Consider the following 72,089-nt stretch of genomic DNA (forward strand, 5'->3'; position numbering starts at 1 on the left):
GGGCAAAAAAGGCAGCTGAGGCCAGGCAGTAGCAGGAGGACATGGCAGGAGCGGTAAGCTTTAAAAGCCACTCCTGCAGCCCTCAGGAAGACCAGCAGCCAAGCCTGAAGCAAGCCTTCCCTCTTCCCCCATCTCCACCAGGGGCAAACAAAGCAGCAGATGCCAGGGAAGAGCAGGAGGGCATGGCAGCAGTGGTAAGCTTTAAAAGCCACTCCTCCAGCCCTCGGGAAGACCAGCAGCCAAACTACAAACAAACCTTCCCACTTCCCCCAACTCCATCAGGGGCACAGAAGGCAGCAGAGGCCAGGCAGCAGCAGGAGGGCATGACAGGAGTGAGAAGCTTCAACAGCCACTCCTCTAGCCCTCAATAGGACCAGCAGCCAAGCCAGAAGCAATCCTTCCCTCTTCCCCCAATTCTACCAGGGTCACAGAAGGCAGCAGAGGCCAGGAAGCAGCAGGAGGGCATGGCAGAAGTGGTAACCTTTACAAGCCACTCCTCCAGCCCTTAGGAAATCCAGCAGCCAAGCCAGAAGCAAGCCTTCCCTCTTCCCCCAACTCCACCAGGGGCACAGAGGCAGCAGAGGCCAGGCAGCAGCAGGAGGGCGTTGCAGGAGTGGTAAGCTTCAAAAGCCACTTCTGCAGCCCTCAGGAAGAACAGCAGCCAAGCCAGAAGAAAGCCTTCCCTCTTCCCCCAACTCCACCAGGGGCACAGAAGGCAGCAGAGGCCAGGCAGAACCAGGAGGGCGTTGCAGGAGTGGTAAGCTTCAAAAGCCATTCCTCCAGCCCTCAGGAAGACCAGCAGCCAACCAGAAGCAAGCCTTCCCTCTTCCCCCAACTCCAACAGGGGCAAAGAAAGCAGCAGATGCCAGGCAGCAGCAGGAGGGCATGACAGGAGTGATAAGCTTCCAAAGCCATTCCTCCAGCCCTCAGGAAAACCAGCAGCCAAGCCAGAAGCAAGCCTTCCCTCAACTCCACCAGGGGCACAGAAGGCAGCAGAGGCCAGGCAGCAGCAGCAGGACGTGGCAGGAGAAGGATGCCATCATGCCTTTCCAAACTGTGCCACTCGGACGTTGGGTGTGGACATTTCCCCATTTGGGGCGGGACAATCCCACCGGTTCTACCCAGGCTTAAATTGTCCCATACAGGTCGAGCTGCATTTGGCGGGTTCAGGTCACTGGCCGCAGCTCTGCACCAATGGGGAAGATGAGGGGAGCACTAGCACCCAAACCCGGGTCTGGATTGAATTCTGGGGCTTCAACTCTCAGAGTCCAGCCAGGTGCTTTGAGCGCTGGCTGGATTCAAACCTTGGCCTAACCAAAGAAGGAAGTAACCAAGAGGAGGAAGGGGTGGAAGGAAGGAAGGAAGAGAGAACAATATCTCCCAGCAGCCCCTGCCCACTATGCCCTTCCATCCTGCCACTGCTGGTCAGTTGGTGCCCAGCCAACTGACCAGCAGTGGCAGGATGGACGGGCATGGTGGGCAGGGGCTGCTGGGAGATATAGTTCTCTCTTCTTTCCTTCCTTCCTTCCACCCCTTCCTCCTCTTTCCTTTCCCTCTTTCCTTTCCCTCTTTCCTCTCCCTCCTTCCTCTCCCTCTTCCCTTTCCCTCTTTCCTTTCCCTCTTTCCTCTTCCTCTTTCCTCTCCCTTCTTCCTTCCCTTCTTCTCCTTCCTCCTCTTTCCTTTTTTTTCTCCTCCTTCCTCTTCTTCTTCCTCTTGCTTTCCTTCCTCCTCTTTCCTCTTCTCCATCATCTTCTTCCTTTCTTTCTTTTTTAAAAATATATTTGTTATTAAATTTTTTAAAAGAAATAATATATAAAATTTAAACACGCACATACAATTCATTTTCTTTCATAACAAACCATAGAGAAATCTAATTATATGTCTAAACCATATCAACTCTTCCTTCTTTTTGCTTGAGATCTCCTGCCTTCTAGTATTAAATTAAGTCTCCAGACATTATTAACAGTGAAACATATTACTTACAATCTAAAAGTAAACATACTCCATTTTCAGGAAGTATCTACGATCGCATACATGATTGTAAAGTCCATCTATTTGTGGTTGCTTTAAAGTACAGTAACTATTTAACAAATATTTTTATCACTCCTTTCCAAAAGTAAAGTCTTTTCCTCATTCCGTTTTTTAAATTTTTATCAAAAGCTCCCATTGCTTTTCAGACGTATTCATTGAATTCTTCTTTAATAAATGTCTTAATTCATCCGTTTCTATAACATCATACAATTTTATCAACCAGTCCTTTACATTAGGTATTGTCTTCATTTTCCATTTCTGAGTGTAAACCATTCTGCCAGCTGAAATCATATAAAATAGTAGTTTCCCATATTTTTCTTCTAATTTATCATCAGAGATAATTTTAAGTAAATATATTTTGGGGTCTTTTTCTATCTTTTCTTCTAATATAATTTGTATTGACTTCTGTATTTCATCCCAGTATTTTTTAGTTTCAGCACATTCCCAGCACATATGAAATAGCGTACCGTGTTTTTTTCTTACATTTCCAACAAATTTTCTTTGTGTTTTTCAACATTTTTGCCTTTTTAAAGGGGCTATACCAACGTAAATATATCTTACAATAATTTTCTTTGTCATTAACACTTAAAGTATACTTTAATCTCTTCACTCTTGTTTTCTCCCACTTATCAAAATCTATATTTTGTCCCAAATTTTACACCCATTTCACCATCTGGGTTTTGACTTGTTCATTCTCTAATTCAATTTTAATAACATTTTATAAAAAATGTTGATTCTATGATTATCTTCTGATTGAACAATTTGTTTTCCTTTTCCATATCCGCTTCTCTAATCGCTAAAGTCTTAACATCCATTCTAAACCTTTCCCTAATCTGTCTATAAGTAAACCAGGTACAGCTAAGACCTTCTGATATCAATTGCTTTGTGACTTTATTTGTATGCCTTTTGCCTTTTTGATCAATCAGATCTTCATACCTTACCCATTTTTCCTGGCTTAGATGGACCTAGTTACAAAACGCTTCCTTTATGGATTCCCATTTCAGAAGGACTGGGCAACATTTAGGTTTAATATTCAACCAATACTCTTAATTGCTTCTTAGAATTTAATTTAGTATAAAATAGATATCCATACCATCCAAAAAGAAGTTCTACTTCCTTCCTTCCTTCTTTTCTACCTCTCTCCCTCCTTCCCTCCTTTTTACTCCTTCCCTCTCTCCTTCCTTTTCTCCTTCTTTACTCCCTTCCTTCCCCCTTTCCTTCCTCCCTCCCTCCCTCCCTCCCTCCCTCCCTCCCTCCCTCCCTCCCTCCCTCCCTTCTTTATGTCTTTCTTTGCTTCCTTCCTCCCGCCCTGTCCTCCTCTCTTCTTTCCTCCCTCCCTTCCTTTTCTTTCTACCTCCTTCCCTTTCCTTCTTTTCTTTTTTGTACTTCCTCCCTTTCTGCTCCCTCTCTCTTTCCCTCCCTCACTTCCTTTTGTCCTTCCTTCCTTGCTTCCCTCTGTCTTTATTTCCTCTTTCGTTTCTACCTCTTTTCTCCCTCCTCTCTCCCTCCCTCATTCCTTTCCCTTCTCTGCCTTCTTTGCTTCCTTTACTCCCTCTTTCCCTTATTCCTCCCTCCCTTCCCTCTTTCCTTTCTTTCTTTCTTTCTTTCCTTCCTTCCTTCTTTTTCCCTTCCTTCCTTCCTTCCTTCCTTCCTTCCTTCCTTCCTTCCTTCTTCCCTTCCTCCCTCCCTCCCTCCCCCTATCTTCCCTTTCCTTCTTCTTTACTTTCATCACGTCCTCCCTCCCTTCTCTGTTTCCTTTCTTTCTTTCATGCCTTCCTTCCTTCTTTCTTTATTTCCTTCTTCCTTCCTTTTCATTCCCTCCTTCCATTTTTCTTTCTTTCTTTCTTTCATTCCTTCTGTCCTTCCTTCCTTCTTTCTCTCTTTTTTCTTTCCTTCCTTTCCTACTTCCCTTTTCGTTCCTTCTGTCCTTCCTTCCTTCCCTCCTACCCACTTCCCCTCCTTCCTTCACTCCTTCCCCCTTCCCCTCTTTCCTTCCTTTCTTCCCCTTCCCCTCCTTCCTTCCTTTCTTCCCCTTCCCCTCCTTCCTTCCCTTCTTCCCTTTCCCCTTGCCCTCCTTCCCTTCCCATGAAAGGGGAGGGCTCCCAAAAATCCAGAAGGCAACTGAGGCCAGGCAGCAGCAGGAGGGCGTGGCAGGAGTGAGAAGCATCACAAGCCATTCTTCCAGCCCTCAGGAAGAGCAGCAGCCAAGCCAGAAGCAAGGCTTCCCTCTTACCCCAACTCCACCAAGGGCAAAGAAAGTAGCAGAGGCCAGGCAGCAGTAGGAGGGCGTGACAGGAGGGGGAAGCTTCAAAAGCCATTCCTCCAGCCCTCAGGAAGACCAGCAGCCAAGCCAGAAGCAAGCCTTCCCTCTTCCCCCAACTACACTAGGGGCACAGAAGGAAGCAGAGGCCAGGCAGCAGCAGGAGGGCGTTGCAGGAGTGGGAAGCTTTAAAAGCCACTCCTTCCTAAGCAACCAGTCAGCTGCCAAGAATTAAATGCTGAGATTTTACTATTGAAATCAAAGGGGTCTTCAGGTTTCTGAACTTTGACTGCCAGTAAGTCTTTGGGAGTGAGGGTTTGACTCAACCACACGATTGGACTTGAAGGATCGCCAACTACCTCTTGGCAATACTGCTTTGCAAAGATTATCACAAATGGTCAAGAATTCTGGAAGTCCAAACCATCTGTCCCAAGTGGGGAAATCTCTCCCAAAATAAAGGAGATATTTGTGCAAAGCAGAAGGAGAAAGAGGATTCAGGCTGCCAATGTGATGTTGGACTAGGAAGTTGGGAGGCAAGGGTTCAAATCTTGCCTCGGCCATGAAAACCCAGTGGGTGACCCTGGGTAAGGCACACTCTCTCAGTCTCAGAGAATAGCCATGGCAAAGAGCCCCCTCCCCGAAGAAAGATGCCAAGGAAGCCCCCTGATAAGTTGGAAACAACTTCAAAGCACTTGGTCTAAAATTGGATGGAACCACAATAGAGGCGCAAAGAGGCCCCTGGCCATGTGCCAAATGCGAGGGAGGGGTGAACAACCTCTACTTGACATCTGAAGTGCCTTCATCCATTTCAGCTTCCAGACCAGACCAGCCGTTTAAGAGCCCCAGCGGCTCTGGCCGGCCGGAATCCCTCTTTGGGAACTGAGCTGACAATGGGAAATGCCCTCACAGCAGCAATTCCATTTCAAGCCCAGGCTGCTGCCATACTGCAGAATCAATGCAGCCTGACACCGCTTTAACTGCTACGGCTCCATCCTATGGAAATCCTGGGATGCCCAGTTTGCTGTGGCACCAAAGCCATCTCACAAAAACTACACATCTCAGGCTTTCTGTAGCGCTGAGCCACCGTGCTTGAAGCAGTGTCAAACTGCATTCATTTCCAGTGTAGATACAGCCCACGTTTCCAGTGCAGGTTTAACTTTGGGTGTGTCTGCACTGTAGAAATAATGCCGCTTGACAGTGCTGCAGCTCCATCTGATAGAAATCCTGGGATGTGCAGTAGTTTGCTGTGGCACCAGACCTCTCTGAGAGAGAAGGCTAAAATATCATACAAAACTGCAAATCCCAGGATTCCATAGAATGGAGGCTCAGCTGGTATGAAACTGATCTAATAATGCGATGTCGTGCGATGTAGACACAAGCGTAAAGGAGTGCTCTGTTTTAAGTCTGGAGGAAGGATGCTTTTGCTAATTCCGCAAATCCCGATAAATGGCAAGAGGCTCCCATCTTGTGACCCTGATGGACACAGAGAAAGATAGTTTCCCATGTTCTCTGCCTCGGATCAGCCCCTCCTAACCAATAGCCTGACCCAGGAGAAAAGCAGGCTAGAAATACCGTAAACACATAAAAATAAAAATGTTGATTTGTTTTGGAGAATACATGGAGAAGGAGGGGGAACTGATTTTATCAATACAATAAAACAGATGTTACGGTCTTATACTATAAGATAAGATTTCCACAAAAGAAAGAACCTCCTGCCAAATTCTCTCTTTCAGTCTCAAAGGTGCTACGAGACACTGATCTTACAGAGTAACAAGGGCATATATCTTTGAGGCTACCATGACAGCTCAGCTGAACTCTGAGAACATATAACCTCACAATGGGAGGTCAGCTACATGGTTGAAAGGTTCGAGAATACATCGACTCCTCCATCCCTCAGTAAGACCAGCAGCCATGTCAGAAGCAAGCCTTCCCTCTTCCCCCAACTCCAACAGGGGCAAAGAAAGCAGCAGATGCCAGGCAGCAGCAGGAGGGCATGACAGGAGTGATAAGCTTCCAAAGCCACTCCTCCAGCCCTCAGGAAAACCAGCAGCCAAGCCAGAAGCAAGCCTTTCCTCTTCCCCCAACTCCACCAAGGGCAAAGAAGGCAGCAGGGGCCAGGCAGCAGCAGGAGGGCATGGCAGGAGTGATACAGTTCAAAAGCCACTCCTCCAGCCCTTAGGAAGACCAGCAGCCAAGCCAGAAGCAAGCCTTCCCTGTTCCCCCAACTCTAACAGGGGCAAAAAAGGCAGCTGAGGCCAGGCAGCAGCAGGAGGGCATGACAGGAGTGATAAGCTTCCAAAGCCATTCCTCCAGCCGTCAGGAAAACCAGCAGCCAAGCCAGAAGCAAGCCTTCCCTCTTCCCTCAACTCCACCAGGGGCACAGAAGGCAGCAGAGGCCAGGCAGCAGCAGCAGGACGTGGCAGGAGAAGGATGCCATCATGCCTTTCCAAGCTGTGCCACTCGGACGTTGGGTGTGGACATTTCCCCATTTGGGGCGGGACAATCCCACCGGTTCTACCCAGGCTTAAATTGTCCCATACAGGTCGAGCTGCGTTTGCCGGGTTCAAGTCACGGGCCGCAGCTCTGCACCAATGGGGAAGATGAGGGGAGCACTAGCACCCAAACCCGGGTCTGGATTGAATTCTGGGGCTTCAACTCTCAGAATCCAGCCAGGTGCTTTGAGCGCTGGCTGGATTCAAACCTTGGCTTAACCAAAGAAGGAAGTAACCAAGAGGAGGAAGGGGTGGAAGGAAGGAAGGAAGAGAGAACTATATCTCCCAACAGCCCCTGCCCACTATGCCCTTTTATCCTGCCACTGCTGGTCAGTTGGTGCCCAGCCAACTGACCAGCAGTGGCAGGATGGACGGGCATGGTGGGCAGGGGCTGCTGGGAGATATTGGTCTCTCTTCTGTCCTTCCTTCCTTCCACCCCTTCCTCCTCTTTCCTTTCCCTCTTTCCTTTCCCTCTTTCCTCTCCCTCCTTCCTCTCCCTCCTTCCTCTCCCTCTTCCCATTTCCTCCTTCCTCTCCCTCTTTCCTCTCCCTCTTCCCTTCCCTTCATCTCCTTCCTCCTTTCCTCTTTTTTCTCCTCTTTTCTCTCCTTCCTCCTCCTTCCTCTTCTTCCTCCTCTTGCTTTCCTTCCTCCTCTTTCCTCTTCTCCTTCATCATCATCTTCTTCCTTTCTTTCTTTTTTAAAAATATATTTGTTATTAAATTTTTAAAAAGAAATAATATATAATATTTAAACATGCACATACAATTCATTTTCTTTCATAACAAACCACAGAGAAATCTAATTATAAGTCTAAACCATATCAACTCTTCCTTCTTTTTGCTTTTTGCTTCCCACTCCTGCCATGCCCTCCTGCTGCTGCCTGGCCTCCCTCCCTCCCTCCCTCCCTCCCTCCCTCCCTTCGCTTCCTTCACTCCCTCTTTCCTTTCTTTCTTTTGTTCATTCCTTCCATTTTTTTCTTTCCTTCCATCGTCCCTCCCTCCCTCCATTCCCTTCCTTTCTTCTTTCCTTCCATCACTTCCTCCCTCCCTTCTCTGCTTCCTTTCTTTCTTTCATGCCTTCCTTCCTTTCTTTATTTCCTTCTTCCTTCCTTCCTTCTTTTCATTTCCTCCTTCCATTTTTCTTTCTTTCATTCATTCTCTCTGTCCTCTCTTCCTTCCCCTCCTTCCTTCCTTCCCTCCTTCCTTCCCTCCTTCCCCCATACCTCTTTCCTTCCCTCCTTCCCTTTCCTCTCCTCCATTCTCTTCTTCCCCTTTTCCTCTTCCCCTCTCCCTCCCTCTCTTCCCATGAAAGAGGAGGGCTCCCAATAATCCAGAACTAGACTCTGGGAACCAGAGGCAGAAGATTATGATGGGTCTCTGCTGGTGCATGAGACTGGCATGACCCTTCTGCTGCTGCCATCCTTCTCTTTGTCCAGGAGGCAGCTCCAGTCTCAGGGGAAAATCCTTTTTCGCTTCCTTCCTTCCTTCTGCCTGCCATCTGCAGCAGAGAATGGGAGGATGATGATGAACCAGCTCCCTGTTGATGAGCCCAGCCCAGGCCAAAGAGGCAAAACCAGCAGCAGAGAGTCCAAAAAGGCTGGCGAAAGACAGTTCTAGTATGGTTATTTTATAATAAAAAATGGTTATGTTAAATAGTAATTTGTGTGTTCATGCACTTTGCTGTGTTTTTTCTTCAGACCTTCTGACCTCCCAATTTCTCAGCTGCTTTTAATAATGTACCAGTTTCTCTTTCCCTTTTCCCCTTCATCCTCAGCTTCCTTCCACTGCAAACTCTCCAATTATTCCAGTTAATCCTTTCCCTTCCCACTATCTTGAATTATCTGATTCCTGCACGGCTGAAGAGGGTTGGCCTATATCACCCTTAGTACTAACTTTCAGCTCTAGGATCCTATGTATTTCTGCACGGCCAAAGAGGGTTGGCCTATATGGCCCTTAGTAGTAACTTCCAGCTCTTGGATCCTATGTATTCCTGCATGGCCGAAGAGGGTATCCTATGCAACCCTTAGTAGTAAATTCCAGCTCTCGGATCCTATGTATTCCTGCATGGCTGAAGAGGGTTGGCCTATAGGACCCTTAGTAGTAACTTCCAGTTCTCGGATCCTAGGTATTCCTGCACAGCCAAAGAGGCTAGACATATATGGCCCTTAGTAGTATCTTCCAGCTTTCGGATCCTATGTATTCCTGCACAGCCAAAGAGGCTAGGGCTATATAGCCCTTAGTAGTAACTTCCAGTTCTCGGACCCTATGTATTCCTACACAGCCAAAAAGGATGGCCAATAGGACCCTTAGGGGCCGTATGTTGTGCAGGCTTGATATAGACATCCGATTTGCCACAACTGCACTGATGGGTCTAATGAACTACTACTGCTGATGTACCAAATTTTTAATTTTTATAAGCACAGTCATTCATCGCTAAAAACACAAATGGATGGATATTAACATCAGTGAAGACTTTTAAAGAACATTTTTATTTACTAGTTTTCGTCATTGTTTACCACCCTTTCTGTTACAGAAACAGACTGGTCTGTTAAAATGGAGTTCCAGTTGTTGTTGTTGTTGTTGTTATTATTAGGGGGGGCCTTTCCTTACGTGGGGGATCTGTTCCGGACCCCTGAGTAAGAGAAAAATTGTGTGCGCTCATGCCCCATTGAAAATAATGGGGCATAAGCTCACAATGTGGTGCGGTGCACATGCCATGAGCACGCACGCCATCGCTTTCCCCCCCGCGGCGCTGTATAGGCCTATCCCTGCTTTTCCACTCCACCAAATACATCCAAAGGAAAGCCTGGGAAAGCTCATCCTGCCAATTGCTTTCTTTCAGTCTGTCTCAAACGGTGCCACAAGATCTCCATCCATATGACTCACAGGGGTAGTAAATTCAAACAAAAAATCCACTAAACAGTCAGGCAGAGTTTTATCCCAGGTCTGTTCAGGTCCGTTTGCACGAGTTATTCACGCTAATGATGATGTGGAGCTTTCAGGAAAAAAACCCAGAGGGAAACCCAATATTGATTATCTGGATAATAATAATAATAATAATAGGTTTTATTTATATACCGCCCAATCACTGGGAATCCGAGCGGTTTACAATAGAGGGGATAACAGACAGTTCCCTGCCCACAGGCTTACAATCTAAAAGACACGACACAAAAGGAGAAGGGAATGGTGAGGGAGGGAGGGAATTAGGTCCAGCATTCTTCTCTCCCTCTGAGGCCTGGACCAAGGCAGATGGACAGGAGGGAGGGCTCTTCTTCTTCAGGCTAGCCCCTGATGGTACTGGGCCAGCCTTCTCTCTCCCTCAGAGGCCGAAAGATGACAGTTAGGGAGGGAGGAGCCTCTTTCTTCAGGCTAGCCCCTGATGGTACTGGGCCAGCCTTCTCTCTCCCGCAGAGGCCGGACGATGACAGTTAGGGAGGGAGGAGCCTCTGTCTTCAGGCTAGCCCCTGATGGTACTGGGCCAGCCTTCTCTCTCCCTCAGAGGCCGAAAGATGACAGGGAGGGAGGAGCCTCTTTCTTCAGGCTAGCCCCTGATGGTACTGGGCCAGCCTTCTCTCTCCCTCAGAGGCCGAAAGATGACAGTTAGGGAGGGAGGAGCCTCTTTCTTCAGGCTAGCCCCTGATGGTACTGGGACAGCCTTCTCTCTCCCTCGGAGGCCGGACGATGACAGTTAGGGAGGGAGGAGCCTCTGTCTTCAGGCTAGCCCCTGATGGTACTGGGCCAGCCTTCTCTCTCCCTCAGAGGCTGAAAGATGACAGTTAGGGAGGGAGGAGCCTCTTTCTTCAGGCTAGCCCCTGATGGTACTGGGCCAGCCTTCTCTCTCCCTCAGAGGCCGAAAGATGACAGTTAGGGAGGGAGGAGCCTCTTCAGGCTAGCCCCTGATGGTACTGGGCCAGCCTTCTCTCTCCCTCAGAGGCCGAACGATGACAGTTAGGGAGGGAAGAGCCTCTTTCTTCAGGCTAGCCCCTGATGGTACTGGGCCAGCCTTCTCTCTCCCTCAGAGGCCGAAAGATGACAGTTAGGGAGGGAGGAGCCTCTTTCTTCAGGCTAGCCCCTGATGGTACTGGGCCAGCCTTCTCTCTCCCTCAGAGGCCAAAAGATGACAGTTAGGGAGGGAGGAGCCTCTTTCTTCAGGCTAGCCCCTGATGGAACTGGGCCATCCTTCTCTCTCCCTCAGAGGCCGAACGATGACAGTTTGGGAGGGAGGAGCCTCTTTCTTCAGGCTAGCCCCTGATGGTACTGGGCCAGCCTTCTCTCTCCCTCAGAGGCCGAAAGATGACAGGGAGGGAGGAGCCTGGGGTTTTTGGTAGCCCCAGCCCAACTTAATCTAGTGTGTTCAGGATGCGAGTGAACAATGGAGATTCAACTCAGATTCTTCCTGGATTATTTTCACCGTGTGAATAACCCCCGAGTTTTAAAAAAAGATCCACATCATCTTTAGTGTGAATAATCTTTTTTTCTAACAGCCTTGTTAACCAGACGTTGGATGGCCATCAGTCAGGAGTGCTTTGTTCATGTCTTCCTGCATGGCAGGGGGTTGGATTAGATGTAATAATGGCCCTTGAGGTCTCTTCCAGCTCTATGCTTCTATGAGATTTGTTCAGAATAGGTTTGCCATGGCCCTCCCCCGAGGCTGAGAGAGTGTGACTTGTCCAAGGTCACCCATTGAATCCAAGACCAAGGGGGGAACTGAACCCTGGTCTCCAGAGTCATAGGCCAACACTCAACCACTACGGCACTCAAAAAGCATGTAGAGAAAGCAGGGCTGACTTCCCACTCTGCAGGTGTGCTTGCCTTCAACTGGCTGGGACTGGCATCCAAGTATTAGGATGGTGCGGCTCAGCTGCAAGCTTAGGTTTACTTCTCCTGGGAACAGGCACCTGGAGAGTCCAGAAATAGTGGTTTCTACACACATGCCTACTGAAATAATTATTTTATTTATGTGTCACCTTGTTATTGGTGTTGTGTGCCTTCAAAGTGTTTCTGACTTATGGCAACCCTAAGGCAAAGGTATCATGGGGTTTTCGTGGCAAGATTTGTTCAGACTGGGTTTGGCACGGCCATCCTCTGAGGCTGAGAGGAACCCAGTGGGTTTCCATGGCCAAGCTGGATTTGAATTCTGGCCACCAGCATCCTAGTCCAACCCTGAAACCACCCACACCTTGAAATAATTATTTGATTTATGTGTCTCCAAGTAAGTAAGTAAATGTTTTATTGTGGTAATAGGCCAGTATATAATAGCTGATTCCAATACGATTACAAACATCTGAACATTTAAAAAACATAACAAAGTAAAACAAGGCAAAATTACCTGTTAAATCATAAAAAGAAGGCAATTCCAAATTAGTATTTAGCTGACAGAGGTGGGGCCTTACTAACCTAAAAGGGACCGGCACTTCATTATTATACGAACCCTTACTTAATAACTCCATGTCTCAATTCAGCGAAGGCATCCAAGGTGACTTACAAATGGTTCATGAAAAATATTCAGGTTGCCATGTAGGCCCTACACCAAAATACTGTGCTGAACTATGACTATAGTAAAGATTCTGTTCTAATACAATAACATTCAAAACAATGGTCCCATGCAAACAGGCCAAAAGAAAGCTGCTTCAGGTCACTTTGGAGGTATGATGTTTAAAGATGCATGCTTCCTAAGAGGCCAGAAGCCATGCCAGAGGCACGCTCCAGTCCTAAGGACTGGAGTGCAGCTTTGGTGCAGCTTCTGGACTCTTAGGACGCATGCATCATTTACTCCAAAGTGACTAGAAGCAGCTTTATTTTGGCCTGTCTGTATGGAGCAAATGATAACTTTATTTGGCCAACCCAAATGCACATTGTACATGTAGCTGACTTTCAAAGCTCCCCTGAATTCTTCATTAGACAAAGTTGTTGAAAATCATCCAGGAGAAAAATTGTTATAAAATGAAAATGTTAAGTCATAGAAGTTCTAAGTACCATTTTAAAAATGCCATTTTGGGAGTCTCTGCATGAAAGAAAGGAGAATGGAAAACTCTGTCCCTCAAAGTAGCTATCTATGTTGCAGAACTCTTTCCCCCAAATATAGAACAAGTCTATTTAATACATAGCATAGTGTGAACTACTACATGACCATTAATGAGCTGTTTAGCACAGTCATATTAAAACCAAAATACAAACAAACTCTACACAACAACAATTAAAAGCAAAGCTGTATTTATAAAACTCATAAAAAAGAGCTTCTGCATTATATACCTGACCAATGAACCAACCAATAACTATCAAAATTAGATGTGTATTCATCTACTTTCTTTTTCAAACCAGAAGAATTGAAATGTAATAGTAAAGCAAAGGGGGGAAAAGGATTGTATCTTCAATATGACATTTGCAAGTAAAGATGATGCCATAAGACTGACAGCTACTGTGTAATTTGAGGTACTTTCAGTTTAAATGCACTTACCACTTTGCTGACATTCTAAAACCTCTTAAATCTATTGAAAAATATTAGACAAAATTACTAATCATTTCTAAAATGTCTTAGGTGCCCTTTACAAGTTACAGCAGAACTGTGAAAGCTGAATTTAGTCAGTTCATCCCTCACCCAACCCATTTCCCCCATTCTGGTGTAACATTTAAAGCTCTTGTATTGGAACAATGGAATCCTATAATTCAAAGCACACACTGAATACCTATGTGCCATAATTTAAAAGCTACGACTGTTCTTCAACATGAAGTTAATTCAATAACTGATTTAATCAAAATTTCAGCTTTCTGTGCACAAGTCACAGTGGAGCTCACAGTAACAGCTGTTAGAGTCAATGACAGTGGACCAGTGAATCCACTCTGGTTAGTTTGAATTTTAGAAGAGCTGTCCGTGGTATTGAACTGTACCCCCACATACACTGAACAGCCTATATTGCTCCATTAAAGTTCAGGCTAAAAACCAGAATGGATTCATCATCCCATTGACATATAGACCATCTTGTGCCACTGAATCTCAGAAAATATTGTAGGCAGGTGTTCTCTTTAAAGTGATGGGACTTAGGTGAGCACACATAACATTGTAACTTTTATGTTCCTAAAGCTATAATCTATATACTATTATGAAATCAGTTTGCAGGTCATTAGTCTTCTCTGCCAAAGAGTGTTGGTGCCTCATAAAATTACAAATCCCAGGTTTCTGTACGTTTGAGCCATGGCAGTTAAAGTGGTGTTAAAGTGCATTGTTTCTACAGTGCAGATGCATCAAAAATTCTATATAAGGACATTAAAATGTAATAAAGAAAGTGGGATATATTGATTTTCTTTTGGCCTTTGGGTCATTTTGACTGCTACTGTGAGATGATATCAAAAATTGTAGCTTTTCCACATTCTAAACCAGCCAAAATAGAAGTATGAAAACTCCTTCTTGACTGAGGTTCAGCTAGCAAAATGGGGGCGGGTGGTGGTGGTTATTAACTGCATACACTTATGTGCTCCATACCATGCATATATATTCACTATCCCAACTATTTAAATGTAAAAGGACCCATCTGCTATATTTAAATAATTGGGCCATAAAGGTAGTGGACAAGCCTAGCTATGCAACTAATAATGCAAGGCTAATATTTGTATACAGTTTGCCCTCTTTCAATAAAGAGATGTCTTTGATGACAGATGTGAAAACTTAAGACCAACCATATTGTATTCAGTATAAAGGTATCATGTGCATTGCTCGCAGCTTATTATGCCAAACATGTTACACATGCATTTCTCATTCTTACATGAGAAGGCACATACAAACCACTATTGTTCAATGTAAGAAGTCAGACAAGATGGAGTTTTTCTAGATGGGAATGACGGAATTTGTCGTTAACTGCCTTCACGTCAATCTCAACTCTTTAATAAGAGTGATCTCTTTAATAAAGTCTATCCATCTAGCCTGTGGCCTTCCTCTCTTTCTACTTTCCTCCACCTTTCCTAACATTATTGTTTTTTCCAATGATTCATGCCTTCTCATGATGTGTCCAAAGTATGACAGTCTGAGAGGCTGTGCAGACCACCCCTAAGGCGCGACCTGCAGCCACCTCCAGATGCGCTGGATCAGGGCTGTGGGACCCGCATACCATGGCCTAATGTTGCATTCATGGTTCTTAGTTTATTCCTATCTCCTTTTGGTTTTGTTTCTCTTATTTCCTTTATTGATTGTAGCATTTTATCTGTCATCCATAGTTTCTTCACTTTCCTTTTGTCTGTAAGAAGTGTCTTTATGCATTCTTCTTTTAATATGTCCCTGGCTTCAGATCCAAGTTCTTCCAGTTCACAATCTATTATTCTTAGTACTGCAAATCTGTTCCTTATAATGTCAATTGATTCTGTGGAAATGTTGAATAAATCATATTTTGGTTCTCTTCTTGAGTTTTATTTTTATTTTTGAAATGAGTAGTTCATGATCTGTGCCACAATCAGGTCCTTGGCCACCAGTATGGAGGCTCACCATCTTTTACTTCCAATTATATAATCTATTTGTTTTTTGTGTTGGCCATCTGGTGATGTCCATGTGTATAACCTTTTTTCTGGTTGTATGAAAAATGTGTTTCCAAGGAATAGGTTGAGAAATCAGATAAGTTTGGCCATAAAAATGGAAATCATAAGAAAAGTGGAAGGTGGTGAAAGAAAAAATATATATTCCTAAATGCCTGTTAGAATATGCTTTCAAGTGGTCTTTAGAAGGTTAAAATGTTTTGCTCACACATGCAAGGCTTACCTGATTTAGTGTTTTCATGTGTACATATTCTTCGAGTTAGATGTTTACTGAAACCACTTTTATTCTTTCCATGTTATTTCTTCCTCGGCTACCAAATTTTCTGTGAAATAATTAATGCCTAGGAAAACATCCACTTTGTTAATTAAGGTTTCAGAGAGCTCCTGGATACAGAGCAATCTCAAATAGGTCAGCAGCCAGGAGTACTTTTTTACCAGCTTGAACTACCATAAGATGTCCCATTCAATGTTTCTCTTCATTATGGATCAGAAAAAGCAGTGCAGACTTTTGTGTGGCCTGGGTATCCCACTGACTTGATACTAGTACTGTCAGAAGGTTTCTGAGCAAAGCATGAAGTGTTAGTTTTATCCTTTTTATGGAGGGGTGACCAACTTGAGCAGATTCAAGAGACATGTTTGCTTCCCGGCAACCTACTACATCTCATTAGACTGTGATATATTTATTTCTTTATTTTGAAAATAATGACAACAAATCAGAAATTTATTTTTGATTTGGTGAGGGGAGAAGCAAATCTCTCCCCCTTCTCTCTCACACACCCTCACATACAGTAGCAAGACTTCTGCCTGCTCCACACAAGAAATGTTGCTTCTTAAAGATTGTATGTACAGCGCTGTGTACATTTACAGCACTTTATAAATAAAGGTTAATAATAATAATAATTCTTCAATAATTTCACAAACACCATTTCTCATTTTTGATCATAGGTTGGGACCAGGAAGCTTGGCAACTGCATGTGGTCTGCAAGAGACATGATTCTCACCCCTGCTTTAAAAACTTAAAACTATTTGGGTCCAGGCTACTTGAAGCCTTCAGAGGCCATTTGTTGAGACCGTTTTCACTTGGCCACCAGTAAATGTATGCAGGTGAGTTAGATTGTGGTCCCTTCATAGCTATTCTTCAGGTTCATTTGAATGCTTTCATAGTCCATTTGTATTTGTCAACCTTTACTTACCACTTGGACAGCAGTTCTTATTTTAATCATTGTTTTCATTTAATATTATTTTAATAAGTGTCTTGTATTGTTTTCCTTTTGCACAGTGAGAATTTTGTCCTTAAAGGCAGCCTAATTGTTTTTAAATTCCAAGTTAAAAAAAAAAGGAAAGGAAAAAAGGGAGCTGACATCCTCAGCACTTTTATCCAATTAAATTTCCCCAATTCCTTTGAGGGAAGACAGAATAGTTGAAGAAGATACAGCCTTGTTAAAACGTGGAAATCTGAGCGAAGCTGGTTAGTCTGTAGTGAGATCTTAGTTCTTGTAGAAAAAGAAGAGAAAGTTCAACTAAAGGCATTTCTTCCTTCCTGGTGGTATATGATAAGAATTCTATGATGAGTGTGCTCATTTCAACATAATTTTCCCCCTCTAATAATGAAGCTTGAGTCAAGAGAGACCCATTGTAAAATAAAAGCTTAATCTGATTTTGTATGTTTCAAATAATAGACTTCATGCAGGGACACTTTCATACTGTGAATCATTAATCATTCTGACAAAATGTGGCATATCTCTATTAGATTTCCTGTTATGGACTTTTAACAGATGTCTAATTAGAAGATACAAGTGAATTCAGAGTGAAGCAATGTTTTGCCGGAGAGGTGGAGGAGGAGATTATTCTAGTTGGTTCGAATATCATTCACAGTCCTTCTATGCTTGGGAAATCATTGAAAAACAGGAACAGAAATGTGGAGGAAACACACAGTTGGAGAGAAAGCATCATGAAACTTCCTTGACTAAGGGAGAAAAATGTTTTCTCATAATTTCAAACTCACGTTAATCAGGATCAAATATTGCTCTCAAATATGTTTACATTCTGAGTTTCATCGCATTTTCACCAAACAATCTCTAAGACCCCAGCCATGACAGTCTCATGTGGGAAGCCAAACACAATTTAGCAGCCACACATAATAGCCTATCTGATAAAATAAGCCTCTCCACTTCATGTGATTCAAGTCAAGTCAGATTTTTCATGACAAAACCTGAAACCCTCTATTTGGTGGATTTTTGTTTGAACCCTCTACCTATGGTTGTTCTTAGATAAAGTAATATGTTGAGGCAGACACTAAAGGATGAGAAGAATAGTGGAAATTTTTGAAAGTGGTTGAATGAACAAAACAAAATATGCTTCTTAAATCTTGGAAAACTCTGATAAGGAGAATGGTGAGTACAGCATTTATTTCTAAGCAGCAAACAGTCATTTGCACAAAAACAACATTTCCTGCATATAAATTCTATTTTCTAAAGAGGAAAAACATGAATTTTGTAAAAAAAAAAAAAAAAAAAAAGTAACCCAACTGAACCATTTTCTGCACAGAAAAAAACATTTTATGTTCAGATTTTTTTTTCCTGGTATAGAAAATATACTTTGTGTGTGAAAACATCATGTGCAAATTTTAGCAGAATAAATCCAAAATTATGAATAGTACAGTGGGCCCTTGCTGTCTGCTGATATTTGGTTCCAGGAACTCCCTGTGGATATCAAAGTCTGTGGATGCTGAAATCCCATTATATATAATAGGGATCCAGGGCATCTCCAATAGAGAGTGAAACTATTCAAAATATTTTTTTGATGGTAAGATGCAACACTAAAGACCACTTTAGACAATGAATATAGAGGAAAGAAGGTAGAAGGTATAGATTACATAATGCTGAATACCTAAGGTTGATCTGATGCAGCCCCCATAATTTTCACCAGTGGTTATGCTAGCATGGGCTGCTGACAGTTGCAGTTCAACAGCATCTACAGAGCCACATTTTCTCTACCCCTTTTGTATGCTCCCCAGTCAGCTAACCTGTCATGCTGTGGTAGAGATCCCACTTACAGACATCAGATGCTAGAAACATCATGAGATTTTCCCGGTTACAGAAAAGGACAGACAAAACCAATCTATTTCTTGCAAGTGTATTGTGTACTTGATGAATCATGTTCTGTCCTATATCTGATGCACCATGGCATTCAGATGAAAATCCAAATTGAGTTGATCATTGATCTACAGTGAATCAATACTAAATAAATGAAGCTAAAATGCTAAAAGAAAAGTAAGACTAAGAATAATTGGCTGTGTTTATAATGTAATGTATACAGGAAAAGAACCTGTTAGTCATCTGAAAAATGCAGGAAAAGTAAAATGCAATTATGAGGTGCTAAACAAATGCATATATTAAATGAATAAATTTGCTTTGGATGGTTTATGCCATAGTACTGTGGATGATAGAAACTTCATAAATAAATGTATGAAAAAGAAGTTTGGCATAAATTTGCTCTATACACACATTGTAAAAAATAGTTTTCTAAAGAAAGTAGGAAAGAACGCTGCTGGAATGTCTCTCTCTGGTTTTGTCTTGAACATGGGGCAATGCCTTATGCCAGATCAGATTATTTGTTTAACTAGGCCTGTACTGTCTTGGACTGCCAGAAACCCTCCAAAGGTATCAACAAAGAAGTTTTTCCCACCTTTCTGCCCACCCAAAACCGTTCTTAATTGGAAGTACAAATATAGATCATATCTGATCTCAAAAGCTAAATGGGATGATGTTTATTTTGTACCTGAAACAGAGATTTCTGGGAGAAACTAGGTACTGTAAGCTATATTCTGAAGAAGATAATGGCTAACCACCCCTGAGCATTTCTTGCCTAAGCAAACACTGAAATCCATGGAGTCACCAGAAGTCAATAGGTGACTGAAAGGCACTTACTTCATTATATCAGGATTAAAAATGGGACATTCTGCATGCAAAGCATGTTCTCTAACATGGGGATATATTTGCCTACTAAGGTGGTTCATGAATTCAGCTGTGAACAATCTCATTGAATACCAAACAATCTCTTTTGTAGTAGTAATCAATTTTTGAAGTGTTTATGCAGTATTCATGTTAGTTCAGAACCTCGTCCTCTGGGAGAATAAGGATGGGCAGGTATGGTCCTCTAGGGCTTGTTGGTCTCCAATTTATAAATCCTCCCTAATATAACAAGAATGTTACTCCAGAAAACATGGGGAGTGAACCAGTTGCCCACCACACTACAGGATATTCACAGAGGTTGAGATAATGCATTTGAATAAATGATGCTACTGACTGCATATTATTTAAGGAATAATAACATTTCTCAGGATGTGCACAAATTTCAGTATGAATTCCAAAGCAAATCAACCTGCTTGAGTCCAGAATGGATTATGCAAGGTAAATTCAGTTCCATATCAGATCATGCCACTGTGAAACAGTAAAAAGTTTTCCAGGTAAAACCAGATTAATGGACATTTTTCAGCACCAGCAGATATGATTGTAAACACTCATTTAATATTTCCTTGGCTGTTGCTCTTAGGGTTAACTCTGGCCTATTGTCCTAAATTCGACTAACTTCTGATTCTGAAACCTGATTCTACTAACTTTTCCCAACAGGGTATTTAAGCTTTAAAAAGCCATAATTGAATGCAATTTGTTCACCAAAGAAAGCTCTCTTTCTTAATTATAACTTTATATTAAACGCCTTTTGAAATAAATTTAACATGCCTGTATAAATCCTATCACAACCTACACAAATTCATTAGACTTACATAGCAAGGGATTGTTTTAATTGTCATCCCTAATTATTTCAGTTTTATGCTTCTTTTCAATTAGGAATAAAAAGAACAAACCAAAATCCACCTTACAATGGCCTGTGCCAGTTTAATAACATTTTTGCTACACTTTTTTTAAAATATGAATTGTAATAAATATAATAGTTTTATTGCTAGTATTCATGACTATTACAATGTACAATGATGGTTGTAATTTAAATGCAATTGACTTCCTTAATTGCACAGTATAATTTATGTCTGCAGTAGTTGTTTAGAGTACACAGTGTAGTAATGCTTTAAGTTCATCCAATATTTATCTACAGGATTATCAGATTGTTATGGAACTTTTCATGTGGGCAAGGAAGGGAAAATAATGTAATTGTTTTCGAAGATGAAATATTTCTAGTCTTAGCACTAGAAAATGGTTGTTTACTAACTTTATGAACAAGCCCCTTTTTTTCTTTCTCACTGGGTAGTTGTGAATACTAAATCATGGCTAAAGTTTAGCTTTAGAGCCTTCTGAGAAATGGGAAAGGAAAGATTATAGGATATTTGAAAAATTTTGTTCACAGATTTGGCTACAAAAGGTTTACAAGAAGTAACCTTTGTCCACAAAAAGGTTACAGGAGGCTACACAGCTTGTGTGATATTCTCATGAAAGAATCGATACAAATAAGCCAGTTTCTAGCTGGGATGCCACCACCCAGATGCATCCCAGGTCAAAGAGTTTCCAAGCGAGGCCTTGACCCAGGATGCATCCAGGTGGTGGCATCCCAGCTAGATTGGTAGCAATTTAGGTATGATAACATCTGGAGGCATCCTGATCCAGAATAGAAGCCAGAGGAGGTAAGCTGGCTTATTTGCCCAATCGATAAACTCCCTCCTTCCTCCAAATCGAATTCTGCTTTACACATGATATGTTCAGCATACAAATTAAACAAACACAGTGATAAAATGCAGTTTTGCCTGACCCCCTTGCCAATTGGAAACCATTCCGTTTCTCGGTATTCCATCCTAATAATAGACTCTTGTTCTGAATATAGGTTATGCATCAGGACAATCAAACGTTGTGCTATATCCATTTCTTTAAGAGTCATCTGTAGTTTTTTTAATGATTTATACAATCAAAGGCTTTGCTATATTTTAAAAAACACAAGGTGATTTTCTTTTGACATTTTTTGGTGCACTCCATTATTCAACATACAGTTGGTCCTCCATGTCCATGGAGGTCATATGGTTCTTCCTCAAAAGACTCTGCCATCTTTTCATTTCTTTTATATATAGTACTTCTGTGTATAGTTTCCACTCTCTTTCTATTTGGTCAATGTGTTTCTCAAATGGTTGTAGAGCATCCCCACTCTTGCTTTAAAATTTCCTCTGATTTCTTGGATCTCACAGAAGAGGTCTTCCTTTTTGTTGGCACCTGCTAGTTCTCTGCAATGCAGAAAATTCCCAGTAGGGTCATAAAATATATCTGTTTGTGTGAGAGCTTTGTTTTGACCTTATCAGGAAACGATCTACCCAACCTACCACAAAACCTGGATGAGGGTTAAAGCAAACAGAGACACAAAAAGTATAATTTGCACAATTTGTTTTCATAAATATTTTAAAGGTAGTTGTTACCATATGAGGCGATATTTCATTCACTACTGGGGAATAAAACTAGCATGCATGTCCTAACATGTCTATCTAATCTTGGTTTAGTGGCCCAATTAGGGTCAGATATTACCTTCACAGCTATGATTAAAATGTATAATCTAAAATACCATTAAGTCTTATACTTTCCATCTCACTAGGTTCTTCATATAAACTAATTAGCTCAAAGGTCATTGTTCTCATTTTTCCAATACCAACAGATCGTTAAAGCAGTGCACTGCTGATTATGTTGATAGATATTGTAGCATGCAATAGAGACAGAGCTTTCAGTTTCAAGAAGGGTGAAAACAATTATCATAAATTCTCCAAAGAGATCATCTAATTACAACATTTTTCATTTCAAATGGCTATTGTCCTAGAAAGGGAAAGTTTCTGAAACTATGTAAACAAGGGGAACTGATTCAGAGGCATGTCTATAAATCACAGATGAGCATAATCAGCCTTCCCATGCAGATGACTAAGTAGGACAAGAAGTCATTTTGACTGAAGACAAGAAATGTTCAGCCTTTGGTGCCTGAAATGATACATGTATTGTGTATGGAAGGAAGCATGCCAGGTGGCCTTAGACTGATGTTTGGCCCTTGGCTACATGAACCCAATGGCTAGACCAACTAGAGTTAAACCCACTGGATCAACAGGGTTTGCAAAAGTGTTGATATACCAGTTGATATAATACATCTATTCTATTTGGTAATAGCAGATGGGTTTACCTGGGGAGGAGGATACATTTGAATATGAGTGGCATGTGATCAAAAATTTGAAGGCATCCCACAGAAGAGATAAACAGTCACTAGATGCTACAATCTCTCTGAAAATGAGAACTGTTCTGGCCAGATTATGGTGAGATTGTGTACATTCCATCCTCACAAGTTACTTATGGATAAATGCTTATTTTCCTATCTTGCCTACAGAGACATTTGATATTACAGTTTGTCTTCTCTTATTCCAATTAATATTTAAGATCACTGTGGGATTGGGTTGAAACAGGCTTCAGTTGTTTATGAATTACTGTATAGGGAAGAGCAAAAAAAAAAGTTGCTAATATTTGGGACAAAAACAAACCAACGAGCAGCAAGCTTACACTATAATTGTCAAGGAAGGAGGGAAACAAGGGTAGATAATGAAAATAATTAGAATAACTGAAACAGGGACGTATCTAATTTACAAAATATATGCATGTGTATTAACAATATTGAATCTCAGTATTAAGAAGTCGAGCAACAGTATACAAATAGAAAAAACTATGCTGTATCCTTATGAATATCAATGATAGTCCAAACCAATGAGATAAATGTTCAAAGTGTTGGCAGTAAAATTATCCTGCTGTCTCACCAAACATATCCAATCCAAAGTCTGGGAAAAATCATTGATGGTACTTGCAGTATGGTAGCATGAAGATAAATAATGTAACTTTCACTGGTAGCAATGTCCTTCAATAGTTATACTCTTTCAATAGTAGAGGCTTTCAAAAGTGGAAAGACGGCTACCTCCGGAGTACTATGTGGCCGTTTCGACTCACAAGAGGTCTTCATCAGCAATACTGAAACATTCTCTGCCGGATTAATATTTCAGTCTGAATATTCCATGCTTCTAAACATACAAAGTTAACAGCAATTAGTAAAGTAATATGCATAAGCTACAGAGTACACAATTGTAAAAAATTTCAAGCAAACAACATTATTGCTTACCCAAACCATAAATCAGCTTGACTTCACAAATAAGAGGGTTTCTGGTGAGAAATTACAGGGATTGTATGTTGTAATATACTCTTCCTATACAATAGGCTACAGGTGATTACCTGGTACATTTAATCTCTTAAAGGTATATCTTTTCAGAATTGTAATGTCCTGTATGTCCCAAAACGAAAGCCTGATACACAGCTGAATGTACTGTACATGTACATTGTTCATACACACATAATAACATTTGCCATACTTATATGTTATAAATGAAACCATACTAACATATTCTGTGAAAACCAACATGTCATGAATCTTATAGAAAAGATATAACTTCATGTTATCAAATTGACCTCCGTCACACATTACTGTCTCTGTTAGTTGCAACTTAATATATGTGCAGTACTGCCTAGTAGTTAAATCTCACCAATTTCATAGAAAAGAAGTCAAATCTAAACATTCATTTAGGCCCTTGGGTATATATGATGCTAACTTATGTATCCAAAATGATTCTCTTTGTAATAGTTTGGTTTGTATATTACCACTATAAAAGGGGCCAAACTTAACTTGTTCGATTACAAAGAATTTTAAAGAATCTGGAGAGTGATGTAATTGTAAACAATGTATAACTAATGGGGTATCCAAACTTTTATTACGAATGGTACTTATTCTAGTTCTTAATGGTCTCGTAGTTTGTCCTACATATATTTTCTGACAAGGGCAGAAAATCACATAAATGACATTTAAAGAATTGCAGTTTGTAAATGATTTCAACTCATAACATTCCTTAGATATCGGACGTGTAAATGATTTTATATTTAAAGATAGTCTACAACAGCGACAGTGTCCACATTTGTAGTGTCCTCTGATGCGAAATGTCTCTTGAGCATGAACATGAAAATCTGTATGAACTAAAGAGTCTTTGAGATTTCTAGTTCTCCGAAAAGCTATAATGGGTGCCTGTGAACAGCCTGGAATATTCTGCACAATATGCCAGTGTTTTCATATGATATGTTTAATATGATGGGCAGCATGGTTAAAGGAGAAGGAACCTATAATCCTATTGTCAGTGGTTCTATTAGAGGGGAGGAATAATGCGGAACGATCCTTGAAAGAAGCTCTGTTCCTAGTATCTTGCACTATGTGAGGGGGAAAAGCTCTATCATGTAGATCTAATTGATATTGGTCAGCTGCCATTTCATAATGAGTGTTTATGGAAGAATTCCTTTTTAATCTTAGGAATTGAGAATATGGTAAGTTTTTTTTCAGTTGATGGGGATGATAGCTGGAGAAATTTAACATGGAATTACGGTCCGTTGCCTTATGGAAATTGCGGACTCCAATCTTGGAATTATGGATATAAACTTCTACATCTAGAAACGAAATGTGCTGGATATTGAATTGACAATAAAATTTAATATTCTGACTAACAGAATTGATCCAAGTGAAAAAAGCTTCAACTCTAGTTCTATCAGAGGATACAACAAAAATATCATCAATATATCGTCCATAATATTGAAAATATTTGAAAAAATGATTACTTTCTGGATTAGTGATATGTGTGGATTCCAAATGAGCCATATATAAGTTGGCAATACTTGGAGCTGCTGGGTTACCCATCGCTACCCCTTTAATTTGAAGAAAAAATTGAGTGTTAAACCTGAAATAGTTCTTTTCTAGGATGATATCTAGAATATCCAACAAAAAGTGAATGGGAGGTTTTTTCACATTATTAGAATGTAGATAATGTTCTATTATGTCTCTAGCTTCTGAATGGGAAATGGAAGTATATAATGGATTTACATCCAGGGTGATTAAGCATCCATTGCGATTGATCTCTGTATTCTCTATATTCTGTATGAAATGGCGAGTATCTTTAATGTAAGATTGTACTTTAACTACTAAAGGAGCCAAAAATGAATCCAAATATTGAGGTAAAGGCTCCAAAAGAGATCCTGACCCTGAGATGATAGGTCTGCCTGGTGGAGGAAACACATAGGTAAGACGTAGAAGATAGGAATACGAGGATATTCTTGTATCAAAAATAATGCTGTGGAGGAATCTATATATCCCAGCATTTCTGCTTCTTGTACCAAAATTTTAATCACAAATTTGATAGAGCTAGTGGGTTCTTTTTCCAAGGCTTGATAACTAATGTGATCAGTAAGTAGGTGTCGTACTTCTTGAAGATAATCTTTTCTATCCAAAAGTACTATAGCTCCCCCTTTATCAGCAGGCTTAATGACTATCTCCTGTTTCGAAGCTAACATCTGTAAGGTGCAGTGTTCCCGATAACTTAAATTATACCATGGTCTCTTTAAAGAAGCCTCTAGTTTTTCAACATCTCTTAACACTACTTCTTCAAAGGTAGCTATGTTGTGATTACAAACAGAGGGAGTAAACTTAGAAGAACATTTAAAGGTGTATTGAAAATTATAGGAAGATTCCCCAAAGAAAAATCGTAATGTAAATTGTCTTATTAGTTTGAAAATGTCAATTCTGGTTTGAAAAGAATTATAATTAGGGGTAGGTACAAATGAAAAGCCTCTATTTAATAAAGAATGCTCTTCTTGAGATAAATTGTGTGAGGACAAATTCACCACTAAGTCCTTGTTCTTCTTCTTTGATTGTATTTGTAATTGCAAGGACCTGTTCGGGCAGATCTACGTAATCGTGGACCTGTCTGTAAAAAACCTTCATCCGAGTGGATGCGTCTGTAGAGTATCCTCATTCATCAGAAGACGTCCCATCTGAAGGGAAACTAGACCTTTCTGCAAAGCGTACCCTTTTATTGGAAGAACTCTTAAGCCGGGGTAAACTGTTTCATTAATATAATCAAGTTCGTCATGTTAAAATTTTTTAATTTTATAGGCTTTGAGTTCATTAGTGAAAGAATCCAATTCTCTTTCCAAAGCCTCCATACGTTTTTGAGTTTCCTGACTAGAAAGATCTAGAGATAATTTGGACAATGATTAATCAATCTTAAGTTTAGTTTGTTCTAGTTCTGTTTTAAGTCTGTCCACCAAAAGTAACATAAGGTCTAAGGAACACTTATGAAGAATCGCGGCCCATTTTGTTTTGAAATCAACATCATTCGTGAATAAACCTGGACTCTTTTGTATTCTGAGACCTCTGGGAATGCATGCTGTCTTACAATACTCTGCTAGGGTGGAGGTATGTAAATCCATTCTAGCATATTGTTTTTTAAGGAGTTCAAAATCCTGCCAAATACAACGGTAATGTGTGACCTCATGTTCATAAAACAAGGATGTATTAGATATAATGCGTGCTTTATCAGTGTCATTAAAGGCAAAAGTATGTTTCCATTCAGCCATGTTCTAACAGTAACATAAACAAACCAACGAGCAGCAAGCTTACACTATAATCGACAAGGAAGGAGGGAAACAAGGGTAGATAATGAAAATAATTAGAATAACTGAAACAGGGACGTATCTAATTTACAGAATATATGCATGTGTATTAACAATATTGAATCTAAGTATTAAGATGTCGAGCAACAGTATTCAAATAGAAAAATACTATTCCTACTTAAAAAACATACCCTATACAACAAGCGTAGAGGAAACCTGAACTTGATGGGAGCCTGTGTTTAGCTAGTGTGATGTAGTGGTTTGAGTGTTGGCCTAGGATCCTGGGAGACTAGGGTCCAAATCCTCACTCAGCCATGGAAATCCAATGAGTGACCTTAGGCAAGTCACACACTCTCAGCCTCAGAGGAAGGCAATGGCAAACCCCCTTTGAACAACTCTTGCCCGGAAACCCTCCTTCACATTACGGTCGCCCTAAGAAATTATTTGAAGGCACATAAATGTGTTTAGTCCTTTCCTCCCTCCATTCAGTCAAACGTGATATCAATCAGACCCATTTGCACACTCGTCCTTCCACATTTGCGGCTTTGACTTTTGGGTATTTGATTATTCATGGATTTTATTAATATGTTCTCTCTAGGAATCTCTAGGTCCTCCAATGCAACGCTGTGGCCAACATTAACCAAAAGTCGCACTGAAGGATCTAGAGATTCCTAGAGAGAACACTCCACGAGGCATTTGTAGCTCCTCCAGCTTAATTCTGTGGTCAAGGTCTAGCAGATGTTGACCACAGAGTTGCACTGGAGGACCTAGAGATTCCTAGATAGGTGTTCTCTCAGGTAAAAACAAGTGTTTTTGTTATTTGCAGTTTTTCTGCGTTCACGGGGGTCCTGCGCCTCTAACCTCAGCAAATGTGGAGTGATGAGTGTATTTACATCCCCCCCCCCCCCGCTACTTATAATTTTTGGGTGAGGAGATCACTGTCATGGATCTCCATTATCATATGCAATTTAGACCTCAATGGTGAAGAAAATTCTTTCTGTACAAATATTCTCTTCATTATTTGTCTGAAAAGGAGTTCTGAGTCGGCTCAAGGATGCTGTTGGGAGACAGCACTGAGACTGTATCACCATGGGTTCCTGGAGCGTTTAGAGCCAATCTGTGAGATCTTAGCTGCTGGTCTGCTGTGAGTTTCCATGAAAGAAGCAAAGAGTTGTAGTCAATGGGCACAAATAGGGGACTGGTCTCTGGCACACTGGGGGGAAATACCCCATCTTTCCAGTTCCCTGCATCAGACCCAATTATTACTTTAGAGCAGTCTCCTCAAACCTGTTGTGTGATGGAACTGGGCATTAGTAAGAGATGTCAACCTTAAAAAGTGAGGACATTTTGAAGCAAATTTGATCCGCCTTTAAGAACTCTTCACAGCGTTCCTGCTTTTATTTCTTCGCAGAATGTCTGCACCTTTTACAAGAGAAAAAAGAAGGGAAAAAAGGTGGCTTTCTCCCTATCACGCAAATTTTAGAGGAGGGGTGGGAATATGTTGCCCTCTAGATGCAGTTGGACTACAAGTCAGAGCAGCCATACGCAGCATAGGCAATTGTGAGACATGTTGGGAGTTGCACTCTATCGACATATTGTTTGTTCTTAACTGCCGTCAAGTCAACTTTGTTTTATGACAACCCTATGAACGAGAGACTGCCAAATCCCATGATCATCTACTGCCCTGCTCTAGTGTTGCTGTCATGGCTTCACTTATTCATCTGGAATGTGGTTTTCCTCTTTTTCTGCTGCCTTCTGTCTTGCCATCTAATTCCCTTCTCTCTTTTGGATGCACAGGAAGCCAGTTTTGTGATTGCCCTTTTATACTTTCAGTCTCAGGAATCTATTACTGGAAATAAGTGTTCAGCAAAATGATCAACATCCTTCTCGATGGGCAATTGGTTAATCCTTCCTGCCAAAGACTACAGGACACCGTGGCATTTTAAAAATAGTCTGCCAGCCACAGAATTTTGTTTGTTTTTCACCTTTTAATGCCATCTTTTCACCAAGGAGTTGAACGTGGTGCTTTGCCCTCCACCTTCAACCAGCCAAGGGCTGTTAAGTTGCCAAACAGTGAAGCCCATTCGCATCCTTAGTTACTACTAAGGGTCATATAGGCCAACCCTCTTCGGCCATGCAGGAATACTTAGGATTCGAGAGCTGGAAGTTACTACTAAGGGTTATATAGGCCATACTTCTTTGGCTGTGTAGGAATACATAGGGTCTGAGAACTGGAACTTACTACTAAGGGCCATATAGGCCTAGCCTCTTTGGCTGCGCAGGAATACATAGGATCCGAGAGCTGGAAGTTACTACTAAGGGCCATATAGGCCTAGCCTCTTTGGCTGTGCAGGAATACCTAGGATCCGAGAAATGGAAATTACTACTAAGGGCCATATAGGCCTAGCCTCTTTGGCTGTGCAGGAATACCTAGGATCCGAGAAATGGAAGTTACTACTATGGGCCATATAGGCCTAGCCTCTTTGGCTGTGCAGGAATACCTAGGATCCGAGAAATGGAAGTTACTACTAAGGGTCATATAGGCCAACCCTCTTCAGCCGTGCAGGAATACATAGGATCTGAGAGCTGGAAGTTACTACTAAGGGTTATATAGGCCATCCCTCTTTGGCTGTGTAGGAATACATAGGATCCGAGAACTGGAAGTTACTACTAAGGGGCATCTAGGCCGACCCTCTTAGGCCGTGCAGGAATACATAGGATCCGAGAGCTGAAAGTTACTACTAAGGGCCATATAGGCCGACTCTCTTCAGCCATGCAAGAATACATCGGATCCTAGAGCTGAAAGTTACTAGTAAGGGTGATATAAGCCAACCCTCTTCGGCAGTGCAGGAATACATAGGATCCTAGAGCTGAAAGGGTGATATAAGCCAATCCTCTTCGGCCGTGCAGGAATACAGATAATTCAAGACAGTGGGAAGGGAAAGGATTAACTGGGATAATTGGGGAGTTTGCAATGGAAGGAAGCTAAGGATGAAGGAGAGAAGGGAAAGAGAAACTGGTACATTATTAAAAGCAGCTGAGAAATTGGGAGGTCAGAAGGTCTGAAGAAAAAACACAGCAAAGTGCATGAACACACAAATTACTATTTAACATAACCATTTTTTATTATAAAATAACCATACTAGAACTGTCTTTCGCCAGCCTTTTTGGACTCTCTGCTGCTGGTTTTGCCTCTTTGGCCTGCTGCTGGGCTCATCAACAGGGAGCTGGTTCATCATCATCCCATTCTCTGCTGCAGATGGCAGGCAGGCAGGCGGACGGAAGGAAGGAAGGGCCATGCTAAGCACCAGCAGAGACCCATCATTATTCTCTGCCGCTGGCTCCCAGAGTCTGGATTATTGGGAGCCCTCCTCTTTCATGGGAAGGGAGGGAGGGAGAGGCGAAAGGGAAAAGGGGAAGAAGGGAAGGAAGGAGGGGAAGGGGAAGAAGGGAAAGAAGGAGGTATGGGGGAAGGAGTGAAGGAAGGAGGGGAAGGGGGAAAGAAGGAGGGGAAGGAAGGAAGGAAGGAAGGAAGGAAGGAAGGAAAAGGGATGTAGATAAGAAAGGAAAGAAAAAAGAGGGAAGGAAGGAAGGAAGGAAGGAAGGAAGAAGGAAATAAAGAAAGAAGGAAGGAAAGAAGGGGGGAAGGAAGGGAGTAAAGAAGGAGAAAAGAAAGGATAGAGGGAGGGAGTAAAAAGAGGAAAGGAAAGAGGGAGGGATGTAGAAAGGAAGGAAGAAAGGAAGGAAGGGACTAGAACTTCTTTTTGGATGGTATAGATATCTATTTTATACTAAATTAAATTCTAAGAAGCAATTAAGAGTATTGGTTGAATATTAAACCTAAATGTTGTTCAGTCCTTCCTAAATGGGCATCCATAAAGGAAGCGTTTTGTAACTGGGTACAGCTAAGCCAAGAAAAATGGGTAAGATATGCAGATCTGATTGATCAAAAAAGGCATACAAATAAAGTCAGAAAGCAATTGATATCAGAAGGTCTTAGCTGTACCCGGTTTACTTATAGACAGATTGAGGAAAGGTTTATAAGGGAAGTTAAGACTTTAGCAATTGGCAAAGCGGATATGGAATAGGAAAAAAAATTGTTCAATCAGAAGATAATTATAGAATCAACACTTTTTATAAAATGGTATTAAAAATTGAATTAGAGAATGAACGAGTCAAAACCCAGATGGTGAAATGGACGCAACATTTGGGACCAAATATAGATTTTGATCAGTGGGAGAAAACAGGAGTGAAGAGATTAAAGTATAGGTCTGAAAAGCAATGGGAGTCTTTGATAAAAATTTTAAAAACAGAATGAGGAAAAGACTTTACTTTTGGACTGGAGTGATAAAAATATTTGTGAAATAGTTACTGTACTTTAAAGCAACCACAAATAGATGGACTTTACAATCATGTATGCGCTTGTAGATACTTCTTGAAAATGGAGTATGTTTACTTTTAGATTGTAAGTAATATATTTCAATGTTAATAATATCTGAAGACCTCATTTAATACTAGAAGGCAGGAGATCTCAAGTAAAAAGAAGGAAGAGCTGATATGGTTTGGACATATAATTAGATTTCTCTGTGGTTTGTTATGAAAGAAAATGAACTGTATGTGTGTGTTTAAATTATATATATTATTGCTTTTTAAAAATTTAATAACGACTATATTTTTAAAAAAGAAAGGAAGAAGGTGATGAAGGAGAAGAAGAAAGAGGAGGAAGAAAAGCAAGAGGAGGAAGAAGATGAAGGAGGAGTAAGGAGAGAAAAGAGGAGAAAAAAGAGGAAAGAGGAGGAAGGAGATGAAGGGAAGGAAAGAGGGAGAGGAAAGAGGGAGAGGAAAGAGGGAGAGGAAGGAGGTAGAGGAAGGAGGGAGAGGAAAGAGGGAGAGGAAAGAGGAGGAAGGGGTGGAAGGAAGGTAGGAAGGAAAGAAGAGAGAACTATATCTCCCAGCAGCCCCTGCCCACCATGCCCTTCCATCCTGCCACTGCTGGTCAGTTGGCTGGACTCCACTAAGCGCCAGCCAACTGACCAGCAGTGGCAGGATGGAAGGGCATAGTGGGCAGGGGCTGCTGGGAGATATAGTTCTCCCTTCCTTCCTTCCTTCCACCCCTTCCTCCTCTTCGTTACTTCCTTCTTTGGTTAAGCCGAGGTGTGAATCCAGCCAACGCTCAAAGCACCTGGCTGGATTCTGAGAATTGAAGCCCCAGAGTTCAATCCATACCCGGGTTTGGGTGCTAGTGCTCCCCTCGTCTTCCCCATTGGTGCAGAGATACGTCCGGTGACTTGAACCCGGCAAAGGCAGCCCGATCTGGATGAGGCAATTTAAGCCTGGGTGGAACCGGTGTGATTGTCCCACCCGAAATGGGGAAATGTCCACACCCAACATCTGAGTGGCACAACTTGGAAAGGCATGATGGCATCCTTCTCTTGCCACGCTCTCCTGCTGCTGCCTGGCCTCTGCTGCCTTCTGTGCCCCTGGTGGAGTTGGGGGAAGAGGGAAGGCTTGCTTCAGGCTTGGCTGCTGGTCTTCCTGAGGGCTAGAGGAGTGGCTTTTGAAGCTTACCACTCCTGCCACGCTCTCCTGCTGCTGCCTGGCCTCTGCTGCCTTCTGTGCCCTTGGTGGAGTTGGGGAAAGAGGGAAGGCTCTCTTCTGGCTTGGCTGCTGGTCTTCCTGAGGGCTGGAGGAATGGCTTTTAAGGCTTACCACTCCTGCCATGTCCTCCGGCTGTTGCCTGGCCTCTGCTGCCTTCTGTTCTCTTGGTGGAGTTGGGGGAAGAGGGAAGGCTCTCTTCTGGTTTGGCTGCTGGTCTTCCTGAGGGCTGGAGGAGTGGCTTTTGAAGCTTACCACTCCTTCCATGTCCTCCTGCTGCTGCCTGGCCTCTGCTGCCTTCTGTTCCCTTGGTGGAGTTGGGGGAAGAGGGAAGGCTTGCTTCTGGCTTGGCTGCTGGTCTTCCTGAGGGCTGGAGGAGTGGCTTTTAAAGCTTCCCACTCCTGCCATGCCCTCCTCCTGCTGCCTGGCCTCTGCTGCCTTCTGTGCCCCTGGTAGAGTTGGGGAAGAGGGAAGGGCTGCTGCTGGCTTGACTGCTTGTCTTCGTGAGGGCTGGAGGAGTGGCTTTTAAAGCTTACCACTCCTGCCATGCCCTCCTGCTGCTGCCTGGCCTCTGCTGCCTTCTGTTCCCTTGGTGGAGTTGGGGGAAGAGGGAAGGCTCTCTTCTGCTTTGGCTGCTGGTCTTCCCGAGGGCTGGAGGAGTGGCTTTTGAAGCTTACCACTCCTGCCAAGCCCTCCTGCTGCTGCCTGGCCTCTGCTGCCTTCTGTTCACTTGGTAGAGTTGGGGGAAGAGGGAAGGCTATCTTCTGGTTTGGCTGCTGGTCTTCCTGAGGGCTGGAGGAGTGGCTTTTGAAACTTACAATTCCGGCCATGTCCTCCTGCTGCTGCGTGGCCTCTGCTGCCTTCTGGATTATTGGGAGTCCTCCTCTTTCATGGGAAGGGAGGCAAGGAGAGGGAAAGGGGAAGAAGGGAAGGAAGGAGGTGAAGGGGAAGAAATGAAGGAAATTGGGGAAGGGGAAGGAGTGAAGGAAGGAGGGGAAATGGGAAGGAGGGAGGGAAGGAAGGAAGGGAAAGGGAGGTAGGAAAGGAAGAAAAGAACAAAGAGAAAGAAGGAAGGAAGGAAGGAGAGGGGGAAGGAAGGGAGTAAAGAAAGAGAAAAGAAAGGAGACAGGGAGGTAGTAAAAAAGGAGTAAAAGAAGGAGGGAGGGATGTAGAAAGGAAGGAAGGGACTAGAACTTCTTTTTGGATGGTATAGATATCTATTTTATACTAAATTAAATTCTAAGAAGCAATTAAGAGTATTGGTTGAATATTAAACCTAAATGTTGTTCAGTCCTTCCTAAATGGGCATCCATAAAGGAAGCGTTTTGTAACTGGGTCCAGCTAAGCCAAGAAAAATGGGTAAGGTATGAAGATCTGATTGATCAAAAAGCCAAAAGGCATACAAATAAAGTCAGAAAGCAATTGATATCAGAAGGTCTTAGCTGTACCCGGTTTACTTTAGACAGATTAGGGAAAGGTTTATAATGGGTGTTAAGACTTTAGCAATTGGCGAAGCGGATATGGAATAGGAAAAAAAATTTCAATAAGAAGATAATGATAGAATCAACATTTTTTTATAAAATGTTATTAAAAATTGAATTAGAGAATGAACGAGTCAAAACCCAGATGGTGAAATAGGCGCCACATTTGGGACCAAATATAGATTTTGATCAGTGGGAGAAACCAGGAATGAAGAGATTAAAGTATACTTTAAGTGTTAATGACAAAGAAAATCATTGTAAGATATATTTACGTTGGTATAGCCCCTTTAAAAAGGCAAAAATGTTGAAAAACACACAGAAAATTTGTTGGAAATGTGAGGAAAAAACACGGTACGCTATTTCATATGTTCTGGGAATGTGCTGAAACTAAAAAATACTGGATGAAATACATAGGTCAACACAAATTATATTAGAAGAAAAGATAGAAAAAGACCCCAAAATGTATTTACTTAATATTATCTCAGATGATAAATTAGAAGAAAAATATGGGAAACTACTATTTTATATGATTTCAGCTGGCAGAATGGTTTACACTCAGAAATGGAAAATGAAGACAATACCTAATGTAAAGGACTGGTTGATAAAATTGTATGATGTTATAGAAACGGATGAATTAAGACATTTATTAAAGAAGAATTCAATGAATACATCTGAAAAGCAATGGGAACCTTTGATAAAAAATTAAAAAACAGAATGAGGAAAAGACTTTACTTTTGGACTGGAGTGATAAAAATATTTGTGAAATAGTTACTGTACTTTAAAGCAACCACAAATAGATGGACTTTACAATCATGAATGCGCTTGTAGATACTTCTTGAAAATGGAGTATGTTTACTTTTAGATTGTAAGTAATATATTTCAATGTTAATAATATCTGAAGACCTCATTTAATACTAGAAGGCAGGAGATCTCAAGTAAAAAGAAGGAAGAGCTGATATGGTTTGGACATATAATTAGATTTCTCTGTGGTTTGTTATGAAAGAAAATGAATTGTATGTGTGTGTTTAAATTATATATATTATTGCTTTTTAAAAATTTAATAACGAATATATTTTTAAAAAAGAAAGGAAGAAGGTGATGAAGGAGAAGAAGAAAGAGGAGGAAGAAAAGCAAGAGGAGGAAGAAGATGAAGGAGGAGTAAGGAGAGAAAAGAGGAGAAAAAAGAGGAAAGAGGAGGAAGGAGATGAAGGGAAGGAAAGAGGGAGAGGAAAGAGGGAGAGGAAAGAGGGAGAGGAAGGAGGTAGAGGAAGGAGGGAGAGGAAAGAGGGAGAGGAAAGAGGGAGAGGAAAGAGGAGGAAGGGGTGGAAGGAAGGAAGGAAAGAAGAGAGAACTATATCTCCCAGCAGCCCCTGCCCACCATGCCCTTCCATCCTGCCACTGCTGGTCAGTTGGCTGGGCTCCACTAAGCGCCAGCCAACTGACCAGCAGTGGCAGGATGGAAGGGCATAGTGGGCAGGGGCTGCTGGGAGATATAGTTCTCTATTCCTTCCTTCCTTCCACCCATTCCCCCTCTTCGTTACTGATTCCTTTGGTTAAGCCGAGGTTTGAATCCAGCCAGCGCTCAAAGCACCCGGCTGGACTCTGAGATTTGGAGCCCCAGAGTTCAATCCAGACCCGGGTTTGGGTGTTAGTGCTCCCCTCGTCTTGCCCATTGGTGCAGAGCTGCTTCCGGTCACTTGAACCCGACAAAAGCAGCTCGACCTGGATGGCACATTTTAAGCTTAGGTGGAACCGGTGGGATTGTCTTGCCCCAAATGGAGAAATGTCCACACGCAACGTCCGAGTTGCACAGCTTCGAAAGGCATGATGGCATCCTTCTCCTGCCACGCTCTCCTGCTGCTGCCTGGCCTCTGCTGCCTTCTGTGCCCCTGGAGGAGTTGGGAGAAGAAGGCGTGCCTCTAGCTTGGCTGCTGGTCTTTCTAAGAGGTGGAGGAGTGGCTTTTCAAGCTTACCACTCCTGCCATGCCCTCCTAGTCATGGTGTCTGCTGCCTTCTGAGCCCCTGGTGGCTTGCTTCTGGCTTGGCTGCTGGTCTTCCTGAGGGCTGGAGGAGTGGGTTTTGAAGCTTTATACTCCTGCCATGCCCTCCTCCTGCTGCCTTGCCTCTGCTGCCTTCTGTGCCCCGGGTGGAGTTGGGGGAAAAGGGAAGGCTTGCTTCTGGCTTGGCTGGTGGTCTTCTTGAGGGCTGCTGGAGTGGCTTTTGAAGCTTCCCACTCGTGCCATGCCCTCCTGCTTCTGCCTGGCTTCTGCTGCCTTCTGTGCCCCTGGTGGAGTTGGGGGAAGAGGGAAGGCTTGCTTCTAGCTTGGCTACTGGTCTTCCTGAGGCCTGGAGGAGTGGCTTTTGAAGCTTACCACTCCTGCCACACCCTCCTGCTGTTGCCTGGCCTCTGCTGCCTTCTGTGCCCCTCTTGTAATTGAGGGAAGAGGGAAGGCTTGCTTCTGGCTTGGCTGCTGGTCTTCCCAAGGGCTGGAGGAATGGCTTTTGAAGATTCCCACTCCTGCCACACCCTCCTGCTGCTGCCTGGCCTCTGCTGCCTTCTATGCCCTTGGTGGAGTTAGAGGAAGAGGGAAGGCTTGCTTCTGGCTTGGCTGCTGGTCTTCCTGAGGGCTGGAGGAATAGCTTTTGAAGCTTCCCACTCCTGCCACACCCTCCTGCTGCTGCCTGGCCTCTGCTGCCTTCTATGCCCCTGGTGGAGTTTCCGGAAGAGGGAAGGCTTGCTTCTGGTTTGGCTGCTGGTCTTACTGAGGACTGGAGGAATGGCTTTTTAAACCTTACCACTCCTGCGATGCCCTCCTGCTTCTGCCTGGCCTCTGCTGCCTTCTGTGCCCCTGTTGTAGTTGGGGGAAGAGGGAAGGCTTGCCTCTGACTTGGCTGCTGGTCTTCTTTAGGGCTACAGGAGTGGCCTTTTAAGCTTCCCACTCCTGCCACGCCCTCCTGCTGCTGCCTCACCTCTGCTGCCTTCTGTGCCCCTGTTGTAATTGGGAGAAGAGGGAAGGCTTGCTTCTGGCTTGGCTGCTGGTCTTCCTGAGGGCTGGAGGAATGGCTTTTGAAGCTTCCCACTCCTGCCACACCCTCCTGCTGCTGCCTGGCCTATGCTGCCTTCTATGCCCCTGGTGGAGTTGCCGGAAGAGGGAAGGCTTGCTTCTGGCTTGGCTGCTTGTCTTCCTGAGGACTGGAGGAATGGCTTTTTAAAGCTTACCACTCCTGCGATGCCCTCCTGCTTCTGCCTGGCCTCTGCTGTCTTCTGTGCCCTTGGTGGAGTTAGGGGAAGAGGGAAGGCTTGCTTCTGGCTCGGCTGCTGGTCTTCCTGAGGGCTGGAGGAATGGCTTTTGAAGCTTACCACTCCTGCCATGCCCTCCTGCTTCTGCCTGGCCTCTGCTGTCTTCTGTGCCCTTGGTGGAGTTAGGGGAAAAGGGAAGGCTTGCTTCTGGCTTGGCTGCTGGTCTTCCTGAGGGATGAAGGAGTTTTCAAGCTTCCCTCTCCTGCAATGCCCTCCTGCTGCTGCCTGGCCTCTGCTGCATTCTGTGCCCCTGGTGGAGTTGGGGGAAGAGGGAAGGCTTGCTTCTGACTTGGCTGCTGGTGTTCCTCAGGGCTGGAGGAATGGCTTTTGAAGCTTACCACTCCTGCGATGCCCTCCTGCTTCTGCCTGGCTGTCTTCTGTGCCCCTGGTGGAGTGGAGGAAGAGGGAAGGCTTGCTTCTAGCTTGGCTGTTGGTCTTCTTTAGGGCTACAGAAGTGGCCTTTTAAGCTTCCCACTCCTGCCACACCCTCCTGCTGCTGCCTCACCTCTGCTGCCTTCTGTGCCCCTGTTGTAATTGGGAGAAGAGGGAAGGCTTGCTTCTGGCTTGGCTGCCGGTCTTCCTGAGGGCTGGAGGAATGGCTTTTGAAGCTTCCCACTCCTGCCACACCCTCCTGCTGCTGCCTGGCCTATGCTGCCTTCTATGCCCCTGGTGGAGTTGCCGGAAGAGGGAAGGCTTGCTTCTGGCTTGGCTGCTGGTCTTCCTGAGGACTGGAGGAATGGCTTTTTAAAGCTTACCACTCCTGCGATGCCCTCCTGCTTCTGCCTGGCCTCTGCTGTCTTCTGTGCCCTTGGTGGAGTTAGGGGAAGAGGGAAGGCTTGCTTCTGGCTTGGCTGCTGGTCTTCCTGAGGGCTGGAGGAATGGCTTTTGAAGCTTACCACTCCTGCCATGCCCTCCTGCTTCTGCCTGGCCTCTGCTGTCTTCTGTGCCCTTGGTGGAGTTGGGGGAAGAGGGAAGGCTTGCTTCTGGCTTGGCTGCTGGTCTTCCTGAAGGCTGCAGGAGTGGCTTAGCCAGCCACATCCACGAACATAAAAATCTACATCCACAGAAAGACTCGAGGGCCCCATGGCAGATCCGTAGATGGAAAGATTCTTCTTCTACAGTGGGGTCTTCTTGACCTCTCGGGCAGAAGACAAGCATCGGCAGAACCAGGAGAGGAAGCCGACTGGATCCAGCCATGTTGGCTTCTCAAAGCCCGTCTGCCCAAGTGGATGCATTCTGGAACCTTTTCAGCCATGGAGCTGATTTCCCATTGTGACTTCATAAGACCTCAGGGTTCTGCTGAGCTGTTATGGTTGACTCAAAGATATATGCCCTTGTTACTCTGTAAAATCAGTGTCTCGCAGCACCTTTGAGCCTGAAAGAGTGAATTTGGCAGGAGGAACTTTCCTAAAGTCCAATTGCATGAGGCCACTACGACCACGATGTGGATATATGGTCTTATAGCATAAGACCGTAACATCTGTTTTATTGTATTGATAAAGTCAGTTCCCCCTCCTTCTCCATGGATTCTCCAAAACAAACCAACTTATTTTTATTTTTATGTGTTTACGGTATATCTAGCCTGCTTTTCTCCTGGGTCAGGCTGTTGGTTAGGAGGGGCTGATCCGAGGCAGAGAACATGGGAAACTCTCTTTCTCTGTGTCCATCAGGGTCACAAGATGGGAGCCCCTTGCCATTTATTGGGATTTGCTTAATTAGCAAAAGTATCCTTCCTCCAGACTGTAAAAGAGAGCACTCCTTAACGCTGTGTCTACATCACACGACATCCCATTATTAGATCAGTTTCATACCAGCTGAGCCTCCTGGGAGTTGCAGTTTTGTATGATATTTTAGCCTTCTCTCTCAGTGAGTTCTGGTGCCACAGCAAACTACTGCACATCCCAGGATTTCTATCAGATGGAGCCACGGCACTGTCAAGCTGCATTATTTCTACAGTGCAGACGCACCCAAAGTTAAACCTGCACTGGAAACGTGGGCTGTATCTACACTGTGGAAATGAACGCAGTTTGACGCTGCTTCAAGCACCGTGGCTTAGCGCTACAGAAAGCCTGAGATGTGTAGTTTTTGTGAGATGGCTTTGGTGCCACAGCAAACTGGGCATCCCAGGATTTCCATAGGATGGAGCCGTGGCAGTTAAAGCGGTGTCAGGATGCATTGATTCTGCAGTATGGCAGCAGCCTGGGCTTGAAATGGAATTGCTGCTGTGAGGGCATTTCCCATTGTCAGCTCAGTTCCCAAAGAGGGATTCTGGCCGGCCAGAGCTGCTGGGGCTCTTAAACGGCTGGTCTGATCTGGAAGCTGAAATGGATGAAGGCACTTTAGATGTCAGGCAGAGGTTGGTCACCCCTCCCTCGCATTCGGCACATGGCCAGGGGCCTCTTTGCGCTTCTATTGTGGTTCCATCCAATTTTAGACCAAGTGCTTTGAAGTTGTTTCCAATTTATCAGGGGGCTTCATTGGCATCTTTCTTTGGGGGTGGGGGGTGTCTTTGCCTTGGTTATTCTCTGAGACTGAGAGAGTGTGCCTTGGCCAGGGTCACCCACTGGGTTTTCATGGCCGAGGCAGGATTTGAACCCTTGCCTCCTCCCTACTTCCTAGTCCAACACCACATTGGCAGCTTGAATCCTCTTTCTCCTTCTGCTTTGCACAAATATCTCCTTTATTTTGGGAGAGATTTCCCCACTTGGGACAGATAATAATAATAATTTGTTTTATTTATATACCGCTATTCCAAAGATCATAGCGGTGAACAGCAAGTAAGCTAATTAGCAAGTAAGCTAATTTGCCCCCAACAATCTGGGTACTCATTTTAGCGACCTCGGAAGGATGCAAGCCTGAGTCGAGCTTGGGCCCTTTTGCTGGTCTTGAACTCGCAACCTTGTGGTTTTGAGTGAATGGCTGCAGTACAGGCATTTAACCACTGCGCCACCAGATGGTTTGGACTTCCAGAATTCTTGACCATTTGTGATAATCTTTGCAAAGCAGTATTGCCAAGAGGTAGTTGGCGATCCTTCAAGTCCAATCGTGTGGTTGAGTCAAACCCTCACTCCCAAAGACTTACTGGCAGTCAAAGTTCAGAAACTTGAAGACCCCTTTGATTTCAATAGTAAAATCTCAGCATTTAATTCTTGGCAGCTGACTGGTTGCTTAGGAATTTCATGTGAAATAATAATAATAAATAATAATAGGTTTTATTTATATACCACCCAATCACTGGGAATCCGAGCGGTTTACAACAGAGGGGATAATAGACAGTTCCCTGCCCTCAGGCTTACAATCTAAAAAGACACAACACAAAAGGAGAAGGGAATGGTGAGGTGGGCAGGGGATCAGGTCCAGCATTCTTCTCTTCCTCTGAGGACTGGACCAAGGCAGATGGATCGGAGGAAGGGCTCTTCTTCTTCTTCAGGCTAGCCCTGGTGGAACTGGGCCAGCCTATTCTCTCCCTCACAGGCTGAAAGGGATGAAAGGGACCTAGCAGTCTTAGTAGACCATCAGTGTGATGCTTCAGCTAAGAAAGCCAATGCAATTCTTGGTTGTATCAACAGAAGTGTAGTATCTAGATTGAGGCAAGTGATAGTACAGTGGGCCCTTATTATCTGCAACATTTTTGCCCAAATCCTTCCCACCCACCCAAAATCTGAAATCAGTCCTTCATAGTATTTCCCAATCTGTCAGAAAAGATTGTTCATATAAAAAATAGATCAGTCCTGTACTCAATTCTTTTAAACACAACTTACTTTTGTAAATGATTCAACTCAGGCTAGATGCATTCTACTCATTACTGTGAACATGTGGCATATTTTAGGCTTGTTAAATATGTATACACGACTTCTTCAACTAAAACCATGTGCAACATACTTTGGAACTGGACCAACTTGCCTTGTACCTACATGGCTTTTTCTAAAACATGGCATGATGGGGCAATTACCTAGATCTTGCAATCCTCACTAAAGAAGTTGGAAGAAAATGATGGATCCTGCAAATGACAGTACAACATGAGCCCAATTTAGGGCTTACCCTAATTGTCACCCTCCTCTAACTTCTGCACCTGTAATAATGCAAGGCTCCTGATTTGGGGCAGTATGTATTCATAGATTGTGACAAACCATTTTCTGGTTCTTTGTTTTAAGAACAACAGACCACTTTCTGGTTTTTGTTTGTTTGTTTGTTTGTTTGTTTGAATGGTTGAACACATAATTTAAAGATTGGAGAACTGGAATATCAGTTCAACTAAAATGGGATTTAGCTGACTGGTCTAATCTACATTGTGGGCTTCGGTAATATTTGCATTTGTTCGTTTGGGTAACAAATCATGCTAAACTATATAAAAATCCAAGAAGAACAAGGCAACCTAAATGTAGAGATGGCTACCCCCCCATCTGATCTAATTCAGAGATCCAAGGAAGTAATCACGTTAGAAATGTAACAATTAAGGAATAGACATATATATCAACTAGTTCACCAGAATAACATGACATTGTGCATGTTACAACAATGGAACGAGTTTTTTTTATTTATTTATTTTACTACTGATATTTCATACATGCTGCCCCATATATGTATGTGAACCAGATTTGAGGAAAGAAACATGATATATTCCTGGCAGAGTTTGCACACCACTAATCTCATTTGTTTCATAATTATATTTTTTCTTAGGCACAGATGGCTTATATTTAATTGTAGATTGGTCCAGCACAGATTGATCCAAGCAGAGATTAAAGTTTTGTTTTAATGTTGTGCATTCAGACTAGAAAGAAAATTCATTCATATTCATTTCCTGTCATGGGGGGGGAGAGATTTCCTGAAACTCAGCAAAGATAAACAGAGAAGCTGTGAGATCCTTTGCAGTTTGGGACATTTGGTAGGGCAATTCATTTTCAGAGAAACACCCCCCCCCCCCGATTAACCCCCACTCCCCTGTTGTTGCTGTTTTGGCAGATTTTTTTTCCCCAACACAATAAACAGTATATTTTATACATACACTGTTTCTAGTACCAAAAAAAAAAAGTTTTCACCTGTGTGTGTGCAAAACAATGTGCAAAAGTAATTTCCTAAAATACTTGCTGAAGTACTAATGCCAACTGACAATTGTGCAACATTGTTTTGTTCTTTTGCAACAGGAAGTAAACTACAATACTGCATTGTTCTTGCATATGAGGAAAAAATAGGCATTGGGTTATTGCATGAAATGCTTGCTCTAGTTGTGTGCTATGAGATTTCTCATTCATTCAGCAATATTGTCAGGCATGACTCTAACCATGTGTCTGATTCATAAGACTATGACTGCAACCCTGTTTTCTCCCACCACATCTTCAGCTATTTCAGTTGTGTGGCCAGAGGTATTATCAAAAATCTTAGATGGAAGATAGAATAGTAAATTTCATCTGGGGCACAGTGCCACTGCTAGTGTTGCCAATCTCAGAGCACTGGTTGAAATCTTAGATAATTGCTATTCTAACAGTGAGTGTTACACATACACACATACACACACACACAGAGAGAGAGAGAGAGAGTAGCAGCAACAGCATAATAATAATTACTTGTAAGTCAGGGGAATATTAGGTAAGATCACACAAAGTGCAAGAACTAATGTTAGCAAATGCTGTAACTGTTTGACCCATTTTGTTGCCTCCTAGCCACTGCTTCTCCTTCTCCATCTCCCCAGTTCTGGACCGAGAAATGAGTGCAATGTGCAATTTGAAGTTGAAGGCTTTCATGGCTGGCATCCATAGTTTTTTTGGGGGGTTGGTTTTTTTAGGGATATGTGGCCATGTTCTGGAGGAGTTTATTCCTGACAGTTTTTCGGGCTATGAGCCCATGTTCTAAAAGAGTTTGTTCCTGACGTTTTGCCAGCAGCTGTGGCTGGCATCTTCAGAGAATGCTGGCATTAAAGAGAGTGGGGTATATATAGTGTTGGTTGAGGGGAGGTGATTTGCATGTTAATAGGTGTATTGTTCAGTTGTTGAATGGCAAGACCTACGGGGTGTCTATTTACTTAATGATCCATTGACTCTTGAGAATCCCCCTCGCCCTGGGTGGTTTTCATTTGCATTTGCTGGGTCTTGATTTTGGTGTTTTTCAGGACTTTCCTGTTGAAAATGTCCAGGTGTTTATGGATTTCAATGGCTTCCCATTTTGGATTTTCTTGGTCATTTTGTAGACCATCTGGAAATTGTGTTTCCTCACAACACTAGTTGTGTTTCCCTATTCTGTCTGTGACTTCTTTGATATATGGTAAAAATACCTTCTTTGATGTATGGTAAAAATACAATACGATTTGGTATTGTATGGAAGAGATCAATTGAGGGGGGAGGGTGACACCATGTGGCAAACACAAACAAGGAGCTGCTATCACTCCACCTCAGCATCAGTCAAAAGATGAAGAGCCAGGACAGGGACAAAATTGGCAGCCTCACCTACAGATAAATGGAAAAAGATATGGTGGACCACATCAAAAGACAATGATGTAAAAAGAAATGGAAGAAACATTGTCATTCTTGGATGTCCTGGTTATCCACAAGCTGAACCAGTGGTTGGGCCACACAGAAAGCCTACACACAGAGACAGATACTTGCACAAGAATTCCAACCATGAACCACGACAAAAAAAGAGGCACAATAAAAACACTGGTAGACCAGGCAAAAAGGATTTGTGAAATCCACTTCCTGGAAGATGAATTGAGGCACCGAGACTGGGCCCTATAGGCTAATGGTTACTCCAGCTCAATCATCAGAAGAGCTGCCAGATGCAGAAAAACTCATAGGAGTGAAGACAGACAACCATCCAAAGAAAAGGTATTTTTACCAAACATCATAGGAGTCACAGACAGAATAGGGAAACTGTTGGCTCCCCTCTATGTACCACAGGTGTGCAGTGACAAAAACAAACTAGACCCAAACAGAGTTGCCAGCGTTCAGCACTGTCTGAGGTGCTTGACCTCAACAGTAGCTCACAAATAGCAGAGTGCAGAAGCACAACACACTGACCAACCTGAAATAAGGCACAGACACAGTTGATTTCTTCCGAAGTCCTTGGAGGCTTTTATCTTCCAGCTGCAATATGTACAACAAAAGCGCTGACATACATTATCAGTTATATTTACAATCACACTATCCAAAATCACCAAACCAACACATCAATTCCTCTCTCCAATCCACTATCCTCAACCCACACCTGCTCTGGGTTTCAGAGTCCTTATATACATAACTGACTACAAAGGATTGGCATCTGGTGTTTCCCCCCATTTACAGCCATATAATTATTTTTATTTAACCCGACAGAAACTGATGAGGAAACTCAACCTCCAGACAATCTACAAACTGACCAAAAAAATTCAGCAAATGCTGCACTCAAGAAAGGATAGGAGAGACCGTCTCATGGCTGCAGGAGTTTACTGCATATCATGCCGCTGTGGATAAGTCTACATAGGGACCACCAAATGCAGTGTTCAAACACAAATCAAGGAACATGAGAGACACTGCAGACAAATCAGCAGTAGCAGAATATGTTATAAACCATCCTGGGCCTAAAATGCTTATTTGAAAACACTGAAATTCTGGACCATGCTGTGAAGAACAGGCAGAAATATGCCAGACTAGCAAGAGCCAATCAGGAGTCAGCTGGTGACAGACAATAGAATGTTGGGCAATAAGAGGAGAAGAATTCCATTGCTGACAGGTGGAGTCAGACAGGGTCTTGGTTTCAGACAGGGTCTGGTTGGGTGAAAGTCTAGTTTCAGATTATATATTTATACTTTAACAATCAACGTGCTCGTGCTCTAATTACATTTAGAGAAGCAAAGTTTGCTACCCTAATTTACAGATGTAAATCTTTATTTATGGAAAAGGGCTTTTATGACAAGGTCTGATAGGGAACAAGTTCAGAAGTGAGGGACTTGATTCTAATACAACACTCCAAGTGTGGGAGTTGCTGGTTAGATATCCTGAGGGATAGGGTTAGCCTGAGAGCTAATAAAGAAATAAAGTCAGAAGGAATGGTAAATGAGGACATTGTGAAGATCCTAAGTGAGAGTAACCGGAGTTCTCTAGAAAGAGAAATAGAGAGAAATATCAAAATGCACCAAATGAACAAGTGAAATATTGTTATACTGTTTTTCAAATAAAGTTTTATTTTTAATTATTTAAAAGCTTGTCCAGATCTGAAATAAGTAACCATGCTACTAGATAACATCTGAAAGTGAATTCTCAAAAAGGAAACAAGTAGTTTTGGTGGCTCTCATCACATAATTTGGGGGCAGCAGTGGGATAATAAACCCTATGGGGCTGTGAAAATAGACAAATTGTTGGGTGCGTAGGACACCATCATGACACATGCCAACAATTATTAGGTCAGAATGCACAGGAAAGCCACTTAAATCCATAAACACCTGGACAATTCCAATAGGACTGAAGAAACCCTTAAAGTAAACAAAGGCCGGTTACAGATCGGCACTTGGGACGTCCGCAGGACGTCCCATTTTAAAAAAGGGGCGTCTCTTCTAGACGCCCCTGGCTCTAATACGGACTCTGTCCATACAATATGGCGCTGGCCGTTCCACACGGCCGGCGCCATCTTTACGTATTGGACGCTGTGCGTCCAAACGTGTTGCGGTGCTAATGACGTCACGAGTGCGCCAGCGGCGCCTCGCGACGTCATTAGGGCGCCACAGAAAGAAGCTCCATTTTGGAGCTTCTTTTTTGCTCCGCAAGGGAGCCGCGCGGTGTGGCTGCGACGGCTCCCTTACTGAGCAAGCGGCAGCGGCGGCGGCGGCAGACCGCCTCAAAGCGGCGGTCTATAACCCGCCCTTGTTTTGCTACCAGTCCAGTATAGTCTACCCTCTCCGTAAGCGGGGGATCCGTTTCATACTTGTATGTGAACCAGATCTGAGGAAAGAAACATGATGTATGGAGAAAAGAATGTATGCTCAAGCCCCATAGAAAATAATGGGGTGCACACTTGTGACGGCTCACAGCTCATTACTTATGCCAGGGCTTGTGTTCTGTATAAACTCAAAGCCACGGAAGGCAAGCCCACCTATGAGGCGGGCTGACTATATTTTGGAGTCCAGGAAATAAAATTTAAATTCTATTAGCAACTCAAAAAGTATTTTCCTAATTCTTTCCCCTCATTCCACACTCACAGCTCCCATAAAACCAAAGTTCCACCTCTCACTTAGGCTCCCTATGTACGCCTAGTTCTTATCATGTCTTTTTGTACTAACTACTCCTTCCTAATTTGACTTTATCCAGATTTAATCCATTCCTATCTGCCACTGTCCATATATCTATTTCTAACCATCCCTGTCCTATAAAGCTTCTGTCTTTATATTGTTTTTTCTGATCATCTCCCCCCCCCCCTCCATCCCCCAGTTCCACAAGTTGTAATTGGCTGGCTTTACTCAGGCTTGCCTGTCTCCTCTCTTCATAATAAATACTAGAGTAAACTAAAAAAAAAGTTTTATTTAGTGCATTATCCAACAAAGTAAAATAAAAAGCACTCAGACACAAAGACAGTATTCACACCGAGCTAAACTGAACCAAACTATGAGTAAATAATATAGTTCTTTCTGAAAGGAAAATAATCTTCCATTGGCCTGCTGAAATTGTTCCTCTATTTAGATACCACCACACAGTGGCATGGGATATGTGAATGGCATACAGGTTGTTGTATCCCAGACCACAATTATGTGTTACAAGTGGCCTGAGTTTGTACTGCATATGTTGTATGTATGTAACAACCGAGGATCTAGCACAGCTGGGCTGAGCAGGTCCTATATGTATTGCTTTCATATTGGGCTGCTACTTTGGACGATCCTCATTCAAGGCCTGTTCAGACTCCACAGGCTTTGTGAATGCATCACAGCATGAGTAGGAAACATTTTCTCTGCCAGAAGTTTTGGACTACAATTCCACAGTCCTGTAATATTGACAATAGTACATAGATCTGATAGGAATAGTAAACACTTAGGAAATCAAATATGCTTCACTCTTGAACTACAGCCTATCCAAAAAATAAGAAAACAAACAAACAAAGGAAGAAAATTAATAAAACCTATTGAAAGATTCAAAGCTGATGCTTATTTCTCAATAAATGTCTTTAGCATGTACAGTATTTGCAATTTCAACTGAAATCTTAGCACCATTATGACTGCAGGGAAAAACTGGAATTTATTTCTTCGGTCCTGAAGCCATGATACAAGCACAATTTTGTTGTAAACAATGATAATATGTTTTTAAAGTAAACATTTAAAAATATGCATGCATGGGAACCACTCTCTTGCTGTAAAATATTTAACAAACAAAGAGAAGGAAAGGAAAGGAATGTTGTGGCAGCCAGTCTGATCCAGCTGTACTTTGATATGTCTATCTTGTTTTCCACTGCCTCAGTTTGTCATAATTTGTGAAGGTGGGCTGTAGAAGCCACTAGGCCCAGTCAGAACTACATCACTCAGGCTTTAAAATATATATGTATATATTCTGACTCGATTTGGTAGCCCAGTGTTGTACATCCTTCCATTAATGCTGTTGGCATATTTTTCTCAATCTTTTTGTGTTCTCTCCTGTATGTATTCTGTTTATCCCCCTTTAATGGATTTTCATACACTTGCTGTCTCGGGTGGTATTTTAAGACACTCTGCCCAAGGTCAATGATGCTGTTGAAATCAATAGGAGAAAATTAGAGTACAGTACCTGAGGGTCTCTTCATCCCAAACTGAATGGAAAGAAGAAAAGGAGTTCATATGAAATAATCAATGGGCCTCATCCTTTTTTATCCATTTTGATGGAATTTCAGCCCAACGGGGAGTGTGTTACCCAGACTCTATAACTCTGGAGTTTCCCCCCCCCCCCCCAAGAAAAATGGCATAGGCATATATATTATCTGACAAAATGTACTATTCAGATGACATGATGCCTGACTTCTAAAAGGCTGGGTGATCCATGTTTGCTCATCTTTCATGTAGGGCATAGTCATGGTATCAATGCCCTTATTAATATGAATTTCTGAGAGTTCCTCTCTTTTTCTCTTCATTCATGGGCAAAATGAGCTATAAAAATGAACGAACTACCTCAAAAAGGAGAGAGCCAGATTTATGGATAATGCATTTATAACTCAAATTATGTGCCAGCTATAAGGATTACAGTTAGATACAAGACTCTGTCTTAGGACATTTTTTTTCTGTCAAGGAGAACCCTCTTCTGCCATTTCAACTCACAGATCTCCCTACAGAGATCTATTGAGATAACTGCTAGTCACAATACTATTGTTTAATATCTTGTGTACAAAATACAAAAGAAAGGACAAAGTATAGAACAGATATAGAAAATCCACAACCCTCTAGAAGCTCTTACTATGTAAGTCCTACCTGACCTAAGTTACCACTAGATCAGGTGTGAAAATATCAGAATTGAAACTATATTTTTTAAAAATGGGGAAATGGTCAAAAATATGTTTCCCGAGTGGTGAAATGTTAGAACCCACACATACCCTGCCCTACATTTTGGGGTCCTCATATTTTCATATCTGGTGATAATATGTTTTTTGAGAGATCAGTGACCTTTCCGGAACACTAGGTCAGTCTCCCAGGAAAAAGGAAACGTGTGCCAAAGCATGTGTACATCCAGGTAAATAAGACCATCAAATCTAAATGTATGAATTAAATTATCCTTCCTTCCCAAAAGTAATCTGTATTTCCTCTCACAACTTTGAGACCCCATCCACTGGCTTTTTGATATACTAAAATTGTGCAGGTGCAACACAGAGAGACCCAGAGAGCATTGACACTAACTGGGAATTGTGTCCAGGTTTGGTTTCATCATCACACACACAAGCCAAATAATCTACTCTTCTAGCACTACTCATCCTGAGATTTTTCTACCTAGGCACCAAGGGAAACACAGTTACCTGTGGAGATTTTATCCAGTGCCCTGAGACCTGACAACCCGACATGACAATAGGCTAATTTAAAGAGCATTTACAAAATATTGTGCGAGTTTTCTAAAAGTGTTGGGGAATGTCAGATGTCCTTTAAGAAGAATCTCACAGGCAATGTTTTCCCACCCTCAAAAGGATGTTACCTGAAAATAGAGCTGAGGATGCTGGGCACAGATAACTGTAGATAGAGATTGTATATTGATTAATATGGGTTAAATACTTATGGTGGAAGAAATGTACCTAACTCCTCCACATTCCATTGCTTATCTCTTAGCCTATTACTTCTGTCACCCATCTGTTGGCTCCTCACAAGGAGAGGAGAAAATTCCACCTGTCCAACGTATTTGATGACATTGCCAACCCCTATTTCACTACCACAAAAAGGGTGCACATTATTGAGAGGCCGTTTTCACAAAACCAAGCCAAATGCCTTTAATTCTCCAGGTAGACAGGGGGGGGGGGAACAAATTAGAAACAAGCTTGTATTAGAGTTAGCAATATAAATTCTGGAAATCTCAGAGTGACATACCTGCCTTACCATCTCTCTACCTTGCATCTTGTCTCTTTCTTTGAACTTCTTGCTAGAAAATCCTTATTCATCTGATTTTTTCCCCTTGATTAATTATGGAATGGAATGGGGAGACTACAGTGTTTCATCCACACCTATCTTTCACTGCTGGAGTTGGGAAAACAGCCCAGGAATTTATTATACGAGTGGAAGAAGCAACTGGATGATATAAAGGTGGATTAAATATACCCACCAGCTATGGGCTTCTTTTTGTTCAGAACAAATAACTAGTGCATAGGAGGTACAGCTTTGCGCAGTGTGAAAACAGAGCCTACAATGCTATAGGAATAGCTTTTGGCAAATGTAATAACAAAATAAAGCCAAAGATAAACAGCATGAAATGTTTTCTTTTCAGCTAGGTGTGCAGTGTAAATAGAATATACACGTATCTTCAGAAGGAAACAAAACAAAGTAAGTTATGGATATTATAGTATCACTAAAAGAGAGGTCAGTGTGGGCACGATTAGCTTGAATTAATGATCTTGTAGGTTCTTTTCCCTGTTTGCAGTGAATTCATACAGACAGAGAATAATTCTCTCTCACCTGTGAAAATATTAAAAGAAGTGAGTTTTTAAATCCTTTTATAATTGAAGGTGAGTGCATCTGGATTATCTGCGAAATCTCCAAAATCATAATTATTATATTATGTTCATGGCAGTGGACCCAGCTGAGTGAAATCAAGACTACCCTGCAGCTACTGAGATCAAATGGAGTCCAAAACAGCCTAAGCCTGGAATATCTTGCGTCACACATTGACAGCATGCACAGCACTCCAGCATGGGACCCAACACTAGTACTGCACAATTAAGTCCCAAGGCTTGTGGTATCCCCAACAGACTTACAAGGTGCTCAGATGGGGGCTCTGAGCACATGAAGATCTAGATAAAGCAGAGTTACATTTCTGCAGATAGCACATCACATTTCCTCTCCCCCTCCATTTTCAGTTTAGCCTGATGATTCATCCCAGATTATAATTACTTCTCTTGTATCAGTAGTCTGTTGTGAAACCTGTTTGTTACTGCTGCAAATTCAGTATGCAAAGATAAATTCAATTTAATTATTGTTTACCACCTTACAGTGGGTAAGTATCTACAGCTAGACTTTACAAATTGTTAAAATAATTTATCACATTTAGAGCCCTTCCAGTTTTTCTGTGGTCAAGAGCAATTGTGTGTGTGCAGCAACAAAATTCATGGCTATGAACAATTTATTCACAACTTATTCTGTAATACTCACAAATGAGGGAGGGACCATATCTGCTCTTCTAAATTCCTTAGCAGCCACAACGACTTCTGGTCCCCATGGGAGGAGCTAGAGCCATAGTGAGCATGGATAACCAAGTGATCTCAAGAGATATTCAAAACAGTGGTGGAAGTAGAAAGGGGACTGGGCAGACAATAGGTGTGTTGTCTCACTCCAGAAACTGGAACACAGAGGAAGCTCAGGCACAAGATTTCCAAAAAATCATACAGGGATCCCTGAATTATTACAATCAGTGATGGTATTGCCAGGAGCTATTAAACACATGCAACCTCATGAAAATTCCCATCCCATAGTCCCAAACAATGAAGCCACAATTTTCTCTGAAGCACATCTGGCAGCAACACAACATGAAATACCACACCATGGGAAAGCACATCTATAGTCTCACCGTGTTCCCACCATGCCTGGGATCCAGGTTCCATCTTCTTCTCATAAATTGCCAGAACAGGATACAGGATGGGATTACCATACAACCACAAAGGAGGGGAAAGTATACAGTCAGTGCAAAACATCATCAGGACAACATAACCTCCTATCACCTTCTGTGCACACTTGGATGCAAACTGTTTGTTTTAAATTGTTCCTATAATCTCCTAAACCAATTGTTCATGAAGCTTGCAAATTTGTTCCTTCTCTCTAAAATAATGACAAGGGTTAAATCAAAATCCCTACTGTTTGGCTGCTATAATGAACTATGATTCCTGTATTTAGACTAATCTTTAATTACCAAGTAGTTTTATAAAAAAGGAAAAGAAAAGACAAGGCTATTTATTCATTCTAATACAGTTTTCTTTCACAACAAGGCTTTAGTGAGTTATTATTTAAGGCTGGGGGAACATCATAGATTACTATTGATTTCTTCTGCTTTAGGGAAGCTGAATTCACAAGCACAAAAGCATACACAAAGAATGTATGACACACCAGTGTACTATATTTACCAATGTGATATAGCTGTTATTTTAATTTGGGGTTGTGCAGCCCGCCCCTTTGAAAGCCAGGTCGGGGGTGCAGCAACCTCATGCCATGGCTCTGATCTGGCCTTTCCAAGGTGCAAAAAAGAGCTGCAAAAAGCAGCTCCTTTTTGCACCCTGGAAAGGGCATGATAGCCATGGCACTGCAGCTTTAAGGCACTGCGCACGGCATCACACCACCATGGACACAGAATTGGGGCATGTGTCATATGGATGCCACACCCTGACTCTGCTCCCAGGCTGGCCTTAATGGCCAGTCTGCACAGCCCCTTAGTCTACAAACCTGATGTTCTCTTAGGGCTTCTGAAGTTGAACTGAAGTTCCATAAATAAAATCATGGCCCTGATTAAAGCTATCTGGCCAACACCTGAACAGCTGCCAGTGTGTTGTTTATTCAGAGCAGATTTTTTCACTTGTTTTGGTTTCCCACTCATCCACATTTATTAGAAGTATGTGGGAATAAGTATAGGGTGAAATATCTGGTAGTGTAGACTGCAGAAAAAGATATTGCTATTCATCAGAGACAGAGGCTAAATCAGTAGGAGGCAATCTTCTGCCCTCTCAATGTTTTGGATCAAAATAGCCTCTTTATTGACGGCAGTCTGGAAGTATCTTCCTTTTTCCTGGCTGAAAACTGAAGCTGGAGATTGCCCAAGATTCCCTGTATCCCCAACAAGTAAACAACTGGATACTGTAAAATCAGAATAGTTGGAGGGAGGGAGAATTGTGCAAGAGATACTGGATACTTTCTATATTCTGTAACACTGATATTCTAAGCAATGTATTGGATATAGATCAGTGACAGGGTACCTGTTCTCCATGCAGGAAGTTCTTGGAGACACTGTCTCCTGCTTTAAATTGCAAGGGATGTCTGCAAATCACTACAAGTCTTCCCTGTACGCAGGGAAGAGGCTACCATCAGGACAGAATGGAGAAAAACAGAATGATCTCCAGTTGGCAAGAGGGTCAGGTCATTGTCCTGTCTGTTTAACTTGTATAGTGAACATATCATGAATAAAACAAGATTAGATTTGAAGGAAGGAAGGAAGGAAGGAAGGAAGGAAGGAAGGAAGGAAGGAGGCAAGGAAGTTGGATGAAGAAACATCAAAAATTTAAGATATGCCAATGATACCATACTAATAGCAAAACATTAGCAAAGACTTGGAACAATTACTGAAGGAAGTTAAGGATTTCCAATTTCTATGCATGGTTGTGAAAGCAGGACAATGAAGAAAGTTAATAGGAAGAAAATTAGCTCATTTGAAATGTGGTGCTGGAGAAGAATTCTACCAAGACTCAAACAAGGAAGCTACAGCTCTGAGTCCATAAGACCGGTTTACAACTGTTGATGATAGCGTGAGTTGGGGGTCTGTCATTCATAGGTCTCACATAAGTCAATGTTGATGTGGTGGAAGTTAATAACAACAAATCCTGGTCTGTTTTCTCCTAACTGATTCAAATGTTATATCCATGTCATATGTATTAGCTGTACCAGCTGATATAATTCCAATAAAACTGACCAGATGGGACCCTGAATGCTTCCCCAGATTTTGTTATAACTGTGGGTCATGTTCTGAGTGAATATCATCACTTTCTTCTCCAAACATCTAGTAAAGTTACCAAAACAAATACAGTTGTCCCTCCATATTCGCTAGGGTTAGGGGAACAAGACCCCCATGAATATGGAAAAACCGCAAATAACAAAAACACTGTTGTGGGCGGGGCTGGGGTGGCTGGCTGCATAATGAGCGTCCTCTCTAGCTCCTCCCTTCGGGTAAGTAGTCGGCGGCAACAAACTTGCAGGCACGTTGCAAGAACCAAAACACTTTAATGGCAACTTTTTCACCACCTGTGCAACACTTAAACTGGTGGGCCCTTCACCCCTAGTACCACAAACACCCAAACTGTCCACAGCCACCAAAAGAGTCCAACTGGGCCTTTAAAGGTCTTCTTCCTCCGCCAGGGCACGAGACGCCGGCCTTCCTCCCGAGTGTTTTTCGAGGGGCTCCAAATCAGCTTTTTCCTTATCCCGGGGCTCTGGACCTGTCTGCCACTGTTCCCCTTTTGGGGTCCCACCAGGCGTCCTCCAAAGGGTCTCTTCCTCCTCCCGCCCAGCTCTCTGCGTCCGGAAAAGGGAAGTCTCCCTCAACTCGTGGGTCCCTTAGGATTACCTCCTCGTGCGGGCCCTTGCGCCGCCCGCCTGACCTGCCCTGTAAGACCGCAGGTCCACCGTCCCTCCTGGTTCTTCGTTTCACCTCCTCTTTCCCTTCCTCGACCGCAACTCCCCGGCCTCCTCTTCCGCCACGTGTTCCTCCTCTCGACCGCCTCTCGCCTCCTCTTATTTTCCCCGGACTAACTCCTCCCTCCTCCGACTCCACCTCCTGCCCCACCTGGTCCTCATTAGCCCCTTCAGCCCTCTCTCTTAAGGGTACCTCCTCACTACAACTGTTTTTACCTGAGGGGACACCTTTCTAGCAATCTCTAGGTCCTCCAGTGCAACTCTGTGGTCAATGTCCAACATACACTGACCATAGAATGGCACTGGAGTAGCTACAAATGGTCTTTCAGTGCAACTTTTAGTTAAAGTTGACCACAGAATTGCACTGGAGGACCTAGACACTCCTAGAGAGAACATATTAATGAAATCCATGAATAATCAAAGCCGCAAATATCAAAGCCGCAAATATGGAGGGATGACTGTAATCAGTGGTTCCACATCTGGCCTCTCTGGTTTGATTCCAGTAATCTCTTAATTTTTACAGTCCCTGTATGCCTGTGGTTATGTTACATTATATAAAAGAACAGAAGAATTTGGAATATAGGACCACTTTTACCAGAGCATGGCTGAATTTGATGTCTTCTGCAATTATGAAAAACAAACAAATAAAACAACTTACTATTCCTGCACTTCTGTGCTAAGACTGGTTGAAGATCTTGTGCATATTTATTATCTACACAATGTACTGAGAGTAAAACATCTGGAACAGATTTTAGGAAGGTGTGGGATAAAGAATGCTAATGGAATTATAGGCTTGAAACAGACCGTCCCAAAAGTCTGGGCTGGCATTGGCCGATTTTCCTCCGGAGGTACGCCACAGCAGCCAAACTGCCCGGCGTCCCTCCACCCCAAAAGAACCCGGAAACACCAGGTTCTTTTTCACATGCGGCATGCACATCTCGAAAGTGCCATTGGCATGTGCGTCATTTACGTCAAGATGGCAGCCCCCATGTGGACCAGTGGTTGCCTCAGATGTTGCTGTCAAATAATCACAGTACAACATGTTGGAAGTAAGGCCACAACTTTATTTGCAAACAATTGGCACAAAGCATAAGGTCAGGATCTGTGCAATCAAACCACCCGATGTAGTCTGATTATCCAAACCGGGCACCCACCCGGTGCTTGGGATGACCTAGGGGCTAAGGAATACAACTTGACCGCAAACCTTGTCTTGCGTTCACCAATTCACAAAGCCCCTAGTCACCGGGAGGCGCTCCTGCGTTCTGGCCCCCGCAATGGCCAAACGCCTGCCCTATTCGCCCCCAGGTACCTATTGACTCCCAAACCAGAGCTCCATAGCCCTGGTACCACAACGTGCAGATCCTGGCCTATGCTGCCGCCAAGTTGTGACTAAAAACCACCTCACAACAGCAGTGGGTGGGTGGGAGAAGCACCAAGATTTGCTCCCTTCCACAGCTTGGCTCCGCTCTGCTCGAAGCCAAGCAACCGACTGAGGGAAGGGGCCAGCAACACGGCCTTATATAGGCCTAGGCCCCTCCCTCCCTGCATGCTGTGCGGGGCCCCGCCTCCAAGGCCCAGCCCACCAATGGGCAGCCTTGGAGGACCAGAAGCCCCGCACCAACGAAACTGGCTCCCAGAGCGTCGCGGAGCGGAAGGGCTGCCCCTTCCGCCCCCGTGCACCAATAGGGAGCCGGGCAAGCCCCAGAGCACTCTGGGGCTTGTAATCCAGCCGCGTCTAGCGGCAAAACGGTCTGCCCGGCGAGGCGGGCGACCGTTGCCTGGCATGATGACGACAGCATGTTCTAGGGTTCCGGATCATGTGGTTGCCGCGTGCTCCAGAACCCTAGAATTGGCCTGAGGATGGCGCTTCCTGCCCGTCTGTCCCAGGCCATAGTTTAATTATTGTAAAGACAAGCTAGAGATGAAACAAAGATGGCTGTATGTTCATCTGTAATAATGCATGCTAAAGGGAAAATTTTGAATATGGTTGCTGTTTCTTGTCAGCGTGAGCCTGACAAGTATTAGTTATGTACTGCCTATGGTGTTGTGTGGTTTAGGAGATATAAATTTGTGTAGTCATGCAGCTTTCTGTTGATTTTGTGTTTTGTAGTGATCTGAGGGCTAGACATAAATAAACTGAATCTGTTCTTCGTAGCTAGTTGACCAGTGAAGGACAAAATGCTGTTTAGAGACCAAATCTGTGGGGAAGCAGTGATCCAAGTTAATGAAGGTTCTGACAGAGCAAAATATGTTAATATATCCTTCAGGTAGGGTAGGACAGTTTAACAGTGCCTGGGCAACTGTCACCACAAGCTTTCATGTGACAGAAAAAAATGGCTTTGCCCACGAGAGCAAAAATTGTTCAGAAGGATTGAGATGTAGATGTGTGGGGACAGTTACTGTTAGACAGTCAAGCCAGCCTTCCCACAGAAAGAGGCTTTACATGCAGCTCTGTGGATCAGTTATGTACTACAATTAAGAAGCATTGATATCAATGGCTATAGGAAATACACTAAACTGTTATTATAGGAAAGCCATTAGAGATAAGAAAGATCTCTAAGGCTGCATCTGCATTGCAGAAATAATCCAGCTTGACACCACTTAAACTGCCATGGCTCAATGCTATGGAATTCTGGGAATTGTATTTTCATGAGACTTTTAGCCTTTTCTGTCAGAGAGCTCTGGTGCCACAACAACCTGCAAATCACAGAGTTCCTAAACACTGGAACATGGTGATGTCAAACTGGATAATTTCTGCAGTATGGATGCAGCCTCTAAGGCACATCTAACTCTTTAAACAGTGAACAATGGCCCTATACAGACAGGCCAAAATAAAGCTGCTTCAGGTCACTTTGGAGGTATGGTGTTTCAATGATGCATGTGTCCTAAGAGTCTGGAAGCTGCACCAAAGCTGCACTCCAGTCCTTAGGACTGGAGCGTGGCTTTGATGAGGCTTCTGGACTCTTAAGATACATGTATCATTTAAACAACATACTTGTAAAGTGACTCGAAGCAGCTTTATTTTGACTTGTCTGTATCAGGCCATTGTTGCATTTCTAAATTTTATCATGTTGAATTGTGTGCATTATAACAATAAGCAGAAGCCATAGCCTTGTTAGTCCCAGCATGGAATCTTCTCTTTCTTGCTGTTTGCAGTGGATGACTCTTATTACATCTACTTCATTTTTGTAAGCATTGAAGTCTGTAAGATAATCAAGCTACCAAGAGCTGCAGAAATCTTTGTTACATAGATTTCAAGACAAAATGCATGAGTCAGCTCTCCCTCTCCTCCCTTAAATCTTCTCTTGTTTTCTATTGCGTTATGTAAGAAAGATGTCATATTCTAGGATCTGCTCAAACTTTTTTCAGATAATGCTCATTTGATTCGAAAAGTTAATTATAGCCTCCTGCACTTGTCATTCTTCTCTCTCAATGAGACGATAAAAGGCACTTGTAGCCTTTTGTTTTGATAGCCAATTACTCATTTTCTCCATGTTTATGCCTATAATAATAGTCACCAAGGCCACTTTGATGCAGTTTTAACTCATAGTTTACTCATTGATTGCAATGAGATGTTTTCATGCTGCCTGTATCCTTGCTGAGAAAAGAATGGAAAAGTCCTCCAAATAAATGCTGAAATATTATCTCAACAAATTGTCACATAGTGACAGACAGTTGTTTTTTCTTTAAGGGAATGTTTTGTCCCTAACATGAACCTGTTAGATATAATATATCTAGCTAGTTGCCCATATGGTGGTGGGGAAAGAATACACGATAAAGAGTAGAAGATTTAGGCAGTCAGGATGTAGGATTTCATGTTAAGGCTCAACTCATTCTCTCTCTTTTCCTCCCCCATTGTTCCCTAGGGCTACAAGCCTACAAAACTGAGGAAAATGCTACAAAAAGGCTTCCACCTCCGCATCATTGACACATCATAGCAGGTGGCAAGCATCCTAGTTCCTTGCCAATTTCCAAGGTGCCACAACATTTAAGTCAAGAACAAAACAATGAATCAGTGTGTTACAGTCAGAGCCTGTAAATTTATCTCAGTTCTTTTCTTTATTTCTTCTTTTTAAGAAGAAGAATTTAGTTACATTTTAAAATTTCTTCCTAATTAGGATGAAGGGCTTTTTAAAAAATATAATGTGCTATAAATTGCAAAAGTAGGATTTGAGGAAATGGTCTCATTGTGTGACATCTTTAGAAATCCATTGGTAATTCTTGGGTCTGAGAAGTGAGTACACTACCTACTATGGCTGGGATTGCATTACAGCTAAGTGAACAGGTGCATCACTTCATATAGTATTCTTATATCCATTCTTCTCACTGGACAAGAATGGCCCACCAGTTATGGCCTTTTGTGAACAGGGATCACTTAGCCACAATAGTCCATACGCTGATAACTTCCAAATCAGATTACTGCAATGCCCTCTACATGAATCTGTCCTTGATGACTACTTAGAAACTGTAACTGGTGAAAAAATGCTACAGACTGTGGACTGGAACATCATATAAAGGATGTCAACCAGCTGGAACATGTCCAGAGAAGGGCAGCCAAAAAGGTGAAAGGTCTGGAAGCCATGGCTTATGAGGAGCAGCTTAGGGAGATGGGAATATTTAGCCTGTTGAAAATTAAAAGAGGACATGATAGTAAACTTTAAATATTTCAAGGGATGCCATATTGAAGATAGAAAAGGCTTGTTTTCCATGATTCCATTGACTAAACAAGGAGCAATAGATTCAAACTACAGGAAAAGAGGTTCCACCAAAATCACAGGAGGAATGTGTTGACAGTCAGAGTTGTATGACAGTGGAATATGCTACCTCAAAGTGTGGTAGAGTTTCCTTCTTTGGAGGTTTTCAAAGAGAGGCTGGATGTCCATCTATTTGAGGTTCTTTGGTTGTTTGCAGTCTCTTATATTAATGGTTTAACTCATTAACACTATGATGGCTGGAAGCACTTTTCAGCCAGCTGCAGTGTGAAAGTGATTTGCACAATCACTTTCACATGGGTCATGGACAGGATAAGGGCAGGAGAGTGATCCCATCCCTATCCCATTATCCATGTGATAATCTCCAATGGAATATTGTTATTATTTTGTGCCTTCAGATCATTTCCAACATATGGTGACTCTAAGCCAAACCTATCATGTGGTTTTCTTGGCAAGGTTTGTTCAGAGGGGGTTTGCCGTTGTCTTCCCATGGGGCCAAGGACATGTGATTTGCCGAAGGGCACCAGCGGGTTTCATTGCCAAACTAAGGCCTGTTACAGACTGCCAAAATAAAGCTGCTTTGGGTCTCTTTGGAGGTATGCTGTTTAAATGATGCATGGGTCCTACGAGTCCGGAGGTCGCGCCAAAGCCATACTCCATTCCTAAGCACTGGCGTGCAGCTTTGATGCAGCTTCTGGATTCTTAGGATGCATGCATCATTTAAACAGCATACCTCAAAGAGACCCGAAGCAGCTTTATTTTGGCAGTCTGTAACAGGCCAAAGAATTGAACTCTGGTCTCCAGAGTCATAGTCCAACACTCAAATATAATTGCATAAGTACATTAGTATAAATCATCAAAACCATTTTGGCTTTTGTGATTAACTGTTAATGTTGAGGTTTGAAAATCTGTGTATCTGAATATTTTATCAAGGGATTGATTAAAACATGTAGATGTCCAGAAAAAACGTATTATTCTTACTATTATTTAAAACATGAGATATAAAGGTGAAAAAAATGCAGAATGTCCTCATATTCTGAAACCCTAATGGATGTTGTGGAGAGCTGGCAGAGATGGGCCAGCCTAGCAACAACCAATGGGAAGAGAGCTGGTGCCAGCCAATCACAGTGATGGCTGGAGAAGATAAATAGGGCTGTTGCTGAGAGGGAGAGTCAGGGTTTGAGTTAAGTCCAGAGAGGGACAGTTGTTGTGAGGGTTCAAGTGTGAGACAGGGACAGTTAGGGGTAGAGTCCAAAAGCGAGGGACTCCAGTCCCTACCGATACACACCCAGCACACTGAGATATAGGGTAGAGATAAGTTTGAGAAAGGAACATAATACAAAGATTGTGTGAGTTTTAATGCTGAAATGTTGAGGAAGCATGCATGTGTGAAAGCCTGGCACACTTCCTCAGCGTCAGGGAATCATCAGCTCCCTCTAGCATTACTGAATCATTCGGGGAGAGGGAATTTCCTCTGAATGCAAAGTAAAAGGTCTAAATAATAAAACTGGAAAGGCTTGAATCCACATTTTGTTGTAGATCCACTGTAATGAATAGTGTAAAAATTACTCTTCATGAAGTTTTGTTGATGTTTAAATTCCACCCATAGGTTCCTAATCACAGATGGCATTAAATAGCTAAAATAAATTTTAATTTTGAAGCAGAAAAAATGAGCTGAAACTAGATTCTGTGCTATACATTTTACAGAATAATGTATACAAGAAGATAAAGTGAGTTACAAATAAGTGTGTCTGTCTCTGGGTAACTTGGGCCCGTTACAGACGGGCATATAGTACGCGCAGAGCGCGTACTAGGGTTAGAACTTCTTCACGCCCCTAACCCTAGTATGCGCTCTATGCGTACAAAATGGCGGTGCCCTATATAGACTGGGGCCGCCATGTTGATGTATCAGACATATAGTGTCTGCACGTCGCGCACTAGAAGTGGCGCCGCGAGTGTGTGCCTCGCGCCTTGCGGCGCCTCTTCTGGGGCCCAGGAAGAAGTGCCATTTTGGCGCTTCTTTGTTGCTGCACCCGGGAACTGCGTGGTTTGGCTGCTGCGGTTCCTGGACGCAGCAACCGGCAGTGGTGCGAGACCTCCCGTTTTGGGCGGTCTGTAACGCGCCTTGGATACAAAATTAAATGTGCAGAATTTTTTTAAAAAACAATTGTTAATTGCATTTAAATTTGGCCTTAAATTAAGAATAAAATTTCTTCATGCAATTTAATGACTTTAGTTTTATAATAACTTCGTAATTTCCCAAAGTCATAGATGCAGAAGACCTTGGGAAGTTAATATTAGTAATTGGCCATGTGTGCCATTGATTTAATTCTTTGTAAGGCAGTGTGGGGAACATGAATGCAAGAGTGCAGCTTCTATCATCCATCACTAGTAGCTATGGTATCTAGGAACTGACGTGAGTTGCAGTCCACCAAGGTCTTAAAGGACACACATGCCCCAGCTCCACTACAAGACAACTGCTTCTCTTATCATATGATTTATTTCCCACCCACCACTTCCTCTTGGGACAGAGACAGTCTCAAGATAATGATAGAGAATAAGTGGCAGCGTTCATTCCCAGCAGACCTACATGACTGCAGTATTAATTTCCATAACCTCTTTCTTGCAATTCAGTGAAATCCTACAGCAAATGTTGGGGGGGGGGGGGGGTTAGTTGTTTATTTTTGTTTTGTTTTTAAAGGAGGACATGGCCCTATTTATATTATCCTTCTAATACACTATGCATAAAAACAAAAACATTTACACATTATTAAACAGAGACTAGAGGAAGCAATTAAGAAGACAAGGTCTCAAACCTCACAACTCATTAGCAATCAGATATTCTGGTGGCTGTTTCTGCTATATGCAGAGCCTTGGAGGCACAGTGGTTAAATGCCTGTACTACAGTCATTCATAGCCACAAGGTTGTGCGTTCTATCCTTGGGCTCCAGGGTTGACTTAGCCCAGCATCCTTCTGAGGTCGCTAAAATGAGTTCCCAGCCTGTTGTAACTGCTTAGGGAGTGCTTACGTTCACTGATAAGCAGTATAAAAATGTACTTGCTATGCATGAAACACTTTATCTGCCTTTATGAACTCCAGAACTGTTTTTTAAAAAATAATTATTGTTTCTAACTAGTTCCCTGTACTGGTGTCACACTTTTTATGAGTAGGCCTGATTTTTCCTACAAGTAAAAATTGCTCAAATTTTGTTTTGTTTCATGCTACTGATATTAAATGTCTAGTAATGGACATAAATGACACTATGGGCCCGAACAGACAGGCCAAAATAAAGCTGCTTCGGGTCACTTCGGAGGTATGGTGTTTAAATGATGTACGTGTCCTAATAGGCTGGAAGCCATGCCAAAGCCGCGCACCAGTCCTAAGGACTGGAACACAGCTTTGGTGCAGCTTCTGTCCTCTTAAGATGTGTGTGTCATTTAAACAGCATACCTCCAAAGTGACCAAAAGCAGCTTTATTTTGGCCTGTCTGTTCGGGCCCTGAATTTTTGAAGAAGTGCTATTCAGGAGAAGGATTAGCATAGGAGAGTTAAAAGTAATGGGGAGAGTACTGGTGTTCCCTGCTTATTTCCTATCTAAATATTTAACATTCTCCAACTCTACATTGCTTCACGAGTACAGCTATGGAAAGGAGGTGAAAATGAGGGCATTACCCCACATAGGAATTCTGCCCTCTGTTACCTTTTATTTCATTCTCCAAATTTCTAGCATCATAGTGATGGAGATATTGCTTCATTCCTACCTACCTCTTATATCTGCTTTGTTCACATTGCCTGGGCCACTTTGCCTGCCCCTTTTCTTTAGATGCCTAGACTATATTTCTATATGCTTAGTTCATCTTTCCAGTTAATGCAGTGATTGTCATTTGAGAACTGAAGGAGAAAATAATTTGGATTCCAGACACACACCCCAGAGATACACCCCTGCTTTGCTTCCAAAATCTGATGATACACATAATGTTCAGGCTTGTATAGTGATATCATTTTTGGGTGAGATTTTCCCCTTTATAAATCCTAGTATTAGTACCTAGAATCCATGTGTATTCATCCACGTCTGTAGTGCTGAATTACAGTTGCAGCCATCCCCCACTCTGCCTACATGGTTCATATACCTTATAGTGTCAACTTGAAAAATATAGGTTAAGATGCATACTAATGTATATGGAAAGTCACTAGGTTTGAGTGCTGTGGGGGTGGGGGGTATCTGATAAAGCTTTGAAATTTGGATTTATCCTTAGGAGCTGTGGACCTTTCACAACAAGGCTGCAGTGATTCACTCACATAGCTGTAATGATTGTAAATCTTTTACTATTTAATTAAAGACAAACAAGTGGATTGATGAAATCTGGAAAAGAATGATTTGCCCTTTTGGATATGGTAGTGGAAGTGAGTCAGTTAAATAATTGCACATGCCTTTTTGTACAACATGATATGAGACATTGATGGACTTCTTTAGTTTCACTGCAAATAGTAGCTGCTTAAAAATGAAATCAATTCTTCCATTCTAAATAAGTAACTGTAGATGTTCCTTTATTCAAAAGGGCACTCAAGCTTCACTAGAGCAAGTGTAATCAAATCGGGAGGGAGAGAGGGAGGGAGCTTGAAAATATTTAACCCTCATGCACTAGCATTCAAAGATATAGCTATGCTAATTTCTTTTAGCGTAAATAGAAACAGTAGCACCTTTGAGACAAATTGGAAAGAGGAACTTTCTAGAATAAGCTTTTGTAGACTAGAGTACATTTCATGCATCTAATCTAATGGAAAGAGTTCACGAAATATTATTAGATACTAGTTTAGTATCTAATTAGATACTAGATTAATATTATTAGATACTAATCGTGTATTAGAACACACAAACTTGCAATTGTGGGGTATTTTCTGATTCCAATAAGAATTGCAATGGATTGTGAACACAAATGTCTCCTGTGTTCAATGGAGTGTTATTGTTTTTTTAACATGGAGATTTTCTTGATGCTGTTGTTGTTGTATGCCTTTAAGTAGTTTCCAACTTAATGGTGACTCTTAAGGCAAACCTATCACAGGGTTTTCTTGGCAAGATTTGTTCAGAAAGGGTTTGCTTTTGCCTTTCACTCCACTGAACACAGGACATGTTTGTGTCCTACAATCCATTGCAATTCTTATTGGGACCAGAAAATATCCCACAATTTATACAATGCAAGTTTCTTTGTTCTAACACATGAGGACACTACTGAATCCAGTCACACCTCTGAGATTGCCTAGGAAGAAGAATTTGAAGCCTAATATTTCATGAACTCATCCCATTAGATTAGATGCATGAGATGTACTCTAGTCCACAAAAGCTTGTTCTAGAAAATTCCTCTTCCCAGTTTGCCTCAAAAGTGCTACTGTCTCTATTTATGCTAAAAGAAATTAGCATTGCTATATCTTTGAATGCTAGTGCATGGAGGAATAAATTTCAATTTCCTGTTATTGGAGAGTATTTTTCAATACAATTTTACTGTACAGTGATGAAAAATGTCATGGGATTTCTTTCCCCTCAAAGAAGGTACATTGCCTGATATGGTCAGAAAAAAGGTTCAGTGGGAAGTTACTTGCAAGTCAACTTCTAGGTTGCTTCCCATGGGGGGGGGGAGGCCTCAAGACTTACACTTCACCTTGAGAAGCTCACAAGTAGGGTAAAGTGTATAATCTATATTAATTCCTTGTTTCCAACACGTACAACGGTTCTACATGAAGGCCTTGTCTCATTTATCATGGTTGAATAGACATTGATGGACTTGGTTGATTAAATTTTTAAAAAGATATCTGGTTGTGTTTTTGGTTAATGATACAAAATTCAAACAAATTCCATGTCATTTTTAAAATATTCCGCTATATAGGGTGACCTACATTGGTTCTATATGTAGTGTTTGTGAATTGATATGCAGCATGTCTAAACAGACTTCCTTTAATAAGGAGGCTTCTGTTGCTATGGAGATGCATGCCATTCATTCTGTGCATGAATGTCACAAAATTCCATCCTGTTGATTTGTCCCTACAAGAGCTACAAAAAGCTAGATTCAGAGCTCACTTGCCATCAAAGCCTCTGGCATTTAATGAAGAAGCCAAGTACCCAGGATGGCTGGCCTGGTCTGATCTTTATATAGTCTGTTCTTCCCTTCTGCAGGCTTGCCATCAGTGGATTGGAACATCCATAGATGGCCCCATCCCCTTGTCCCCAGTGGTGGAACATGCACACTGCCACACCAGTGCAGTTGTGCACACATCACACCTCCATTGAGGACAGTGGGACTTGAGGTTCCACAGAATTTGCTATCCGTGGAGGGTCTTGAGAAAAACAGATATGAAGAGACAACTGTATGAACCAGTCCTGCTGCATACCTAAAGAAGCATGAATAGTCATGGTTTCCTAACATGTGTAATCTTGCTCATCCTTATGATGAAATGTATTGCATACCACAATAACACTTCCAATTCACACTGTCATTGCATTATAGATTGGGCACATACAATTTCAAAGGAAACATGCCCTCCTTGATCACCGGAGCCATAGCCCAATACCACTATGCTACAGTAGTGTACTTGTGCATGTCTCTAACATTCAGGATTGTACATATTATTTTTCACTCCAGTAAAGTCAATAAAAATGTGCCTCAGGCCATTATCCTAATTTCACATAATGCTTAGTTAGCAAGCCTACAAAATTTCTTAATGTAAGGTTTAGGTAATGAAATTAAAAAGGTAAAGGTAAAGAATTAATTGACATGAATGTCTAGTCACAACCGACAGCAGGGGTCTGCTCATCTCTGTAACTAAGCCGAATAGCCAGCGTTGTTTGAAGATGACTCCAGTGGCCATGTGGCCAGCATGACTGCATGGAAGACTGTTACCTTCTCACTGAAGTGTTATCTATTTATCTACTTGCATTTTCATGCTTTCGAACTGCTAGGGTGGCAAAAGCTGGGACTTGTGATGGGAGCTCACCCCATCATGCAGCACTCGGGCCTCAAACTGCCAGCATTCCAACTTTATGATCATCAGAATTGGTGTCTTAACCACTAAGCCACCATGTCCCTCAATGAAATTAATGAAGTTGAAACATATCATTTATGTTTAAGCTTATATTTAAATAATAAATGTACAGCAGAGGCTATGATATTGTTGAACTTCTCAAATATTAACTGTCTGTGTCAAGTCCCCCCCCCCCCCCCCGGCATGAAGATTCAAAGGACTGGTGCATGGATTCATAAGCAATAAAAGTTGTTATCCTATACAAGCCTACCTAAGAGTAAAGATGAGAAATATAATAGAACAAATTTCTAAACAGTATTCAGAGGATTGTACTTTGTACTTTTAGAGCTTACACTAGTCCCTTTCAGACAAACTGTGAGCAATGAGTGAATGGGGGTGGAGGACTTGGATGGATGGAGGAGGAAAAGTAGGATCATGTTAGCCACACCACCCATGCTTTATATATATGTTCCAGTCTACTGTATTTTTTGACCCTGTACAAGTAGAAGTGCAGGAACTTGGCTCAAGGTTAGGCTCTTTACCAAAAAAATTGCACAATCACACCACTTCAGCATATTCACTTTACCTGAGAAGTATTTATGATGGCAAAATTGTTACGTTCAGTCTACATTTTATTGAATAGACCGATTTCTGAAAATCTTTTCAAAATCTATGAATGTGAGAATCTATTGTAATGCAACATTCCTTTGTACTGTCACTTTGTAGGTCCATGAATTTTCATTAATCCTGTTTTGCTCTCTATATATGTGTGCCTACATATATGTGTGTGTGTGTGTGTGCACTTGTGTATACACTCAAGAAGAAATGAAAAGTTACAGTTCTCATGAAGATTATACATTTATTTATCCACAGCCCTTTATACTGAAGGACTTTTTTTTTTCACATGCCAGATGGAGTACCAGTTAATTTCCTTGGGTCCCCCATCCACACAATGACATCCTCCATTTTGGCATGTTGCCGAATCTGAGCTCTTTATCCTTTCTCTCTCTCTTTTCTCCCTTTCTTTCTTATAGTCTCCTCATGCCAAACATTGATTGCTTCATAGCCACTTGTACCTCTCATCTTTTTTAAAAGTGAGGTTTATATTTTATTGCTATATACCAAGAACAGAAATAAATGACTATACTCTTTCTCTCTGTGTGTTCCTATTTAAGCAGGCAGAAACACCTACAATCATTATGGTTCAAAACTCACCAGAAATAATCCACTATGTGACCACTTTAACTGACCTAGCTCAATGCTAGGGAATCCTGGGAACCATAGTTTATTGTGGCACCAGAGCCTTCTGATAAAGATGGCTAAATGGCTCACAAAACTACAGTGCCCAGAATTCCCTAGCATTGAGCCAGGGCAGTTAAAGCGGTCTCAAATTCGATTATTTCTGCAATGTGTTTTGGACCTATGTTACAGAAATCCCAAATATTTAACACTTGAACAGTTGGGTTAAGCAATACTGTTTTTTTCTATTACAAATGTAAAATTACATATTCTTTTTAAAAGTCTTTTAAAAAAATCTGGCATGGCTATGATTATCAAAGACATTAGCTATCCCTAGTCTCTAATAATCCAAGAATTTAGAACATCCAGGAAGAACCTGTTGGAAATACCATCTTCCAGATATGTCTTTACTTCCCAGAGGGCTTTTTCCGTAGCAGCCCCGTGGATCTGGAATAGTCTTCCCGAGGAGCTCCGTCTTGTAACTCCCCTGGAATCATTCAAAAAGAAACTTAAAACCTTTCTCTTTTCCCAAGCCTTCCCCTTTGCAGAATGAATAGTATTCTGATGTGATTGATTCCCTGCCTTACCCTGTTGTATGTTGTCTATAGAGTTTGTAGAATTTTATATTGGAGTTTATTTATTCAGTTTTTATGAGATTATGTAATGTTTTTTAATTAGTCTGTAACTCTGCTTCGATCCAATTTGAGAGGAGGGGAAACACAAATAAAACATTATTATTATTATTATTATTATTATTATTATTTATCGCACAGACTCTGGAATGTGCCTGTCATGTTCTCAAAGGGAACGTGATGGGGATGGGAGGCAACAAAGAACACATTTTACAGCACCTGGAGAACGCTGCCGCTGGACATTCCCATCATGTTCTGGATGTGTTCCCCACGGGGTGATTTTCAGGAATGCTTCTCAAGCGTTCCTGAAAATCGTCCCCTCTGGGATGCATCCGGAATGTGATGGCAACATCTGGCAGCGGCAGCGTTCTCCTTGTATGGTAAGATGCGTTCTTTGCTGCATTCCGTCCCCATCACATTCCCTTTGAGAATGTGACAGGCCTATTCCAGGGCCTGTGCAATGAAGTTCCTAGTCTAAATATTACTCAAAGAACAAATAGCTGAGGTACAGTATTTGGAGTCATTATGTCCTCTTCATTTCTGTACTCTGCCTTTCTTTGCTCTTTACATCTGACCAGATTAGCTGATGGACAGAGAGCCGTCTGAGACATGAAGCCTGACCTGCTGGTGTGTCATTAACATTACTTAGTGATGGACTGTAAAGTAACAGTGACCATCAGAGTTTCCAGTAACATCAGCAAGAACAGAGAGGCAAGGCGAGGCCCTGTTTCATCTCCTCCCCAGCTGCTCTAGTATTTTCATTTCCCACTAATATCTGAGTAAGCCAAATAATAATAATGATAATGATAATAATAATAATAATAATAATAATAATAATAATAATAATAATAATTTTATTTATATTTTCCCGCCTCTCTCAGATGGATCGAGGTGGGATTACAGTCTGCTAAGACACATACATCAATAATAAAATACATATAAAAATACATGAATAAAAATACAGTTAATCTTAAAAGCTAACTCATCATCAAGTGGTAATGCAGTAGATTCATACAATGATCTGCAGGTGTCTCTTACATAAGGTCAGGTGGATAAGCTCGCTGGAAGAGATCTGTCTTAAGTGCCTTCTTAAATGCCCCCAAGGATCTCTTTCAGAAGACCATTCCACAATTTCGGAGCAGCTGCTGTGAAGGCTCTCTGAGAGGTCGATACTGAGCCTGGTTGATTGATGTTCTAGCACATTCTTCCCAGTTATTCTGAGTGTGGGGCGGGTTGTGTAGGGAGAGGCGTTCCTGCAAGTATCTCAGGCCCAAGCCATGTAGAGCTTTAAAAGTAATAACCAACACCTTGTATTGCACCCGGAATCGCACTTGATGAGACCTCCTTTTGTCAACAAGACTCCCAGCAACCTAAAATAGTGCCAACAGTTGTGTACCTGCAATCTAGGCCAAAGCATTGTAACAAGAAAGAAGGAAGGAGAATGACCCTGCTAATATCAGTAACCAAACAATACTGTGATGAGGTAAATTGACTAGTTGCCTGCTCCCTGTCATGTCTGAAAATATAGACTGACTTACAGACATTCAGCCCATGTAAATGGCTGAAATTGGTTGTGTCCTGTCTGCCATTACTATCCTCTAGAGGGGCTCTGGGCTACCAAGTACTTCTATAAGTAGCCACCATCTTCAGATTATTGCTGAAATGGAAACTCCAAAGGCAATTCACCTTTGAGGAATAATAAGAATGAGAGTGAAGATTTGTTACAAGAGATTTTGTTGGTAAATGAAAATGGGAGGAGATAGAAAGAAATCTACTTTCTTCCTCTGCAAATGTGCAATTATTAAAATCCATTCTCAACATAGTTAAAATATGAGGGTAAATTTTGTTACATCTATGCACATTTATATTTTTTAAAAAGCAATCTTGTTGGAATTTTGAGACTCCTAAATGTAGTAGATTACACAAAGCTGTACTGCTATATTAATTAACAGGTACTCAAAGCCCTCCCAGTCCCTGACAAAAGGGGACATACAGACAGTTGTCTAAATGATCCCCCTGCCTTTACAGCAATGAGGATGTAAACAGTAGAAATAAAAGACCCAGAAGAAGAACGGCAAGCATTACTGTATCCACCTACCTGGCTAGTAAGAATCCAGAAGGGTTTTGGATACAGTGATTGCTTCCTGAGGGTAGTGGTTGGTGACTCTGCTGTGGGGCTGTGGTTGAATTCTCTCCAGGTTATAACCCCCAAAGAGATTCATCCCTTTAACATTCAGACTAAAGTCAAAAAAGCCTCACCTCTCTACTGGCATTTGAGCTAGCAAGATAGGAATTTCTAGTGGTGCTGGCAAAACTGCAAAGTAGTTGTTTTGTAGAGTCCCTCCATCCAACCCTCCACAAAAAATGTATGGCTAAGAAAAGTTTTGTATATTTCTATGAACTGCTGAAATCCACAATTTCCTTTTACAAAAAATATGGTGTGCCTGAACCCAGGTGCCTCACAGATTCTCTGGGGGAGTGAACAATTGGATGGCCTCCAGGAACAGAGGCCAGATTTTACTGGCCTGGTGCTTTGGTGCCAGGTTGTAGCTCATGAAGTGGGCAGAATCAGAGATGCTTAATGGTCCTGCTGCCCCTTCACAAGCCCTTTTGGATTTCCTTCTTTAATCCACTCCACTTCCATTAATGCAGTGTGAGCTATGCTGGTCACTTCAGGGCTGGTAGGAATTTTCTCCCATATATATTCCCCTAACCTACACTGTATCTGGGCGGCGGGGGGGGGGGGGGGCAGGCAGCATCACTTGGCTCACAGGCAGGTTATTGGGAGACTAAGCCATCAGAGTTCAGTGTATACCTTGTCATACATTTGGAGAAGGGTTGGGGGGCTTGAGGTGGGGAAATAGCCTTTGGGGCTGACAGGGGAGTTTTCTCTTTCCTGTAAAGTCTATGGACTACAGCGTGTTCTCAGTTTGCTTCCAGTAAATGGCCAACCAGGTAGCAACCCATGATATTGGATTGCCCTCAGGGTCAGGTGTTATACCCAATGGAAGGCTGAGGAGGTAGTCATGGGGTAACACCTGGCCTCAGCTGAACCCAAACCAGGTTGCGCTCCTCTCTTTTACTTTAAGAAAGTAAAATGTTGATGTTTCTACACAAAACTGCAAAATCATCTAAAATAATGACAGTTTTTGCATTACAATCAAAACCTCTTTTTCCCCACTGACTAAAAATGCTTACGATATTAAAATAGTTTTCCTTACTTTCTTTAAATAGAATAATTGGGTAGGTTCCAGGTCACAGTGAAGTTTATGGAGTGGTTCCCCCCATTTACGTTTGATTTAAAATAATTAAAATTTGCATTCCCCAAGTGATGTTAAAGTAACACACAATGGGGGGGGGGGGTGAGGTTGTGAGATATTATGACATGTCTCTCTCTCTGTGTATTTTAAAGTATTCAGGAAACTTCAAATGGAAAACCATTTATAATGAAGTAATAATTAATTAGTTAACTGTACAGAGTAATCGATTGACTAATCAAAGCATCACTAAAAGCATCACTAAATGCCCCACCTGGGGTACTGTATCCAGTTCTGGGCACAACAATTCAAAAAGGTTGTTGAGAAACTGAAGCAAGTCCAAAGAAGGGTGACTAAAATGGTGAAGGGTCTGGAAACCATGTCCTATGAGGAACGACTTAGGGAGTTGGGGATGTTTAGCCTGGAGAAGAGAAGGTTAAGAGGTGATATGATAGCCCTGTTTAACTATTTGAAGGGATGTCATATTGAGAAGGGAGCAAACTTGTTTTCTGCTGCTCCAGAGAACATAACCTGGAACAATGGATGCAAGCTACAGGATAAGAGATTCCACCTCAGCCTTAGGAGGAACTTACTGACAGTAAGGGATGGTCGACAGTGGAACACATTCTCTCGGAGTGTAGTGGAGTCTCCTTCTCTGGAGGTCTTTAAACAGAGGTTGGATAGCCATCTGTTGGGGATGCTTTGATTGAGAATTCCTGCATGGCAGGGGGTTGGACTGGATGGCCCTTGTGGTCTCTTCCAACTCTACAATTCTAGGATCTATGATTCTATGATAAATAACTAGGGAAATGATTGCTTCAAAATTTTTGATTCTCAGAACAATACCTTTTTAAAAAAAAATTAAAGTAAGCACCATCCTAGAAGAATGATTCAGTCATCTCACAACCTGTGAATAATACTGTATTCTAAATTCAGAGGTATCTGTTAACTATGTAAAAGCAATGCAATCAATTGACTATGGTATATTTAGTAAAATAGATTGCTTACAATAATACATCTATGTTGGCCCCTACAGGTGAAAGCAGTTTTCAGTACTGACAGTAT

Source organism: Sceloporus occidentalis, unplaced genomic scaffold (assembly GCF_023333645.1).
Source record: "Sceloporus occidentalis isolate IW3139 unplaced genomic scaffold, rSceOcc1.0.p SCAF_194, whole genome shotgun sequence".
Lineage (NCBI taxonomy): Eukaryota > Metazoa > Chordata > Lepidosauria > Squamata > Phrynosomatidae > Sceloporus > Sceloporus occidentalis.